This window comes from Glycine max, chromosome 8, assembly GCF_000004515.6.
Source record: "Glycine max cultivar Williams 82 chromosome 8, Glycine_max_v4.0, whole genome shotgun sequence".
Taxonomy (NCBI): Eukaryota; Viridiplantae; Streptophyta; class Magnoliopsida; order Fabales; family Fabaceae; genus Glycine; species Glycine max.
This window is the reverse complement of record NC_038244.2, coordinates 12,648,888-12,720,976: the sequence shown is the minus strand read 5'-3', so window position 1 is coordinate 12,720,976 and position 72,089 is coordinate 12,648,888. Positions and strand designations below refer to the sequence as shown.

The 72,089-nt window shown below is 30.2% G+C and overlaps 5 protein-coding genes across 7 annotated transcripts in view; 2 read left to right on the top strand and 3 right to left on the bottom strand.

The window, feature by feature from the left end:
* Positions 1–4,645, bottom strand: part of LOC100791190 (YTH domain-containing protein ECT2) — a 4,992-nt gene extending 347 nt beyond the window's left edge. Inside the window, exons 1-9 of one of the 2 annotated variants that reach the window (XM_003531425.5) lie at positions 4,006–4,645; positions 3,771–3,838; positions 3,355–3,520; positions 3,173–3,249; positions 2,138–2,581; positions 1,536–2,036; positions 1,193–1,405; positions 944–1,096; positions 1–264 (exon numbers count right to left, since the gene is read on the bottom strand). The exon at positions 1–264 is cut by the window's left edge and continues 347 nt beyond it. In XM_003531425.5, the coding sequence (XP_003531473.1) occupies positions 169–264; positions 944–1,096; positions 1,193–1,405; positions 1,536–2,036; positions 2,138–2,581; positions 3,173–3,249; positions 3,355–3,520; positions 3,771–3,838; positions 4,006–4,027 (1,740 nt within the window). In that variant the 5' untranslated portion in view covers positions 4,028–4,645 and the 3' untranslated portion in view covers positions 1–168. Of the gene's footprint in view, positions 265–943; positions 1,097–1,192; positions 1,406–1,535; positions 2,037–2,137; positions 2,582–3,172; positions 3,261–3,354; positions 3,521–3,770; positions 3,839–4,005 lie in introns of those variants that run through there. The other variant, XM_006585323.4, reaches the window with a different exon arrangement.
* Positions 4,646–23,030: 18,385 nt separating this feature from the next.
* On the bottom strand, positions 23,031–26,899 carry LOC100787493 (aspartic proteinase NANA, chloroplast). The gene is made up of 2 exons (XM_003532851.5): positions 25,878–26,899; positions 23,031–24,135 (listed from the first exon to the last, which is right to left on the bottom strand). The coding sequence occupies exons 1-2, from the start codon at positions 26,576–26,578 to the stop codon at positions 23,313–23,315; spliced, it is 1,524 nt and encodes a 507-aa protein (XP_003532899.1). The 5' UTR covers positions 26,579–26,899; the 3' UTR covers positions 23,031–23,312.
* Positions 26,900–46,639: 19,740 nt separating this feature from the next.
* LOC100790663 (DEAD-box ATP-dependent RNA helicase 47A) lies at positions 46,640–48,901 on the bottom strand. Its single transcript, XM_003531424.5, has one exon. It carries the CDS (start codon positions 48,499–48,501, stop codon positions 46,813–46,815), a length of 1,689 nt encoding a protein of 562 aa, XP_003531472.1. The 5' UTR covers positions 48,502–48,901; the 3' UTR covers positions 46,640–46,812.
* Positions 48,902–55,563: 6,662 nt separating this feature from the next.
* On the top strand, positions 55,564–59,197 carry LOC100786953 (beta-hexosaminidase 2). The gene is made up of 2 exons (XM_003532850.5): positions 55,564–56,429; positions 58,005–59,197. Exons 1-2 carry the CDS (start codon positions 55,604–55,606, stop codon positions 58,937–58,939), a joined length of 1,761 nt encoding a protein of 586 aa, XP_003532898.1. The 5' UTR covers positions 55,564–55,603; the 3' UTR covers positions 58,940–59,197.
* Positions 59,198–68,202: 9,005 nt separating this feature from the next.
* Positions 68,203–70,098, top strand: LOC100306055 (uncharacterized). Of its 2 annotated transcripts, XM_041017577.1 has the most exons (3): positions 68,203–68,375; positions 68,657–69,096; positions 69,777–70,098. In XM_041017577.1, exons 2-3 carry the CDS (start codon positions 68,687–68,689, stop codon positions 69,784–69,786), a joined length of 420 nt encoding a protein of 139 aa, XP_040873511.1. In that variant the 5' UTR covers positions 68,203–68,375; positions 68,657–68,686; the 3' UTR covers positions 69,787–70,098.
* The last annotated feature ends 1,991 nt before the right edge of the window (positions 70,099–72,089 follow it).

Genomic DNA, 72,089 nt, shown 5'->3' with positions numbered 1-72,089 from the left:
TTTCTAAAGCATCAGCAGCAGCAAGAATTTTTGGTTTAGAACTTAAAATTTGAATTCATTAGCTTTTTTTTTTCTTACTTTGTGGTCCACGTGGCACATCGCCACACCATCGTGATCGGCATGCTGGCATGGCGGGTCCCCAGGAATAGCATCAGCCCCACATGCTATTCAGTCATTCACTCTCTCAACCACCTTAGGATCCTCCATGTTCTTCACAGATGATAGGTCTACTGACCCAAGTGTAGTGGTTAATTCCTCTATTTGCTGCAAAATAAAACAAGAGTTTAATAAGTATGCATGGACAAAGTTAAACAATTTATACTATCAACTAATTAAAAAATATCGTTAGGATGACTTTCAACATAGTTATTATAAAAGTCTAACAAACTTATCTATATTCTACCAATATAATAAGAGTTTAATAGACATGCCATGTCAGTGTAAAAGTTTATACTGTTAAGTGTTAATCAAAACTCATCGTTGATGACTTTTAAGATAGTTACTAAAAAAGTCAACAAACTTATTTATCATACATGACAGTTTGTGATTGGATGATAGTGTAGTGCATATATTATTTATTAATAAAATTAAGTAAAACAATGAGCAAGGAGAGCAAAGCATCTCAAAGGTATATGATTGCACAATAAAATTAAATAAAGAACAGAGAATAAATTGCAATGCTCCAAAGTCTATAAAGAGCTCTTAGTTATGAAATTTCCCAACACCAAATTATTCTCTAAAGCTTTAGAATTTTTTTATCAACTAGGCATTGATCAGATATAGCAAAAGAATTCCTACTCCAAGAACAATTATGCCAATGAGGTCCCACAATCAAATGCGCACATCAAGAGTTCCCATTGTCAATCATATCAAAAAGGAAAAGTGGGAATCAATGAGAACTATATTTAGTAATCTTGGAATAAGGTTGCAGTGTAAAGCAGACCTGTACACTGGTATGGGGCATAGATTGCCTTGTTTTCTTCTCCTGCAATACCTTCTGGCGGCTTTCGTAAAATTCAAAGTCATCCAATATGGAAGTTCTTGCCACATAATTCTTGAAAATGTTAAGCATTTCAACACCTTGGGGAAAACTCACCTGAAAGTGGAATCAACAAAGACATGATGAGTAAGCATACAGAAGAAACAACCAAGACTTCGTCAGTAGATTGTTGCTTTTACTATGGATGCATACCTCTTGTGTGTCTCTACTATTTGTGACAGGCTTGTGATCATTATTCTCGAGTATTATGTGGCGTAGTTGAGGATTTGGAACATCCTTTATAATGTGCCATTTGACAGAGAAATATCCATTCCACTTATCCTGTTGCCAGAAATCCATACTTTTGTTGAAATCAACTCGTCCAGTCATCTCAGCTACTCCGCAAAATTGACCACTAGCATTGACCTGAACACAAGCAATTACCAGAAAGGAAGTTAAGAAACACAGTTATCACTTGTCAATCTGAAAATACATAAGCAGAGAAAACATGGGTGCAGGGGATCTGAAGTTTTTGCGATGGACCCAAATTGCATACCGAAAAGAAAAGGAACACAGGGCACTTGCATCCTTTCTCTTCCATTCTCTTCTGTGCATCCTGAAATGCACCATCCAGCCTCTTATTCCCATTAGGAGTACTCGCCCACACGTTGTACTTGATGCTCTTGTGGATATCATCTTCACTGTAAGATTTGATGACAAAGAAAAGTGCATGATCATATTTGGTTGGAAAATCAGGAAGGTTGTACTGATCTGTCCTGATTTTGTTGGTAACATTTCCACTCCCACCTGGGGCTGAGCCTCTCACAGAATTACCTCCAGACATTAATGCACCTTTTGCATTAGCTGTTCTAGGACCTTGATTCTGCTCATTGAGTGAATCGTTGACCTTGTTTCTCTGTTTCAACTTTTCAGTACTAACCCAGCCCTTTGTGTTTGCTTTCACATTAAGCAAGTTGTTTGGATAGAGGAATCCGCTCTTTCCTTGATTGTATGCGGGAAACTTTGCAACAGGTGAATGGAGGACCGAAACTGGTGCCTGAAAAAACATTACAAGCTTGTTAGAATAATATAATCTAAAGGTGATGAACTGATGATAGACAAAACCCAGGGAAGAAGAATGTGGATAAGTAAGGCTACCTTGTTTGTTTGTTTTGGCTGGTTATGCTTAACATGAGTTGATGAGACCTCTAATAATGATGTCAAACCCTTCCCTTCTGCCGAGTTAGGTGGGGGTGCAGACTTTGACACAACACCACTAGTATGACTCTGGGAAGACAAATTGGATCTACCATTTGGTTTACCAGCCAGTTCATTATAACCATGTCCTTGTAACCCATCTTGATTGATTAGAGGTGAATCCCACGAGTATGTTGTTGGCTGTAACTCTCCATATGATAGAGAAGCTGGATAATAACCAGGCGATCCAATCGGTTGTTGATAGATGGAGCCAGGGGGGTAGACGTTATGGCCAACATACTGTCCTTCAATACCAGCTGGACTTAGAGGATGATAGTATGAAGGGTAGCCAGTCTGAAATCCTGGCACGAGATAGACATAAGAACCATTATCTGCTTGCATGACCTAAATGAAGCAACAGAAAGAACAAAAATACGTATTGAGACATGTATTATATATCAAAGAATGTTAAAAAGGTCAATTATCTACTTGCTTGACTTAAAGCTAAGAATGCATAGTAAAATTCAATTGATTCAGGAAACCACAGATACTGGCTACATATGCCCTCAATTAAAATAACTGGTTTAGAAAAAGATGGCATGTTTAAGTGGTGATTAAATTCAAGTAGAAAACAAATCAAACCGCAACATGTTCACTGGTTCAAGTTTGAATCCCAAATGCAACCCCAGAAAAATAAAAAAATCAAGTTGCAAATAGAGATACGTTATTACTATTTTCCATTCCACCCTTTCTTACAAGAATATGATTCTTGGAGAGCCTTCTTATTTCTCAAAAACTTTATAAAGAAGAAATGGTGATAAATGGAAATAAGTATCATTTGAAGGCATAATTATCATATTATCAAATTCAAGTATTTACATATGCATGGCCTAAATTGGCAAGATTTGTACCAAGTCAACCGAAGTCCACATAGAAAAAGACACAACAATAACATCAACAGAATGAGCAAACGACAATTCAGCTCAAGAGACTTACAGGGTACTGAAGATCCACGGCATCGGCACCAACATAGTACCCTTGGTTGTCTGACTCTCCATAGAAACCACCATAACCTGTGATCATTCTACCGTAAGAAGTGAAACCATAAATACTACAACCAATTGAAACGAATAGAGAACCATTCGAGGGAAGGTCTATGACCAGCAGCAGCAACTAACCTGGATAGTAGTAACCGTAATAGCCGCCGGCAGGATAAGGAACGCCCTGATCTGTGGACAAGTACTCATGATCCACATCAACTTCCTTAACACTACCAGAAGCATCCCCTATGGATGATACACATGATCTTGCATCAGAAGGGGAACTTGCACCCTTGGAAGGAACCTGAACAAACAAACAACATCCAGATGCACACTGAGAAAACATGAAATTCTCCATGTCTCATACACAACCAATGAAACAGTTCATTTCAAATCAAAGCACAGGAATAAAAAAGAATAATTAAATTGAAAGAAAAAAATATTCTCAATCCAAAGCTATCAAATCCAAAGGTAAAGCGATACTTTACATATATCACATGCAACAACATAAAAGATAGAGAGAGAGGGATGAAATGGGAATTCCCATTTATTACCGAATTGGAATTATTGAGTTCAACCGTTGAAGAATCACCATGAAGCTTCTTCCTCATTTCATCTGCAGCTGTTAAAAAGCAGAAAAAATCAACCAAGTAAAAATCTCTCCTTTTTTTCCCAATTTTTTCATCCTACTTTACAAAGGGTAACCAAAAAGAAAAAGAAAAAAACAAATCTAAACCATGAATAACACCCACAAATCAAAAGAACCAAGTAAAAAAGAAAAGGGATTACATTTTTGCAATTGAGCAGCCATGGGAGCAGAACTTCAACCAAAAAACTCTCAGATTTTTCAACTTCAACAAAAATCTTCAAAACCCCTTTAACACAATCCACTGAACACAGCAAAACAAAGCAGATCCTCCAAAACACCCAACAAACACGGCTTTATATACTATTATATATACTTTGTATATATCTTCAACTATGAAGGTGAAGAATCGAAGGGTACAAACAAAAACAACAAAAAACAGATAAACCCCACAAGATATTTCAGAGAGAGAAATTCTGGGTATGGATTAATTTTGCGGCTTGTCTCTAGATTTCAGGAAGGGTGTGCAAAACAAATAAAAAAATCACAAAAAAAAGAGAAATTTTCTTTTTTTTTCTTCTTGGGTGTGAGGAAGAGAGAGAGAAGGGCAAGAAGCACGGTGTGGATATATCCTTAAAAAAGATAATCTTTTTTTGGTTGGATTGGAAGATATGGTTTTGAATAGAGAGCCTATTTAAAGAGACGCTGAATGATGAATGAATGGAAGAGAGAGAGTCCTCAGAACAGAACACAGAAGAGAGAGAAAGTTAAGAAAGACAGCGAGAGAGAGAAAGAGAAGCAGATGAAGAAAATTGCATCTCATAAAATAGAGAAAAGGGACGGTCCACACAGCTCCACGTATCATCTTTGATTTTTATGAATGTAATAATAATAATATTTTTTAGTTATTATTCTATTCATACAAAATATCCATCGGTTCTACACAGTTACTTTTTATCAAAAGATTTGGCTAATTACACTTAATTTTTCTCTTTCAATTAAGTTTTTTTTTTTAACTATAAAGTTTGTATCGAAATGTAAATGAAAAAAATTTAAAAAGAAATGCGTGTTAATAAAGTGTTTACAGCTTTCATAGGCACGTTTTTTTACTTTTCCCTCTTTTGAGTTTCCTTAACTTTATTAACTGTGTCTGTCTGAGACTACCCGCGTGACTTCAAAATGGTAGAAAAAAAGTATTATAAATTGCATATTTGAAAATGTTATTAATATTTTTTTTGTGTTTTTGGACACTTTGACTTTAAAAGGAAATGCTTTATTATTTTATTTAAATCACAAATTGTCTGTTGAATGTTATTGATTAAGTGTTAAAAATTAAAAAGTAGATAATGGAAGTTGTACTGCCGTAAAATTTAATTGAACTTTATAACTTACTTAATAAGTATAATTATTTAATATATTAAATGAATAACTATGTAGTTCTGTATGATAAATGCTAATGGTTGACTAAAGGATATTAGTTTTAAGAAATAAAAGTAAAACTTATGTTACATTTAAATAAAAAAAAGTATGTAATACATGCATTTTGAAGTAATTGAATGATTTTTTAAAGTAATTTAATGCATTTAATAGAATATAATCAAATATGTTTTTAACCAATATTTTTAGAGAAGTCATTAATGAGACCTATAAATATAAATTAAAAATAAGTGAAAATACAAATTTAAAAAAATATATTTGTTGGTCTCATTAATGATAACTATAAAAGTAGTGGTCAAAACATATTTCATGTATTCTATTCAATGTATTCAGTTATTTCAAAATGTATTATTGTATAATAATTTTTTTATTTGAATATGAAAAAGAAAATAATCTATAAAATTTAATATTATCTCTGGTCGTCCTGTATATAAGAAAACAAATATAAGACTAAACTATTCAAACCAAAGAAACTGGTTAAATTAGTTTTTTTAATTAATAATAGGATTAACATAAATTCAAATTTTATTCTAAAAAAATCTTAAATTAATTGATTTAAGTGATGGTTAGATATAATGACACTACTCATAATTTAAAAAATATTTTATCAACCAACGACAATGATTTCTATTTTTTAAAATGTGAGGATGATTTATATTGTTAATAGTTCTTAAAAAAAAATACATTTATTTTCATAAAAAATTAATGATATTTCATTGATAGACTTCACAATAAATTAAAATATAAAAGGAAACTAATCATTAATACATGTAAAAGTGATAATTTTCTTATAATTAGAATGAAAAATATTACTATTCTCCTATTTATAAGACCAAATTACTTAATTCATTAACATTAAAAAATTGCTTAAGTTAGTTTATAACAATAAATTTGTCTTAAATTTATAATTTTTTTAAAATTATTCTTGTTTTTTATACTCCTATCCTATCTCTTCTAATTGTTTGTCAATATATTCTCTTTCTTCTGTTAATTATAGGTCTTTCTAGTCTAAAGATAATTAATACAGCAAATATTATAAATTGAATCTTATAAAAAATAACAAATATCATTTCAAACTTAAATCTTATAAATAAAAACAAAAAGAATAACAATTTTTTATATGAAAATAATGGACAAAAGCCCAACAAAGTTAAGAGTCAAACATTAAGCTTGGTACATCATCTTGTAATAGCGGGGAAATAAAATTAGGGAGTCAACCATAATATTATTATCATTTATTTTATATAATGGACCAAAAGTAATAATTATGTCTTGTTCATGTAAAATTATTATATTATTCATCAATTAGAAATCATTATTGATATGATTATTAAGATAATTATCATTAAAGTCAATAATTTTATTATATATTATTATTTTTTATTGGGTAACAATATAAAACTATCTAATCAAAATAGGTGTAGTTTAGTTGACAACACATCTAAATTTATGGAGAAATAACCTTAGTTTGATTCATTTTATTCTCATATAATACATTCTTGAAGAGGAACAATGAACTTTTAATTGCAATATAATATATTTATTGAGTGACACTTTAGAATACATCGCTTATCAGTTTATTCATTTTCATAGTGTTTTCATTTGTTTTTCTTACAATAAGAAAATACTTTTTTGTCTCTCATTTTGAGAAATAGATTTCTTTTCATCTCAAGCTAATGATGTTATGTTAAATGCTGACATGATTTATCTATTAACACACCATTGTCCGCCACATGTGATTTTGGTTTCACGTGGCTTAATTATGTTACCTAAAAGGAACTAAACTTTTTTATACTTAGAGAGAATAAAATTGATTTTTTTGCATATTTAGAAAGACAAAAACAATTTATCATATCAATTGTTGCAATCACAATTTTAGTATTGTATGGACATTCCCCGAACTTCTAGATAGAGAACTCACCACTAAGAGCATTTATGCACATGACCCTATCTCTAATCACAACCTTTGGCTTTCAATCACTTGGCATGGCACTAATGATTTCCTTGCATTTAGAGGTGGCTTGGTTGGCTACTAGATCTAGGAAATATTCATTATAAGCATGTGCTTCATACCTTAGTTGATTGATAAAAAGAATCTCAAGCCCTTTTTTTTTCTCAAAACAAACATTTTATTACCTTTTTTATAGATATTCTTGATCTTAGAGGAAAGTTTCATATGCTGATCTTATTTCATTTTCTTTGAGAAAAATAAGGAAGATAGACTATAATACTTTTGTGGATCGAACGATTGTAAAAATCAACATACAAGAGGTTGACTTGCAAAGTTCTCTCTTATATTTGTAGATTCTAGTTAGTAAATTATTTTTCCTTTTTTATTCAAGTATAGTCAGATTCTACTATGAAGAAGTTGAATGAGCAATTCACCTGTGAACCACCAATTATTATCATTGGATATATTATAAAATATTAAACATATTATAAAATTTATGATCAGTCCTTATTGGTTAATTAAATTTAGCAGTCCAATGATCTAGCATGCATCGTGTTTAGAGAACATCGTGTTCTACTTCATTGTCATTGTCACCAAGCATTGTTGGCTAGATCCCCAACACATCAACATCACCACATTCTCGTACCCAACATTTCACCACTACCACTAAACCTCATGAACTTAGACACATCATTGACGTGAACCACATTATGAGGGGTAAGATCTCGTACTCAATTCACTACATGCTCAATTAGCCCCTAAACTATGTAAGGATGTATCTCGCAAACCTGCTTTCAATGACTATTAAGAGAATCATCTACTTTGACTTTTATTTGATCATCATTAATTGGTGCATATATGTATGTGAAGCAAATTGCAAAGTTAAAATATAATAAGTTTACTGTTTTAACGAATTTTCCTTTTTTAATCTAATACATTGAATATTTTATATTAAGGCGATTAAGTGTCATGGTGATGAGGATGATGAAATCTCTATGAACTTGACTACGACATTCCTATCGTTGTTAAATGTCGGTGGAAGCTCACCAGAGACTTTGGTTTCCAGAAAATACGCCTTAACTCTTCATTTCTTACAATTTCACGAGTCCCCATATGCGCAAGCCACTGCATGACAATCTCTGCCACATGCCACATGCCACATGCCTATCATTGGATTGATAACATGGTAGTAATGATATGTCAGAGTTTCAGTCGTTGGTGTGTGTGGTGACGATGAAGTAAAAAATGATGCTATCTAAACATGATATGCATGTTGGATCATTATACTAATTGTATTTAATTAACTAATAAAGACTGATTATAATTTTTATAATACATTTTAATATTTTGTAATATATCCAATGGTAACAATCAGTGGTTCACTAGTGAATCACTTATTTAGCTTATTCACCATAGAATTTGTCTTCAAGTATATTGATCTTTTTTTCTTTGTTCGACCTAAGGTCAAAGCATGTTAAGTGTACCAAATTTGAGGATCTAATTTTAATTTTATATTAATGTTGTAAATATTAATATAATCACATGTCTTTCTCTTTATTCTATCTATGATTAAACAACACTCTTGGTCCTTCTAAATATGTAAAAATTCAATTTTAATCCTTCTAAATATGTAAAAGTTCAATTTTAACCCCCATATAATGTAGCAACATTATGTCACATGGAGCAAAAATGATGTGGTAGACTAGCTATGAAGTGTCAATCCATTAGCCACCAAAACAATTAACCTAGTCATTAACATCAGAGACAAAAATAGGTATATTTTTTTTAATGAGAGAGACTAAAAAAGTCAATTTTTAAGTGTGGAAGACCAAGAGTTATCGTAAATCTTTTTTTTTTTTATCTCCTTTCGATTCTTCAGTTTCTCCTAATAAAAAAAAGAAACTCAAGGTACTAAAACATATTTAATTTTTAATTATTTTATAAGAATAACTTTTTTACAAAATATTAACATTTTTACCTGTATTAATTTAGTAAAATAGGGACATTTAAGCCAACATTTGAAAAAAAAAAAAAGAGTATAAAATACTGCAAATTTTAGACATAAAGTTGAAATAAATTACTATAATAGATGACCATTTTTACATGACAGTGTAGATAGTAAGGTCATCAAGACATTTGTCTTAAATTTATTAAAAATACAAATATAAATATACATCACTACAAAATAGTTATGTTATGTTTTAATAATAATTGACTTGGAGAATATTATCTTATACACTTATGGTTTTTAATGAAGATTAATCATTGTCTTCTTCGTATCAATATCATGGTTAGAAAAAAAATGTGTAATTCAAATATGTAGGACTATGGATCGCAACAAACACACACATGCTTATAGACATATTAAAATAATTTGATTATAAAACATTAGTAAATAATTGACCTCAGCCCTTAAGTAGCTAGACACGGCCCTCCATTTTTATGATTAAAGCAAAAAATACTAATGTAGATACTTTTTAGTAATTAAATAGGGACTATTATATCTTTCTGAGTGGTTTTAAAATAACACTGCTGAGAAAAGTAAAAAATAACAAAAAGAACTACTCTTTCTTAGCAAATTTATTCAAGAATGGTTAATATTGGTCTAATCTTTCGTGGTGATTTTATGAGTTAAGTAGTTAAAGAAGACTTCCTTATATAACCGTTGTTAAGAAATGGGATAATTGCATTCACTTTCTGCCCTTTCCTCTCTGGTATCTGGTCTCTGGTCGCTGTTGAAATAGCTTCTTCATTCTTTGCTTCTCATTCATCTCATTTTATGTTGACATTAATGTCCTTCGATTTATGAAAGAGATTAAATTAATGGTGAATATACGATCTCTTCCATTCATTTTATTAAGGAGATTACACCTTAGGTCAATTATATATATCAAGTTAAGCAAGAATGGGCACATTACTATCTATTGAACTTTTCTTCATTAGATTTTAGGTTCATTTGGACGCACGCTATGTAAGTATACTTATATACTTATTTGAAAATAAACTTTGATTTAAAAATGATTTTGATTTATGCATCTCAAATTGAAGAAAGATAGAGAGAGAAGCTCCCCTTTCGATGTCGGGGATTTTGTTTTAAGTTTTTTAGATTCCATTCCTCCATCTTTAGCTTTTGTTATGGAGGAGGATGTTAGGCGTAAGTGTTTTGTGTGTTTGTGCCTTAACCTTTGTTCTTTTCCTTTCGATATTAAAAAAAAATATTTTGATTTTCTTGGATTTACTCCTTAATAAGTTTAATTTAAGATTTTTTATTACCATTTTAATCTTTTAAAAGATTAGTGAGTCATTGTATTCTTTTTTTATTTATAAAGTTTTATTGTTAAATTCATTTCTTAAAAATCTAAAAATTCATAGTATTTTTTTTATGAAAAAGTAAAATAGTGACATAATTTCTCTGTTTCCAAAATGTCTGATTTAGTAATTAATAAAAATCATTTTTATTATTAATGTAATAACATTTAGTTTTTGTAAGATTATTTTGGTGATAAAAACCTGTTAAGAATACACAATAAGATTCATTCTTGTGTATATATAAATATTTCAATTTTTTTAAAAAACTAAGTTGACTAAAATTATTTTGCTTTCAACAAATCATTAGCTTTTGGTGTTCCACTTGCAGTTTGTTTCATCAAGTCAAACATCACATATCAAACCTTTTGTTCCCTATTAGGATACAAATACTAAACTAATGAGGCATATGACTATTTCAAAGATGATGTAAAACTACCTCCAAATAGGACTAATTGTATTGTAAAAAAAATCCATAATCATGGATGGCTAAGAGGCTTAAAAATTCGGAATTGTTATTTTTTATATAATTTTGAGTAAAAAAGTTATTAAAATTTATAATTTAATATAAATATTAAAAGCAATTATTTTACCATAATTCTCTAAAGCATAAAGCAAAGAGAAAATTTAAAAGACATTTTAATTTTTTTGGGTGGAATGATTGAGAACATGAAGAATAATAAGCCAAAAGTATTTTCACATGAAAGACAAAATGGCAAATAACAAAATAAACATTCTAAAATTAAACACTAGACAACATGCAGTACTAATTTGGCTTTAATTACGATAAAGCAAGACGTACGTTCAATAATTAGAGTTGGAGGTATATTCCATACCATAATGGGAGATCCTGGAGATACTTTGTATTTTTCAAATGCATGACATCATCGTATAGTTAAAGATAAAAATTGCAAGAGAAAAAAAACTTTTTTTTTTTTTTTACAAAGGAGGAAAAAATAACTTGATTTAGTTAAAGCAGGGAAGTTCTACCAACAAAATAAAAATTGCAAAGAAGTTTCACACACAATTTCCCTAAACTAAGTATATTTAGTGTCGTTAAGTGATGAAAGAGAATAAAATAGTTGGAAGAGTCGAAGGACTACACTATTAAGCAACCTGTATATTCAACTTTCCCCAACTAATTTTCATATGCATTTCTTGAGTGTTTGGTAAAGACAAGCACCTTGTTCCTTGCTGATCTTTTTCCCCACGTTGCTGGCAAATTGATCAGTGTCATTTTTACAAGCTAAAAAGAGAAAAAGGCCAAACAAAAGTACTAATTTTGTACTCTTTCCCGAGTTGATAAAAAAAATTAAATATTTTTAAAGTGTTTAATAAATAACCAAATTTTATTATGAGTTTTCTTAATAATTTTTCGGTTATTTGAAATCTGTAAAAATTTTATTTTGAGTCTCCAATATATTAAAACTTTTATTTTGATTCTCAGTAATGATTTATCATCTTACAAATTAATTTTTCTAACATTAATAACTATTATGATGATATAACGTCATTATTAAACTTATGACAAATTTAAAATAAAATTTTTAATATATTATGAACTCAAAATAAAACATATTCAAAACAAAATTCAATCTGATGTAAAACATATATAAGAAAAAAAAAAAATAACCGAAAAGAGTGTATTGATTGCATGCCTACTTCAACTTTCTTAATAAAGAATATACGTAGTGACAAAAGAAATATTCATGTATGCGAAATTATATAATTCATCAATTATTTTTCTTTTTTTACGGAATCATTAATTTTTTATATTTTCTTTTTGTTAATAATATGATGTGTGCATGCAGAGAGAATAACCGTGGTACAGATAAGAGAGTTAAATGTTGAACATTAAAATATATGCAAAAAATAATTCAAAGATCACACAATTGTAAAAGAAAAATCTTAGTTTAATCTTAACTATACATAAATAATATAATGATTAAAATTCATTTACTCCACTCATTCTAAACTACTAATTACATATTGAAAAATCCTTTAAAAAATTATATATTGTCAAATTTCTTTTAAATATTGTTGACATAACCTGATTCTCGCATATTAAATGCAAAACATCAAAATATATTTGGTATATATCATGGAGGCAATTGAGCAAGAAACGTGGGAACTTAGACTTTAATCGAAAAAAAAAATAGAAATGACAAATCCAATCCTTAATTTGCTTTACTTTATTGTTCGGAAGCCGTGTTGGTGTTTGCTTAGGGAAATAGTATAATATAATTTGTATATTTCAAAGAAGACAAAGAGGGACTAGGAATCTACTAGAAGATGGAAAATAAATAAAGACAGAAAAAATAAAAGGAGAGAACGTAGAAGAAACAGAATTTTAAATTTTAATTTATTATTTATTGTCATAGTTTCTCTGGCTTTGTCAAAGTCAGTGTTTGCCTTAATGGCTAAGGATTCTTAGCCACCTATCACTCCGTGGAGAATTCGCGTGCCGTGGCCATCAATCCCATCTTCTTGTGTGTGTGTGTCTCTCTCTCTCTCTCTATATATATATAACTTATTTAAACAGATTCAGATTGATTTTATGTTTTTATTATGGTTTATGAACTAAGAGAGTATGAGCTGCCACGTTTTCGACTTCAATATGGAGTGCACGTGTATAGCTTTTTCGACACTAAATGAAAAAAGTGATAGGATAACATTAATTAAATACATGTGCTTTATATAATTTCATTACTTATTATAAATTTTGAACCAGTATTTAAGAAAATTAACTTATTTTATGTTCTTAAATACTTTTTTTATGATTGTTCTTAAATACTCTTAAGGAGATGGTGACGGGTATTCTAAAAAAGCATTATAATACCGTCAAATAGATCAACTGGAGTGGGTTGTTTCTTCTTAAATAGAAATCTTGAGTTCAAGTTTTTGGTACATAGTTGTATTAAATATTTATAAAGAAAACTTTATCATCTATATAAATCCAACTCAAGCATGATTGTCTTTAAGTTGAAAATATTCTTGGTCTAAAAAAACATCATAGTTAATAAAAAAAACTAATTATGTAATATGTTTAGTGTCAGGTTTGGATGATCATTAGTCTCATCCACTTTGAATTTTGATGTATAACAATAGTATAAATTATTGATATTTTAATAAATTTTTTTATTAGTGAACATGATTATTATGTTAAAGGTATTTACAATATTAAGTATCATCCACAATTGAAGAGAGTATGTTATGTTTTATCTAAGCGTCCAACACGCTAATTCCAAAGAGTATTCACCATTGTGTAAATCAGTACAACACATTGTCTTTGAGTTAACTCGCGCGTCCAGTCTCAAGTAAATCCAAAAAGATTCAGAATGACAAAAAAGGGAAGTGCACGTGTTCTGTTTTATTTGAATTTATTTGTGTCTCTAATTTTTGAATGGCCAAGGCTTGAATTTAAGAAGATGACAATATAGAAGAGAATAAAAGGTTTTCACAAAATACTCTCTTAAAGGTCACTTTCACTACCGACAAAAAAACAAATCGCGTTGTCTATACTATGGGTCATTCCTCTCCATTCAGAGCATGACACGTCGTCTTATCCTTCAGTGTGAGACAACAATTATGTTAAGGAATTAACGTTGATCTCGTAACAGATCCTCCACTGAAGTCTATAAAAGGTCATCTCCATCAAGGAAGCGACTGACAAAATTTTTTACAAAAGAACAAGACAATATTTGAAGTAAAACTCTAGTGAAATCACTAGATGATTGATATACAAGTTTCATTAATTTATTCTTTGTGAAACACAGTTATCTTGTATTTGAACTTAATTGTTTATTCACTCATTGAGTGTTAAAAAATACTTGTATGCATTCAACTTTTGTTTGTGAAGCCACATGTGACTTAATGTTAAACAATACTTATGTTCTTAGATTTAGGGGAGTCTAAAAAAATACCATAAGTGATGTTAAAAATAATTGTAAAGTCAAAAGTAACATATTAGAATACTTGTTTTGTAATCAATATTTGATTAATGAACATAGAAAATGTGACTTCAACTTATAATGAAAATCAATTTTAGACTAAGCGATATCAATATTTATAATCGATATCAATATTTGATTATAATGCAATGTTATAATCGATATCAATATTTATATAATTTTAGACTTCAACTTGTAATCAATACTTGTTTTCTAATCAATATTTGATTAATAAACATAAATAAAACGTACCCAGAATGGACGATAAGAATAAAAGTAGGATTTTTTTAAAATGTGCCACTGAAATCATGAATTAAAAAAATAAGATTGAAATTACAGATAAAAAATTAAAAGGGATTAAAATTATAATTTAGCTTATAATTTTTTCATTTTCCTCTAAATATTCTAATATGCAGATGGTGAAGCAAAATTACTTTTATATATATATATATATATATATCGCATGTAATGTTATAATCGATATCAATATTTATACAATTTAACTCTTCATATTGGGCCTAAAAAAAACTCTTCATATATAAAGCTTGATAGTTCAAGGACCTAATTTAAAATTATCAAATAATATAGATACATATAGATTAAATTTAACCTATTGTTTTAATGTTCTTAATTTTGTGAGTAGTCTTCTAAGCTTTCAAGCCAAATCAAAATAAAATGTGAAAAATAATTGCAATTCGGCACCATAAAATTTGAATTACGAGTAATTTATATTTTAAGTCCAACAAATTATATTTTTTAAAAATTAATGATTTGTTTTTGTCACTTTTTATTTCTTTTTCCAATTTCTATACTAGATGCGTATTTCTTTTGTCGGTCAGGATTATTTTTTTCCCCTTGGTTTCTCATGACTTGTAGCAAACAATATGGGTAGGAATCTTCATGGGCCATGCATCAGTCAAACAAATATCTCCATGGGCCATGCATGTGATGTTACTGACTATATGAATATGTTGGGAGCTGCTTTTCTGAACTTCATTTTCGGTATTTCCACCTCTAGCTTTATTGTATTTTTCTTATTCCAATTTTTTTTTAAGAAAACACAATTTCACTGGACTGTAATCACAAAAAAAATTTGAATTTCTGTTACAAGAGAAAGATGAAAAAATATACAACAATAACACAATTTTATTGTTTTTTTTATCAACATAATTACATTTCATTGTGTATTGGATTTGCACCTCCTAACAAAACATAAAGTATTTGCATTGATCAAAATACACGACAAAATTCAGTTGTTAATTTTGATCAACGAAAACACACTGAATATATAAAATAATCAAATTAATGTGATATAAATTATTTTTTAGAATTAAAATTAAATTAATTAAGATACAATTTACTCTTTTTAATAGTAGTCAATATCATATAAATTTTCATTGAAATTGAATAAAATTATGATAAAAAATAATTTATAAAAGTAATTAAATTAATTATTAAAATAATTTGTATTATAATTAAGTGGATTTCAATTAAAAAGGATAACATGTGTTGTCATTAACTCGAAATTTAATTAAAAATATAATTTATATTACAATTTATTCTATTGCTTTTTTAAAAAAGGTAATATGTGTTTTCATTAAGATAATTTATATCATAACTAATTTGATTAATATTAAAAATGTAACTTATATGGCAATTAAATAGTTCAGAGAATATATATATATATATATATATATATATATATATATATATATATATATATATATATATATATATATATATATATGTGTGTGTGTGTAAAATATAATATGTAATCATAATTCTATTATGTATTTAAATCATATCTACAACTAAATAGAGATTTGGTTGTATATCTAAATCTAGATTTATAATAGAATCATGAATTTTTTTTATATATAAACTCATACATAATAAAATTGTTGTGATTTTTTTGTGCATCTATGTTTAGACACAACAAACTCGCAATTCTGATTTTTATAAATATACAATAAAATCATAATCCTATTGGATTGAAAAATAAATATAAAAAAGGTGTGAAGGCATAATCACATCAGAAGAAAATAGGAAAAGAGGAAAGATGGTGTTGCAGATTGCAGAATAAGGGGAAAGTGAGGAGAGAAAGGAAGTGGGTGTAGGGACCTGGGTCTGGGAGAGGGGTAGTGAGGTCTATTGCTTATTTTTGAAAAGAAGGGTGAGAAGAGGAAAAAAAAGGTTGAGAATAGCAGCACCAAATATATATGCTTCATTCCAATGGCCCGGGACCATTCTTTCATTGTCAAACTTGGGAGTTGTTATTGGTCCGAATGAGTTTTGTCATTGGTCTCTACCATTTCTCAATTTCAAAATTAATATGGATGACAGAATCATGATTTTGCTGTACTAGGATGAGAAAACATTGCACATTGTACATATGTGATATGCATATATATTAATTAAGCTCTTTCTTTTCTTCAATATGTTTTCTTTTTAATTTTTATCTATGCCCGTCGTCTTTATCCACATTGGTTTTCCGTTTTTCTCTACCATGTTATGCTCCTAATTATGTTCTACCTATATAAACGCTTTCGACTATAAACTGACGTGCGTTTTAACAGCCATTTGATAAGTTCACAAGATAATAATTGCTAGCTAGCAAGTGACTGCTTTGAGGCACTGCATGTGACAAATTACATTATAAATTCAGCTTAGATTTTGACCATAAGTGTGCATTGTGTGCACATGGACTTGAGAAAATACTTACACCTTCATTTTTATTCTGTCGAGAGAAAATAATCTCAGTCATATACTTGTTCTTCAAAAATTTCCTGACCTTTATATTATATATATAATATATGCTGAATATCATAGCCTTAGGCCAATTAAGTGCATTAAAAAATAAGTAGAAAAAAAGACAGAAACATACAAGAGTAGGAAAAGTGGCTAGATAATATATGACCAAGGCCGGGTAATGCGCCTTAATTGATGTAAAACACACCAATGATTGATTGGTGTTTAATTTGCTTTTGGTCTGCCAAGTGCAAAATAGTGATCATCTTCTATATATTTTCGTTTACTATATATGCTCTTTATTTAATTGTATAATATTTATAATTTTAAGTGTTTAGTAAAGTTGCATCTATATTCATCAATAATAATTGGTTATACTTCAATGGACATGCTAAATGTCACTTATCATTTATGAATTACTATCTCTTTTTTTCACAGGTCTCTTTCTTAAAAAATAATTTTGTTTGAGGTTAGACGATTAAATGCGAACACTTTTTCTAATACGAATTCAAACCTTGACTCTTGACGTTATGAAAGACTAATCTCTATGACCAGATCCAATCCCAGTTTATTTTGAATTACATTATTATTTCTTATATATACTATATAAGTATGGTAGTAGTATTTTGCATAATAAATTGTTTTCTAAAGTTACATATTACATTTTTCTTTGTCTAAAGTAAAAGATTGTTACTAATAGATTAGCATCCAATTCAACACAATTTATTTCCTGATCTTTCATTTAAGTTCATGATTTGTTTCCATAAATCTAGCGTATAGAAGATGCATGTATGTAGGTGGATGATTGCCAACAGTGGTTGAAAGCTTATAGCAGCAGGTTCAGTCCTCTCCAATTCGCACATGGGGCATATATATATAATATACGTAGTATCGTGTTAATATGCTTGCTGACCAAGTTTGGAAGATGTCGTGTAACATCATACAGATTAAACGTTTGAATTTTGGGGGAACCATGAACTCCCCAACCTGCCTTGAAAACTTTTGATTATTGGGGATGCTTTCGGTAATCAAAAAGCTATTTTCTATAATTTTATTCACTAGATTGTATTATGTTAAGTGTAAGTAATAGGCTTTGCGGGGGTTTTTTTTTTTTAAAATGATGATACTTTTGAATTAGTTCTCATTTAAGAGTAATATACAACTTTTATGACTAACCCCTAAATGTGAATTAATTCAAAAAATGTTCTCATTTGGTAATTTTAAAAAAATATATCCCCAAATTGTAAAAAAAAAAACAGTTTTGTGGTTTAGACAAGGATATTTTTCGTAGGGTGAAAATGAATTTAATTAAGTTGGGTTACAAAAATTTTGAATTCAAATTGATTGAAAATGTTGGCTGAGTTTGTTAAATTTATATGCATCAACCTTTCTTATTAAAAATTCTAGTTTGAACCCAATTGGTCCGCTAGCTCTAAGATTATAAAGTGCGGTTTCGGTTATAATTTCATCGTAATCTTTTGATATTGTGGAAAATTACACACATGTATCCAATGCAACTACAATAACAATAGTAGTAAACCTAAAAACTTTGATATTATCACTCCTAATTTTTTGAGATGTAGAAGTTTTTAGAGTTTTGCAATTCTAATAAACCTTAATTTATATAAACAGTAAACCGTAATTTATCCTTTTTGTGTTGTATCCACCACTCAACCCTATTTTCACACCTTCACAAATAGGTATATATATTGCAGTTTCCTCAAGGAAGATTTGGTTGATTATTGTTGCTTGTATTCCAGAGTCCAACAATGCATCACGTGGCATTTTAAAATTAGCCACGGAAACCAGAGATCTGTGATTTTGTAGTATATGTGCATTACATTGATATGTTGACCATTGATTTATTTTATTAATCTTTTTATGCCGACATCGATCACTTTCTTATCTTCGAATACACACTACAAGTCCGAGAGAAACAATTGGAGTATGTATGGAATAGGAAAAAAATTCTTCCCTTTATAGTTGCCCGTGAACTATATCTAAAAGCATTATTAGGGTTAACTGATACTCTGGTGTAAATATTGATTAACCATTAAACACAATTATTTTGTAATTGGGTATCTGCTACCGAGTATTAATATAATTTATTTGGTTGTTCCAAAAAAGTAATAATCATGTACTCGCAAATGGAACTAGATCCCCTTGGTCAATTTTAACTATTTTTGTTTATCAAAACCGTGATCGATTATATATGATAATATAGTGTTAGATCATTCCCGGAGCCTATCAGTCTCTAACCTATTTATATGCATGATCAATTATGAAAAAAAACGTTATTCTTTGGTTAGTAAGTAAAGAGAATTCATACATTAACATTATCTAGGATAAAATATTATTCACACTAATGATTACTTTAATAATTTTGAACTTAAAGTTTACTTAACCAAAAAAAATGAATAAAATAGTAATAATTATTTAATATTAATAATAAAAATTTTAGTTTGAAATAGAATTTCATTAAAATCAATTAAGGTATTTGATTAGGTGGAAGGTTATTAATTAGTAACTTTTTAAACTAAAATAACTACTTTATTCTATAATAATTTTTGGAATCAACAATATTTGTTTAAATTCTTTATGCATTACACCTTAACAATATTTTTCATGTTTACATCGTTAGAGATTCAGTTTTATATGAAAATATAATTATTTTTATGTATCATTGAAAAAATTCTTTATATTATCAGTATACTCTAATTAAATCCGTAAAGAAATTTATATTCTCCACTTAATAAAAATAGAAATAATAATTAATAATGATTACCATTCTTAATTCGACATAAATTTAAAAATATTATTTATGCACAATTTTTTTTTAAAATTTACAAAATAATTATTTCTCTACAATAAATTAAGTAAAATGTACATTAAGATTACTTGATATATGAATTAAAATTTTGTTAACAAGTGTCAAAGAAAGAAAATTCATTTATAATATATATTTTAATAATTTTATTATGTATTTTTCTTATTGAATTTTGTGTTTGAAGCTAAAGTTTTATGAAACTTTAATTAAATTTAGGACATGAGATTGTTTGAATCTTTTATTTTTGTTTGAGAATAACTATATAACTATATATATATATATATATAATAGGTAACACATGATTATTTCTTTTAAGATTTTCTCTCTACTTCTATCAACTATACACGCGGGTGATATTAATAATAAAAATATATATTATAATAATATTAAAATTAAAATTGTTAAATGAATAGGAAAAAATACATATCATTAAACACTCATTTTTTATATTTGAACAAGTAATAATTAGAATAAGTATATAACAAATAAAATTTTCCCACAAAACACATTATTATATAGGGACAACAAACAATAATTGTGACTAAGATTCTGATTGGAAATTAATATATGTTAATTTATAATTTTGCATTACATTGATAAATTTAACATATATCAATTTATTAGTGTATATATAAATTATTTTAAAATATGCGTGAAAATTAATTGCAGGAGTATTATACTATTTTTTTTTTATAAAAATGACAGGGGGTAGCATTTAAAATCTTTTTTTAGGAGAACATTTAAAATCTTATTCATCCGATCTTCATCCATGTAAGGGACAGGTTTTAAAAGAAAAAGAAGAAAAAAAATCAATCTTTCCCAATTCCCATCAACATGAATTGTGTTGAACAGAATCTTTTTAGAAACGGGCTTGCATTAGTTGAAGGCCCTCTTTATCTTATTAGGTGTCCAGATGCCATTATTCCACAGAATCCAAACATTGCACGTGATGATTAGGTTTCATTTCTTCTTAAATTAAAATATAAAACAAAAAAAAAAAAAAAGAAAGGAAAGCAAAGGCAAAAAGTAGAAGAAAGATTAAATTTCATACGCAGTCTTTGTCATACATAGCACAAACTCCAAACTGTTAACTACTACGGATAATTTGTCCTACTAACGATTCATTTGAGTACCCCAAAGATACATCAAGCATTCTATAGTGTAAATAATTTAAGTATACATCCATATACATATCATATGAAGAAAAATGAATGGTACGTGTTAAAGAATAATTACGTCTTCACATTATTCAAGTGATTTTCTTAATGTTGCACGACAATTTAATTATCATCATCAATTATCCCCTTCTCTTCTTATGATAGGCGTCAATGATTGAAGTGACGAAATTGGATACACATGCTTTGCATTGCTGCCACTCAGTGAGCATTCTTATGTCTTAAACTACTGCACAAGTCTCAATCTATTTGTCTATATACTGAATTTTCAATGTGACTTTATTAAAACGGAAAGCAAATGAGAGCATAGAGTTAATATATTTGGTCACTCAAAACAAGCCACCCGTGTTTGTTGATAAGGGTTTTAATCAACTCATATAGTTTGTGACTCTAGATACATGATGTATTAATATTCTATATATATTATGTATCAAATTAATGATTTAAACGCTAAACTTATCTTCAGCACGGAATATATAACTTGGCTTTTCCTATATAGATTTGATTTGTCATTTTCCATTTTTGTGACAAGTATCCTATCGATAGAACATTGTAGATAAAGAAGGTTTCTGTTATTTCTGTTGGTGGAATCACTAATCGAAATATTGGTTGTTTCATTATCCAGATATACAATATCTCAAATATCAATGATGGAAACTTGGAAAGGAAAAAGGCTGAAAAATTAAAAATATGATGTCGGCCAGGATTTCAGAATTAATTAAGGCTGATTAGACATAGTATTTGAGATAAGGACTCCATCTTGTTGTAGACCCTAGAGAGTTAATATTTTATCAAATATACGAACACCATTATTTTAATCAAATTATAAAAATATTGTTTTTGTAATAATCAGTTTAAATATTACATTTAGAATATATTTTTAATTAATTCACGATTTCAAAAGTTTTACACTTGGACAGTACTATATCAAAATTACAGAAAAACAACAACAACAAAAGAACATATACTTTGTCACGACATAATATATGATGCAGATATATGCTAGCTATCTTTATTCGCTTATCACAAACCATAAATTAGCATTTGATTGTGACATCTCTTTATTATTCATAGCTAGGACAATGCTTCTTGAGCACCAGGCAGGCATATATAGTTTGTATCACAAAACAAATTCCCTGTTGGTAGCCGCAATCTCTTTCTTTTCTTTTCTTTTTTTCTTGTTGTTGTTATTCTGCCAGCTGCTTCGACAAGGGTAATTTTTATATTTAAAATGATTTTATATATAATTTTTACATAAAAAATATATATTAATTACCGTGTGAAGTATCACCGATTTAACCAATCATTAATCTTTGCCAAAACAACAAACTGATCACTATGCATAGGTCATGAAATTATAAAAGTAATATATATATAACGAGAAGTAATTAAGTAAGCAAGTGAAGTTATTACTACTATCATCTTAAACTTATAGTCAACTTCTAAAAAAAATAATTATGTAGACATAGGTCATGAAAATGGAAGGAGGTGTGAAAGCATAGCATGTAATTTCCTTTTTTTTTTAATCTAGAAATATTTAATACTTCTATTTAGTACCTAACTAATCTCTTTTGACAAAGTTAGTCTATTTAGAGTAAAACAATATTTTTAATCATGACTTCTTATCCAATTTTTTTTTTATTGAATTGTTGATCTTAATCAATAAAAGACGTGCTGAACCACATGAATCAATGACTTATTTATGATAAAATATAATTTATATTATTTAAGCTCTTAATAAGTTTTCCTTAATTGTAATAATAGATTAAAAGCTTTGTTTTTTTATATTTTTTTGCAGAGAAGTAAAATAAGATAGAGGGAGAGACAGGGAAGATAATGTCAATACAAGAAATTGTATATCTAAAAGGAAATCTGTGGCCCAGCCACGTATCATTAACATCATAAGAAGTTGAATTTAGATGTATGATACATGTTTACACGTAATATTTTACAAAGGTGAAAAAATAGAAAATAAAAAAGAATAATAAAAATCCAATTCGAACAAGACAAGCACCAATGTGACTTGCTTGTGCCCGCAAGAAAATGAGGGAAGGGAGAGTAAAAAAAAAATGAAATGATCACATTTTCACAAGATTACAAGAATAACTAATAATAATTAAGTGCAGATAGAAGGGGCAAACCCTATAGTGTTTGTTGACAAGTCAAACTCCCACAGATGATTTTGTTGCATAATATTGCCTATGACAGATGCACCACCAATCCCATCTATTGGAACAATTCCAATGCACTTCACTAGGGGTGCCACATCAATGATGTAGCTCTTCACTGGTGGCTCAAACCTTGCTCCCCCTGCAAAATGGAACACTAATCTTGGCACTACACTATCATCAAACCCCTCAGCATCAAAGCAAAAATCCAATGCTCCAAAGTCTTCACCAGTGACCCTCTTGACTTTTGTTAAAGACTTGATCAAGGCCTCAAAAACAGGCTCATAGGCTGGAACAAGTAGTGCAGTCAAGGTTGTGCCTGAGTCAATTAAGGTGCCTCCTTGAGAATTGAAATCCCAAACCTGAGGTGGGATTTTCAGCATTTGGCCCCCAATTGAGATGCCTACCACATTCACACCATAGAATGGAGGGAACAAAATGAGTTCTGTTCTTTTGATTTCACCCAACAATTTGGCATTGTGGTGGCCACCAATGGTTAGATAACTTGAAACGTTTCTGTGGCTTAAATGGTCAACTAAACAATAGGAGAACTTGGCACCATATTCATAAGCTGCTTTATCAATGAATGAGTCCTTGGCAAAGCCTAGCCCCAATATACCTCCAGTGTCTTCATTGAAGTTTACCCCATTTTCCATGGATTTTGTGCACCCAATTGTGAGATTATTCAATTTTCCTTCCTTTCCATTTTTGAGGTCTACTGTGATAGTGTCAGTGCCAAAGAATCCCTTTGCAGATGATCCATCAGCATAGCTGTCAAGGATAAGATTAGAAAAGTCAAAATTGAAGAGGGGTTGTTCACTCTGATTGGAAAAATTAAAGTGAAAAAACTATAGCCAATGTTTTGGTTTAGTTAAAAAAATACTTTTGTGAATTCCAATGTAAAATTGCACCTTCCAATGATGAATTGAGAAGGAAAAAATTGTTACTTCTCGAGTAAAAGTACTTTTGATCTCTCCCAATTTTAATCCAAACATGCATGTAAATAGGGTTTTGTAGGTGAACTTGTTAGAAGGATGGTCTATTTTGCAGGCATAGACTCTTGTTGGATGCAGAAATGTGGGTCATGTGATGCTCACCTAATAACATTAAATTCTCATTTATAACCATGGTTGGATGCTGGAAAGAATGGCTGCTGGTTCACCAGCAGGAGCATGCCACTTTTTGTGCTTGTGTCTGTGTATGAGGGGTACCTTTTTGTTAATTAGTCCCCCACAAGGCTTTTTTTTTTTCTTTCTATACTAAAGAAAGGAAACAAGTCTAGCACATTTAAATCTTTGAATATAATGGCCATAAACAGGAGGATTGTTATAAATGTACACTCACCCCTTTTTTAAGAACTTTTAAATGCTTTACAGGACTAGAAAAATGTTCTGTTCTTTTAACTGCTCCTTAAAGGTTTAAGGCTCTAAAATGTGATGTTAATAGCATAATGCTATGTGAAAAATTGAGGAAAATTTTCTCTAAGTACCCAAAAATAAAATAAATGGTATTGTGCAACTAATAGTATTATCGTTTGAACCTTAAAACCAAACAACAACCACCACGGCTCAATTCACAAATCATAAAGATGGAATTGTGCCTAGAATCATGCCATACTTAACAATGTTCTAAATCCCATAAACAAAAGTGTAAGAATTGAGAATGATAATATTAATAATAATAATTAAAAAAATCAAACTCAACTTTGTTTCAGAAGAGACACATTCCAAATATCTTTGGCTAGCTTTTAAAATGGAACTAGACATCTTATATTACTTTTAAAAAAGGACATACGCCTCCCAACCGCTTTAATTAGCCATCTCCGTCGCCCACAAAACACAAACTAAATTTGAGGCCCAAAAAGACAGCCATTGATTTCTCCCTTCTCTCTCCTTCCACCTTCATCCACTCTCCCTCCCTCATCCAATTCATTTTTTTCCAACTGAATTTTAAAAAAAAAAAAAACATTGTTTTATCACTGAAAATAAACATCTCTTTCACCAAAATTCTAACTTTTTTTAATTTAGCATCTAATAATCTTCCTTTCATCATGTTGGTCTATTTTGAATAAAGTGGTACCTCCCACTTGATCTGAAACACTTGACCAATCCCACCCAAATCAATAGCAACACTTGTTTTTGGAGGAAAAATGTTAATATGTTATTTGACACTAGAGAAAAAAAATATAAATATAATAACATTTATGATGTAATAAGAAAAAAAAGAAACAAGAGAAAAATAAGAAGTGTTAAATGATTGTTTTAAAAAATAAAGTATTTGTGTATATTACTCTTTCCATAATCAAGAAAACAGAAGGCATTTCTCTGTCTTTTTTTCCAGAAAGAAAACCGTTGCCCCATTCCTTCCATCTTTCCACAACAACCCCATTAATTCATTGACACCAAAAATCCAAAATCAACAAACAAAACATAATATATATATATTCTACCACCACCCGAAAATAATAATAAAAATAACAAAAAAAGAAAAAAAACAAGAAGAAATTGACGAACCTGATGTCATACAAGCAAGGATCAGAAGGCTTGGGACAAAGACTGAGCGAGAAAAGCTGACTGAGATCAATCTTGCACTTCTGCGACGCACACGTGACAGCTTGAAAGGACTTAGACCTATGCGGACAGAACACCCCCTTGCAGGGATTACTCTTGGCCTTCTTCTTCTTTGTTCTCCTCGTCGTCCTCGTCCTGTTCCTCTTGCTGTGATGATGATGTTTCTTTTTGGTTTTGTTCTTCCTGGTCTTCTTGGTTGTTGCCGTTGTTGTAGCATTCCGCATTACGCAGTTGAACCACGTGAACTCGCTGCCGGTGTCCGCGGCGAGCCAGAACCGTTGCCCGGGGCTCCCGACCTTGACCTCGGTGAAGTACTCGCCGAGGGCATCGTCGCGCCCCGCGCGCATCGGCATTTCCACCTCCGTCGTCGTCGTTGTTTCCAAGCCTTTTCTTCTTCTGTCGTAATTACTAACACCCCACCTCTGATTCATCCTCTGCCGCCGCAGGCCGTCCCTGTTTACGAAACCCTTCACCGCTTCGACCTGATCCACGTCACCGCCGCCGCCGGAGAAGCGCTCGTGGTGCCTGTGCACCAGTTCGAGCCTCATGCTGTTAACGGCCACGGGGAGAATCAAGTGGAGGGTGATGGTGATGAGAATTGAAGCTTTGGTGATGGTGTTCCATTGCATCATCCTCCTCCCCATCAAAAAAATGTTGTGTCTTTATTGCTAATGGTAATTAATTAATTAATAATAATAACAAGAAGAAGAAGAAGAAGAAGAATGTGTAATGGGTAATGGGTAATGGGTATAATGTGGTTTGATTTGGGAGAAGAATGGAATGAGAGGGGGAGAATAAAGGGGGGCTAGAAATGAGATTGAGCTGGTTTTGGTGCATATGGGTCCATTTTACTAGGATAGATGGAGGTGGGGGACACAGGTAACAAAGATATATTTGTGTGATATAGGAGAATGGTGTTTCAGAGGCACACAAAAAAAAGCTAGTAGGGCCTTTCTTTTCGCCTTTGGGGTTCTGGGGCTTTGCCTATATATACATATATACTTACTATTCTTTCTTTTCTTTTCTTTTTACTCTTACTATCTTTATTCTAAGATAATCCTAATCCGACATCTCACACACTAAATCTAAACAACTCTTTTAACAAACTCAAATATTATGTCCCGTTGATTCATTGTATCATCAATGAAAAAAAAAAAAGATAAAACTTAGATACAATATGATTTATTATAAGTGATCTAACACGGTTAATTAATTACAAAGTTTTTTTTTTTGTTTGTGTAATATTTATAAAATATCTAACACTTTTTATTCGACATTCAACTTAATCACTTCTATCTCACCGGTAAATAGGTTCATTTTGAAATAAAAACAATATTTTAGGTCATAACAGCAAGCTTTTTAAAGATCAAATTCAACCCTTAATTAGTTAAAAAAGTCAAACATGGAACTACTTATATTAACAACTTTTGATATGAAGAGAATTTTAATGTAAAATCTTTTATAGTGTGAGCCAATAAAAAATCATGATTGTAATTTTAACTTTAATGTAGATTAATATTTTTTTCTGACTAATATGGATTAATATAAAAAAAAATCTAACTTAAATAGTAAATTGTAATCAGATAACAATATAAAATTCTATACACTATTTTTTTTAAACCAATTCTATACACTATCAATATATATAATATTTGGTATATATATAATATGATTTTTTTTAAGGAATATATATAATATAATATGATATGATGATGATGAATATTTGGTAATTTAGTTTGTGTTGGCGTTCATCACCAAAAAGAAAACTACAATATTACAAAAAAAAAAAAAGAAGTTTGAGTTGGTGTTAGTTTGTTGTTTGTCTTGTGCTTCGCTCTTAATTTCTCTCTCCACGTCGTTTTTGTTTATTTGTTTTCCCGGTTTTGTCTTGGTTCGCTTTCATGATTGTTGCACAGTTATCGCAGTGTTAACCTATTTTGGACGCTGGTTTAGTTGCGCACCACCACCCTGGATATTATTATTTTGAGTGGGGTTTTTGTTTTTGGTTAGTTTGTTGGTTTGCTATATGTTTTGTCCGGATAGGGTCAGTTTAATTTACTTTTTTAGATTATCAAAACGGTAATTGTGGTAATTAAGGAAATCAAAGAAAAAAATGGGTGTTGTTGTGGCGTGGGGTGTTAGGCTCGAAACTAATTTAAAGCCATTTTAAATTCTCAGATGATGATGACTCACAGACTCAGATCTTGGTTTACATAAAAGCTGCAGCGATCTCGCGTTAGGTTCTGTTGAATTGAAGATTTTAAAATTCAATACCCAATGATTTGTCTTTAAATTGGATTTAATTGAACGAATTGTGAGTGAATCTAACTACTTCATTGTATAGCCCTAATTTTAATTTTGCACTTGAAATTTTATTATTATTTTGAAATTGTTAGATAGAATAGAAATTGCATTAGGTTTGGTTTACGAATTTTGTATTTATTAATCATCCATAATCAAAGAATAAATAATGTATATACATTATAAATGTTTTTTTTACAATGTTACTAAAAAAAAGTTTGTTATTTTTATAATAACTATCATAAATATCATTGCAAAAAAAATTATCTTGAAAATTATATGAAGATTAGTTTCTTAGACATAATAATGAAACTTGTACCTTTGGGTATCCGTCTAAACCCGTCCCAATTTTGACGGAGAACATTTAAGTTGATAGAGTTCGGGGATTATTCAACTTTTTTAATTTGAGGTTGGGGATAGAAATGTCACTATCAGACCCATATGTACTCGCTCTAATGCTCTAATGATGAAATTATTAAAATTTTATTAATAATTTGTTTTTTTTTTATATAATTTTTATATAATTTAAGATTCTTTTTTTATGATTTTTGTAGACAAATGCGTTACAAATACAAGTAGTTAAAAATAAATATATAAAAATCAATTTTTTTAATTAGATTTTCAATATAATATTTTTTTAAAATTTTTTTTTTTCAAATCTGAACCAGGGATGAGACTGAGACAATTATAATATAACAAATTTTAACCCATTGAAAATGAGAACTAAGGAGGCAATACTTGTCCGTTGCCATATCTAAATGTTACTAATGACTCATTTTCAAAAAGTTTATTGAAAAATTTTATACATTTTTATACAAAATTTTAAGCCTAAAATTATCGACAGCTAAGACATTGGTAATTTTAGCATCTATTTAAATCAAAATTTACATGCGAAGTCATTGATGACTACATTATCAACAAGGGTTTTCTTCCCTTATTTTTACTTACACAATCGTTAAATGCCTATTGAAATTTTGATGTTGATTTTCTTTTCCAAAGGTTTGGCCGCAGGTATGGCTTTTTTCTTTTTCCCTTAGAGTTAGTGAAGTCGTCGGTATATAACTATTAGATCTTTTAGATTATTTTCCTTACTAATAGTTTGGTTTGTTGTTGATAAAGGACTATTTTATCAGTTGGGTGTAATTTCTTCCCTTTTTTTAATGGATAGTTTTTAGTTTTTAAAGTATTTAGTATGATGGATGGATAAGTCGTGATAAGTATTACTATTTGTAAGTATTATTACTTTTGAGTAAGAAGTGGTAACTTGTATTGTCGACTTAAATTTCTTGTTTAATTGAAGTTGTAAATTTTTTTATTATTTCAATGTAATTTTTTTATAACTTCAAAGTCATAAGTTTTTTTTTCTTTTACCACTTTGAAATTGTAAGATTTTTTTTATGGATTACAACTTTAAAGTCATAATTCCTTTTTTCACACTATTTTTTTCATATTTTATATTGTTTTGTTTTCAATTTTTTAAAAATTGTAAAAAAATTTATTTATTTAGTTATTAAATAAATATATTTAATTTTACTTATTATTAGTTTTATTTAATATGTTGTATATTTTTATGGTTTTATTTAATATGTTATATATATATATATATATATTAATGTTTTTACTTAAAATATATTATATTTTTTAATATTGTTTTATTTAATATATTTAAATTTTAGATAATCATTTTATAATGTTATTGAAATTTATTTTTTTAAATGAAATATAAAATTAACTTAATGACATTTAATATAGTTTTTTGAATATTTGTTTTATTTTATTTTGAATACTTAAATTTTAAAAACTAAAATTTGAAACCAAATATTAAAAAAAATTGTTACTAATATTAAGTTATAATTTATGATGCTGAAATATTTATTTTTTGTAAAGGAATTTTACTATTAACAACATTTAATAATTTAGTAATACAAGTAGTTGTTAAATTAAAAACAACATAATACATTAATATAAAATAAACAATATAAATTAAAGAGAAATATAAAAATTAAAAATCAAACTCATTAGACTTTTTTCTTGGTTTAACAATGAAATGAATGTGAGAATGTTTTAAAAATTGCATTTGAAAGTCAAAATTCAAAAACTCAAGACCATCCAAAATGAAATCTAATGGATTATGTTTTCTCATTGTCACATCATTCTAGGATGACTTTACTTAAAGGTATTTGTGTTAGAAAAATAATTAATATAGGAAAAATTTTAGATCAGACATTATAAGAAAAATCATGTCACATTTTTAATTTGTTTATTAGTAGAAATCAAAAATAGATACTAAAGAGTTTACAATAATTTATACACCTTATTCAACTAATTAAGTTAGATTTTTTTGTTAAATCATATTTTTTTAATTTAAATTTTATAATAGCACCTGAGGAAGTAATAAATAGTTTTGGTAGTCATGATGAATTAATTATTAGGATGTTGTAAAAAGAAATACATGGACTAATAATTTTTGTAGAACCTCGTGCCAACTACCAACATTATACCCAAACTTTTATGACTTGGATCGATATTGTTTGATCTACAAGTTAATTTGTCGGTATTTCTCATTGAACTCCTCTCTAACATTCAGTTTATATTTATCTTTCTAGATTAAGATCACTAACTTTCAGATATTAGACGTACAGACCCATTTTTCTTTTACTTTTGAATCTTTTCTCACATTCGTTCATCTTGCTTGTATTTATTTTCATACCAAGAACATAAATTTTTAAACATTTGACTTATTTTTCCTTTACTTTACTTATTGAGTTATTATATTATTAATGTGAAATATATATTGATGATATCTATGTCTAATATCTATTTAGACATATGTTCGGACACTTATAATAGAATCTCTCTTTCTAGTCATATTTTTTTTACCTACAAAATTTAAATTCAAGAATTTATTAAAAAATTAAACTCAATTTCATTCAAACGAATGTTGATATATGTAAATCATTTTTTTTTCTTTTTTCTATTTTGAAATCTTACATCTACCACATTAACTGAAAGAAACATGTAAAGTGCGATGTCTCAGCCAAGTTTGGTACTCGTGCTTTAAGTGCTGTCATACCACATTCTTGTGAAGCCACCTTTGGCACTTTGACGGGTTGTTCTCAGACAAAGGCCAGTACTAACTGCGGTGGCGTACAATGCAGTCTTGTAAGCTGAAAAATGGGCTATCTGGTCGAGTTGGAGGAAAATTGTATTTTCCAAATTAAAATTATGATGAATATCTAAATAAAATTCTTTGAAGAAAATTGTTTTTGCACTTTCTTTGGGATGGTCCCGTTGATGATGACATACAGAAGTTGATTGGTGTTAAGGGTGTATTTGAACGTGTTTTTATTTGTTGATTTTTAAAATTTATTTTGTGAAATAATTTTTTAAAATTATTTTTTGAAACAAGATGAGAGAGAGCATGCAAGAAAAAAAGATTGGGTATTGAACTTTTTTTGTATTTTATAAAACGGAAAATAGGCATTCTTTAAGAAAAAAGACAAATAAGTCCCATGTTTCTTGATTGGTGTAATAATCTTCTTGCTTAACCATCAGGCAAATAACGGTGCTTTGGTGAGTTGCATCACTAAGTTGACATTGTACATTTTTTGTTTGGCCTTATTTGAATAAATGTTAGAGTGTATCCTTTTTAATAATTTACGATTTTTTAAATAAAATATTGAGAGAAACATGTGACCCATATCTCTAATAATTTTTTGTTCTGTTGCTACTAATATGTTTTTGAGAAAAAAAGTTATATAATGATAGTATGTAATAGTTTTATATTATAATTTAATTACAACTCATTATGTTGACTTTTATAATAATCACCTTGAAAATTATACTAATAGTAATTTATGATTGAATGATAATATGAAATAATTTTATGTCGTTAATGTATTATCATTAATTTTTTCATCAGAACTTCTTTCCATATATACTCAAAACTTTATTTCTCTGTGTTACTTTTCAAATTATCTCATATTAACCATCAAGTTGTTTGTCCAAATGAAACCAAATTTGAATCACTTAAATGAAGTCTTATGTATGAGTCTTAGGGATGAAAAAAATATGATAGAGAGAAACCCAATAATGATAGTTAGCTAGGTTTCTTGACAGAAATTAAACATTGACAAAGTCAATGAATCTTTCTGATCAATAACATGATTAAAAAAATTTATCTCATAATAATTTGATTGAGTTTAATACACAAGTAGTTAGAGTAAAAAAAAATGGTAAGTGAAATTTTTTTTAGAATCAATATCCCTATGATAAATCCCATAACTTTTGTGTTATAATGACACCCCCTTCTTTGTCAGAGTTTGATTTCCATTAACAGGAATTCATCATGTATGTTGCACTTCCTGCTTTAATGTAATTTAAGGAAAATTTTACTCTTTTCTTCCTCACACCATCTCTTAAAAACCCAAACCGTTCTCACACATGTAGTAGTCCCCAGACAAAGAGTGGTATCAGTACCACACAATGATTCTCACAACAAAAATGGTCACCAACTAAAATCATATTCACAATATTAAAATTGAAAAATCCAATTGAAAAAATAGAAAATCATACACAAACTCGTGTTTAGATGAACCTTTCCGTAACTAGTGTTTAAATGACAATCATCACCAACACTGATGACTAACACATGACTTTTGGACAACAACAATCATCACCCACACTGACTATAATCGCGTGCAACCCACTTTCGTAGGATTGCCTCTTTTTAGACCTCCCTTCACATATCAAAACAACATACACCAACCTCACTAATGATTTTGATTTTTGCAAACCCTAGGAGAAAGGATATGGAGATTTCAAACATGAATTTCTTACATGATCGAATTGATGTTGTCGGTTTTGGTTTTGATGTTGTCTTCGAAGGAAGGAACCTTTAAAATAAAAGTATATCAAACATGAATTTCTTACCCAATAAAAAATGTATTAAAAATAAATTTAATTTGACAATTTCTTACTTGTTACTAGTTAGATAAATAACAGGTAGATCACCTCCCTCTAATGTCATGTCCGTGTATAAATTAAAGAGGAACTATGATCAGTAATTCGAAAAAATACAATTTTGATTGTTTGATATTTTATGAGACTTAAACTTATTGCCTATTATTAAATTTATAACTAATTATCATATTTTACTTATTAATGTATTACTCATTATCAAATTTATCAATAATTATACAATTTTACTAATTAATTTATTGCTAATTATTAAATTTATTAATAAAAGTAGTAAATAATATAATTTTTACTTATTAAAATTATTAATTCATTAACAATTAATAAAATTAACTACAAAAAAATATTATAGAACTAGTCACACAAATTCAAATTAATAGAGGGACTAACTCGTAGGTGATGGCCGACAACATGTGATTTTTTTAAAACAGAGTAATTAAAAATATGTTAAATTTTTATAAGGACTAAAAGTAAATTATGATTAAGTACATGTAAATATTTGACAAGTACTTATCAAATTTGGAATATTTTTTCCCTTTTAATCTGGAGCACTATCTTCATATATATTCTACAAGTTTTCATAAAATTAAATGCATCTATATTATTAAGAATTGAAATAGAAAAATATTCTTGAAAAAAATATTTTTTAATCTTAGACCTTTAGTATTTGTTCATGTCTAAAGATTTAAGAGACTCCAAAATCGGGTTTAGAACTTATGAAACCCTTCAGAAAAAAAAAAAAGACTTAAGGAACCTTGTGACCTAGAACCTATTTATTGAATATGATTAGATTCAAAGGTCAGAGACACACCCATTTCGAGGAGTCCTCAAAAGAACTGGTCCTGTATTATTTGTTTTAAAGATAATAATAGTTATTTAAAATTAAAAATTAAAAAATCTTAGAAAATCAATTTCATTCTCTTATAGATTTATTTTTCTTAGGTGAACTTAGGATATCTCTAACTATAAGTAAGAATAATCCTTCAACTATTGAGATTCATTTTAAGAATTAATTTCTTTTTATATGTATTTTTATACACACAAATATATGGATTAAACCTCTGACAAGATAATGTTATATGTCAATTTTATTATATCATATTGATCTCTTATAAGTTGTGTGTAGATTTTTTATTTTCTTTTATCTTACTATGTAACGAGAAGAAAGTTATAGCCATGTAATAAAAGAAGAAAAAATATATAAAAAGTGAGTTAATTAATGGAATAAGAAAAAAAATCTCAACTTTTCAAAATAACTAATCAAATTTATAATATAAAAATAAATTTCAGTCAAATTTAAGGTCTTCAAAACTTAAACCTTTATCTTTAGTGAAATAAGTAAATACACAATTCACTTGTCTCATAACCAAAATCAATATAAATTATTGAAGCAACTGTGAATATTGAATATATTATTAGCAAAGCTAAGGGAGCAAGATATGTGGGAATATAGAAAGCTGAACCGTATAGAAAAGGAGCGCGGTTTGACTTGCGAAAAGGGGCCAGTTGGCTGAAAGTGAATATGGTTGACAAATAACATAGGCGTTAATCTAAACAAATTGTAATTTTGTATGAAAGAAAAATTATTTATTTTCTTACTTTAATAAAAAAAAAAACTTGCATTACAATTTTGTACTAATTTATCAGTAGAAGATAAGATATTGAGTTTTTCTATATGCTGGTTTTCAGGTAATTTAAAATGTCTACAAAAGAACGCCCAGTAAGCACAAAAGCATATTACATCTAAAAATACAAATAAATTATGATATCTAAAAATTCATTTATGCTATCCTTCAAATTAATTTAATGAGAGTAGATGTACAGATTAAAGAACGTGGGAGCAGTAAAGTAATGAAGTAATAGTCAAACATTATTTTTTAAATGTTTTTTTAGGAAGCATAAACTATAAACTATGCTACTCTATTCCTAAGAAAAAATCATTAAAGATTATAGAGAAAATAATAAAAAGGATAAAAGGGAAATAATATAAAATTTATTTATTTATTCATTGATTTCTTTTCTAAATGAGGAATACATTTATATAGACCTAATTGATGTTAATCAATAAATATTATCTATTTATGTGACAACATTTAATTATTTATAATAAAAAAATAAGAGAAATTATACTTGTACAATAAATCTTACAACAAAGAGAGAGAAGTGAGGATAAAGAAGAAATTTTAAAATATAATAAATAATATGATAGATAGAGATAGACACAAAAAATAATATTATATAAATTGTTGTAAGAATTATTATACATGTGTCGTATCTCTAAAAATAATAATACAAATATAAGCTATATCTTATATCATCTTTTAGCCATTTAATTTTGAGAGTGTGCTTTCATAGGCCCATCCTAACATTGTCATCCCCTTTAGATTGGACCTTGCCCTCAAGGTCCTTAGTAAATTCTAGAAGCACTCTAACTAGAAAGGGAATGGAACTTTGTGATTTATGTTGGAGTGTCTTTTGAGAGGTAATAACATCCAAGAGTTGATGATGATGGTGGGAGCCAATTGTACTAGAGAGAAAAGTTTCAAGAATGGGTGAATAATCAAGGAATATTGTAACAACTCTCCAAGGCTCAGATGGGATAAGTGTGACATGTGGATGGTGTGCAATGCTTGCAATATGATGAGGGAAAATGGATGGTTCAAATTCAGGCGGTTGGATGCTGGGAATTTAGATGGGTTTGGATGGTGAAGAAGCAAACAATTCGAGTAGATGAAGACCTAATTTTGTGGATGATGTTTGAGAAGTGGGACATGATAATATTGAATGATTTTCATAGCCGCATTTACTGATTATGTCTTCTTCATCCGCGAAGATTGCTTTGTCGCAACCATCTCAGTTGCATGCTTTTCCACTTGCATCTGCTACTTCGCTAGAGGTTGTTTTGTTGTTGATTCCTTCATTGTTGGAGTCATCTTGTCGTCGATTTTTTCTCTGTTGATTGTTGTGCTACAGTTGTATATATATGTGTGTGTGTGTGTGTGTCACACACACACACACACATATATGACTGTTATTTGTTAAGAGTTTTTCATCTTCATACATATGTACTAAGGTACTCTCTTTAGATTCTCATCGGAAACATAAAAATCCCAACAAAGGTCCAATTTAGACTCAAATTACATAAATTCCTATTTTATGATTTGGCTATAGTTTAAGCTCCTCTTGTAGCTTTTTGGTCCTTCATCATTAGATGTGTAGCTTGTTACATGCATAGGTCTTACACATTAAGAATCAACACATCCAAGCAACAATTGATTTTTTATCTAGAGATTGAAAAGACACTTTTTATCTAGAGATTGAAAAGACACTAAAAAAGAATAAGAGCATAAAGATAAGGCAAAAAGGAAACATGACCGAGGAGACTATCACTCCAAGGGTTACTCTAGAGGATCATGCTACCTATATAACACTTAAAACACAATTGCAAGGCCCATATTTACAAATATGGTGAACCTTGAGATGAACACTCATCCATCTCATTCAAAATAATCAATTCCACATGTATAGTCATGAGAATTCATATACACATCTATCAACCTTCATTGACATATGTAACACAGTGAAGATAAATCATGTACCGGATGAAGCTCTACGCTTATGCTTGTAACATTTTTCTCTAGCTGGAGATGCCATATCATGGTTAAGATCCTTTCCTCCAAACAACTTGTCAAGGTGGGATGATGTAGTAGCAATGTTTCTACATAAAATACTTCCCAATGTCCAAGATCAACAAGAGAAAGATTGTTATATCTAACTTTCAACAACATATCATAGGTTAATCTTATAAAGTATTTTAATTTATCTTACGCACCAGATTAACACATATTTAAATAGTTTTCATCAAATATATTTTTATTTGTTTTTTAAAGTTCAACCTTATACATTAAATTAGAATTTACTCTTGGTATTAATTAAATTTCTTTGCTTATTCTCTCTTTAAGACTGAAGTACATCATTTGTATATTTTCGACTTTAAATTTTAAATACTGTTTATATATATATATATATATATATATATATATATATATATATATATATATATATATATATATATATATATATATCCTAATTTAAAATGACTTCGTAATACTTGATTCCATAAGTAAATCACCACTTATAATACGTAGAACTTTCAAAGTTATGCAAATAAGAGGAAAGTCGCACCTAGGGACTAAGAGTAGTTGTTGTGACTTGTGACATGATTGTGTGGAAGAATATCTTAGAAAGTTCTTAAAAGAAAAAAAATTGAAAAAATGATCCTAGAAGGTAGCTAGCTAAATTTAATGTTATGGAATTTCACGTGATTCGAATAAATATATTAAACATAACAATCCAGCACTTTCTCAACATGATCTGACAATTTTATGTTAACTACCCCTATTTTTTTATGGATTATTTTTTATGTTAACTACCCCTATTTTTTTAATGAATTTTTATGTTAACTACCTTATACAACATGCTTACTTGATTTTGGTGTAATACGGTTGAAAATAGAGGAGTGGGACCTATCTTGAGCTGTCATGGGCAAAAACATAGTGAAGATGCATTTTCTATGAAATTGTCTAATTTGGTTTCAGTGATGATGTGCAATTATATATATTCATGCACAAAGGTGATTGTGGAAGACAACGGTGCTATTATTAGAATGTAATGGTCTAATTGACCCAACAACACGGTTAATTAATTTTCATGGAAAGAGAGTAGCTTCTTGTCCTAGATTTGTAATTGACTTTTTGCACCTTAGTACGTAGGGGGAACGTGGCGGTGCCCATCACTATTAATTCCATCATTATGAACTTATCACTCTATGGTTGGTTGTCTTTATATTTAACTTAGTTTTGTTATATGGTCAAAAATAATATTTCAACATTAAAAGAAATAGCAAAAGGTATTCTATTTTATTGCAGAAAGAAATAAACATTAACTTGCCTTACTCTAGATTTCTCTCCCCTATCACTGTAGTTTGCACGTTTAGGGTCAAATAATTGGAGAATCTATAGTCCCTTACCATTGTGTGATGATGTTTGTGGGGGTTGTTGGGTGCTTTGAGAGACATGTTGATTCTGAATATGATCTTTAACAAAATATCACAATCATAAGCATCTTGACGCATCAAAAGAACATTAATTGCTATATGTATCTTCAACCAATACAATCTAGTGAGATGAAAAAAAACTACTTTGTATTTTTTAAAACGCTCCTTGCCACCAATGTCTTTTACGCAAAATCTCCATTTTTGGTAAAAATAATTATCTCGTTGTTTTCTTTCTTTGTTCCCACTGTACCATAAAAAATCTCGTTTTTTATTTCACGAACATGTGTTTATTATTATTATTTTAAATTTTCTAATGTATGCCAATGAAAACCTGATAAGAAAACTAAAATAGAATTTGTTTTGTTGAAAAACATTTAATTATATCGAAAACATGAAATTCATTCTACAATTACAATTTTTCATAATTTAAAATATTTAATTTAATAATTTCACCCCATTTGCGATAGATACTCAATACAATTTTTTTTATTTGGCGTTGCCTGTATTTAAGAAGGTGACATCTTAATTACGTCAAAAAGCTTTGCTTCAATTGGCAATGATAGCCATAATACACCAAAAAATCAGCAATGATAGTCTAATAGGGACACGGTGTTTATAAAGACACTAATATTTTGGTCATTCCCATAGTGAAAAATATAAGAGTATAGACATGGAAAATATACTTAGGGTCTAGAATTAGAATTGAATCGACTCAACTTGTGAGATACTCTTACCTTGATCCATCATCCATGCATTTTTGTGTGATTTTATTTTTAATTGAAATATATAAATTAAGGTGAAAGAAAAATTAAATATATGAATTTGAGTTGATTCATCTAGCTTAAGCAGTTCATGTGCTCCGAATGAAGCAAAAGCCTGAACATGTTATAATAGTAGAGGCCCTGGCACCTTAGATTGTGGGTCATGTGCAAGCTGTTGGGTTTCGGCCCAGTAAAAAATTAAGGCTAAAATTCAATTGTGTCATTTGACTTCTTTTTTTTATATAAAAAAATTTATGGTTAATGCTATATTATTTAAGAAACATAAAGGTGTCTATTGGTGGACCAAGAAAACATAAAGTATCTATTTAAACACAAAACGATAATAAATAATACCAATTAATTATTTGTAGTTTGACTAGAAGCAGCTCTAATCTGCACTATTAATGTTGTTTTCATTTCACAAGATAAACCTAATTTATTGTTTAAGAAAGAAAGAATGTTTTATTTTATGGATTCGAGTTGAAAATGAGAGGGTATCTAGCTATATATAAATTAAAGGAAGTGGCACATAGAGACATTGCAAGTTGGCCACGGAAAAATGGTGACAGCACATGGGTGCGTGCAGGCATGAACATGATCCCATGTCATAATCTCAGTGTTATCATTGGTCAATACCCCTCTTTTGCAAGAACAATTCTTCAAAGTAATAAATTCATGTACCAACCCCAAAGGAATTCTATATTTAACGTATATAATAGTAGCATCTTATGCTAAGGATCGATGGAGCATGGCGTGCATATCATGGATTTCTAGCAACTCCAATCACAATTTCAATTTTCGGAAACATTCTTGATCGTGAACATTGTCTAGAAGATTGAGACTAATGTTGACATGCAAATATGAAAAATGCGGAATTTCAGATATGGCTTGAACAGCCTACACAAGATAGAACATTTTTTCCCCTTTTTTTGATTGTCTCGCTTATAGTTTTATGCAATGTTATGTCAATCATGTAGCGTTTACTCATTCACGAAAACCCTATGAATAAACAATAATATTCTCTGGTTGAGATGTCAATTATTGGTCCATGCTATTCTCACCCCCCTCCTTTTTACCCTTAGCACCACTCACTTGTTTGCTATTTTTGTGACGAAAATATCTTTCAAAAAATAATTTTCAAAACGTATTGTTAGAGAAGTGTGACCCAGTACTAGTTTTATAACATACTAAAATAGAAATACATTGTGAAAATTAGTTTCCATAATGTATAAAAGTTAACTACATTACAATAACTAGGTTCCATAGGATTTTGAAAAATGAGAAAAATAAAAGACCGAAATGACTTATAGAGAGAAGAAAAGATAGAAAAATGAGAAGAGGGGGTGCACACTGCGCAGCAGAGAGGTTGCATGGAAGGAAGAAGGGTGAGGGTGAGAAGGAACAGCCGAACAGGGATAGTTTGGATATTTAAAAAAGTCCAAAAAAGGATGGGGTGAAGAGTAAAAAGGAGTGTGAATAACAATTCCCTTAATTATTTGATATGAAGTGGCCCTAAATCAACTGGTCCACACTCAAATTGGGAGATCTTTCAAATAAATGGCTACTTTGTTGTAAATGAAGTATAGGGGAGCAAGACAAAAGGAGTGGTAACACAGGTAAAGATTTCCATGTTCAAGTTAGGAAAAGATTTTCACATAATAAAGGGTAAAAAAAATTCCTATAAGAGAGGGAGAATCTCAGTATTTATAGGCGAAGGTGATTGACCTTGAGGCCAATGACAATTACTAAATGTATTATTGAATAGGTGGCTGCTTGCAGTTAAAAGTTAGCATGAAACAGAAAGTTATTTGATGCCTAATACTTTATGATCTTGTTTATAACTTGTTTGGTAGAGAGTAGAAAAATAAGATAGATAAAAATAACAAGAATGAATGAAAATAGATAAAAAAAAAATAAAGTATATATTAAAAGTGTTTGGTTGAAGAAAAATAAAAAAGAAATTAAGAGAGAGATAGAGATATGAATAGAAATATGTGAGAAATAATACAAGTAGATTTTGTTATTTTTTAATTTATTTTCCTTCTTTCTCCCTTCTAAAAAAAATAATCATTCTTCTCTCTCTTTCTTATTTCTCTACAACCAAACAGAACATTAATAAAGATGAACTCTCAAGGTTTGTCATACAAGTACAACCTTCACATAGTACTTATCTATGATAAGACAAATTGATATAATTGTTGTCAAATAAATATCTAAATACATTATTTATGCACCATAAATTGGTATACTGTATAACATTAAAATTATCGTTAACAAAATTATTGTATAACAAACAAAAATATTATAACAATTTAGTATCACTTTTATCACTCTTAAGATTACATAATATTCTCTTATTTATGATTAAATAATAATTAATGATTTAGTCACTATTAGCTTGATCTTATATACTCAATATTGATCTTATTTATTCATTATAAATAAGGGTTGTGTAACCATACACATAACACAAAATTACAGGAAAACACTTTTATATAGTATCCAAGTTTAAGTTCTTCTCGAGAGAGGATTAACGAAAACTAGTGCTCCACTGGGGACTTAGTGTCCCCAATGGAGCTTTCTACTTGTCTCCAACGAACCATGGTTGCTCTGATACCATATAACAACATTACAAGTAAAACATTGTTATATATATATATATATTTCAATGTAGACCACACATCATGCTATTTATAATATGAAAAAAGAGAATTGTTAAGTCAAAAAATATTTATGTCTTAAAGAAGAATCAGAAATCCTAATTATTTTGATTAGATACAAATAAATACAAATGATAAAAGTTGTATCTGGTATGTTATCAAATCATGATTTGTCTCTGTGCCTATGAAGTTTTCAAATTTGATATAACTTTTAAGTAGTACATTTAAGATCTTTATTTAATACTCTATGTCTGAGATTCTTTCATGTAGAAAAAATTCTCCCATAATTTGTTAAAGTCGTATGAAGAATAAATGAAGTGCAGAGTCTAAAAGGCACTAATCCTCATCAAAAGGCATACTTTATTGTTGTAGACCAGCTATGATGAAAGAAATGAGTTCCTTGTTAAAATACAAGACATGTTATCCTATCAACATGGACTTTGCATGAAAAATAGATGCACATTTAATGTTAGCATTAAATTCTTCAACAAATTTAAAACTTCAGATGAAGAACAGAGTGGAGAATCCAACCGTTGAGAGACAACAAATACTTGGAGAAAAAGACTATATATAGAAGAAGCTTTGAAAAAACAAGATACAAATTATCTATGCGAATCATTCTTTCTTGTAAAGCTTTTTGTAAATTTTTGTAAAGATACAAAACTCTCAAAACACCTTGTATACCTTGAGAGAAAAGATTAAAAGTGCTAAGTGATATATTCGTCTATTAGACAATCATAATTTAGTCGATGAACAACCTTCCAACAAATCTTGTTGATTTGTTTAAAGCCAACAGTGACTTGGTATGACCAAAGAATACTGAGTTTAAGTCAAACTTGGGGTAGAATTTGTAAGTATAAGAGTCAGAAGTGACAATAAACAATACTTGTAACTTTGATAAATTGGTAGAAACTTGGTGGTTGCCAAAAACTGGACGTAATCTTGAGGTTGCGACGAACTAGTTTAAAATTATTTTTCTCATCTTTTGATTTTTTTATATTCATCAAATAGTAAATGTGTTTTACAGTCTTAAGAAAAAATTTAAATTTCTAAAAACATAATTCAACCTCCTTGTGTTATTTGCTTCTACAAGAACCAATATTGATTAGAAGATCAACCAATTACTAATTAATATGAAATAGGATATTCTAATAATAAGTACAATATCATGAATAAAATATCAAAACATAATCTTGGATCGCCTCAAGGAATCCCCAGTGGATCTTTTTGATTTTTTCACGGCTGAACAATACACATGCTTCACTACCAAAGACCGTTACACCATTCACGTGCGCATCCAACTAAAAACACCACTGCATGCGGCCCCTTGTAGGACCCTGGCGTGTGAAGTTCATGTGCATGACGCGTGACGCATCTTTGATGAGCGTCACACTTGTCTTCTCTCACCTTTAGTTTTTATCGAATTGATCACATTTGTGACAAGCTCGTGAACTTGAAAGAGAGTGTTAAGATTACATAATACACTCTTATTTATGATTAAACATTAGTAATTTAATCATTATTAGATTGATCTTATGTAATCAATATTGATCATATTTACTCATTATAAATAAAGGTTGTGTGGCCATACATACAACATAACATTATAGTAAAACATTCTTATAATGACCAAAATGTTTGAGTTATTTAAAATTAATATGAATAAAAATGTACTACAATTAAATGTTTTATTTTTTATTTTTTATATTATTTTTTATTATGTTGGCCCACTCAAAAGCAAGAGAATCGGTTGCTATAGCCCACAACTCTGAATTGAAATGGGACCCATACATGCTCTCCAATGAGCTTAAATTTCTCTTTAAATAAAGTACTACTATGTGTCAAAGGAACAACTCTGGTTGAAGTTAGCTTAGTGTGATAAGGTATAATTATTAAATTGGCTAAAGTACAAAGAGTCTTATAAGAAAGCATTTTCTCTTAAATGTGATTGGATTGTCCTCATAAAATGTGTTCACATGAGATTTGACAGGTGGTTTAAAATCAAATATGGTGTTATTCTTAGTTTGGGAGCGAGTCATACCCTAGATTAGAACATCCACACCAGGGCACCAAGGAAGCAATTTGTCAGAGCTAGCACCGTGCAAGCATAGCAACTCCCACTATAGTAGTGCTGAAAATGTTGCTGCTGAGGCAAAGCAACGTTGCTACTCAATAAAAAATAAAGAAATAAAAGTCTGAAATTATTATTATAATGTGTAGATGTGTTAAAAACATTTTAGTGAGATCCATTGGAAGCAACAAACAAAGATTTATTGCGTAGAGTTGTTTGTATTGAGAAAATAAAAATAAATAATGTGTATATACGGATCCTATTGAAAGCAACTATTGTGAGTTTGCTAAAATGGTGTGGTTTCCACATTAGCCTAGATGAGCATGAAATTAGTATAGCCTTCATGGATTTTAAACTCTTATATTGAACCTAACCAAATGTCTACTGTAAAACATGACAAACTTTATAATTTGTGTTCGAATTGATAAATTCTTAGGTGACTTGGCACTATAAATCCGAGTTTAAGTTAGTGGTTCATACTGATTCTGAAATAAGTAAAGCCTTCCCCTCACTCTTAACTCGTATTTGGAATACAAGACTCAACTTAGTGGCAGAACAGCTACGGATGGGATATATATACCATCGTGGAATGAGTGACTGTGCACTTGAACAAAATTCTATATCCATCTTTTATTTTATTGTTTTCACAATTTGAAGATTTAATAATTAAACTTCAGGTGCCAATTCCTTCTAGCCTTGATATCAAACGGTTACCTTGAATATAAATGAAAATATTGGAACCATGTAAAATGTACATTTTTCATGCCCCTTTTGTTTTAGTAGATTTTCTTGGATCTTATTTATCACGTTGAACGTAGAGAAAAGAGAGTGAAGAAAAGAGAGTGAAAGAGATACATGGGATTGCTTTAGTAAAATTAATTGTGTTGTACTTCATATATAGACTGCTAATACTTAATAGATTATGTGGGAACCATTTTTAGGTTGAGATGAAAGATTTCATTAAGGATGATCAGTTAAATTTTCTAATAAAAATTAATTATCGATAAAACTGGAGAATATTTCACACAAATAACTTGATAATAAAAAAAGAGTGAGTTTTACACTTACTTTTTAAATACTAATTCCTATTCATACTAAATGCAATTAACATGTGATGCATAAACTCATTTACTAACATAGGGTGACATGGAAGTGCTGATCAGGTGGATCTTTTAAGAAAGGCTAGGGGGTATTGATAGGCATAACTAATTAGTTTGTTACAATGTAACAATTATCACTAACTATAGGAGATTATTGAATCAAATATGGGATGGTGAATGAATAGGATAAGTTAGAACTGTGTATCCAAGTTATATAGGTTGAGGGGCTGCACTTCTCCAATTATCCGCAGCTATTGAAGTGACTTCTTCCCTGATCAAGGTTGTGACCACACTGGTACAGGCTTGGTTTAGGGTTCTCTTAATGAGGATTCATTTTTTGATTCTGATTCAAATTATCAAAATAACTCAGGGATACCATAGGGGAAAAATCAGTTCTCATTCAAATCTCTGACATTATAAGGTGTTTTTCTAAAACCTGAACCTGGTAACCAAATTAACCCTTATCATTCCTTCTAGTTCTACTTAAGACTCAATTTTTTTATGTTTGTCAAAAAGAAAACAGTAAAATGAACTGCCTACCATCCATTTCCAATACTTTATTATTCAAGTTTCCCCCTTGTAAACCCTGTGTACCCTTTCTTCCGTCTCTCCCCTTTTAACTTCCAATTTTTGCTCAATTATCACCTATATTAACATTCTCCCTGTCTACTTTCCCAACCAATTCCACAAGAATAAAGTTTTAATCACAGTCAATAAGGAGTCTAAACAAATAAAAAAGGTCACAATTAGTGTGCTATCCAAAGAGTTCCATAAGATTGTCAATTCATGACTCAAGGGAATGTTTTGATTATAGATTGGAAATAGCATAAATCAAGGCCCCCCCACCCCAAGTCTAGTTGGAACCTCAAAATATTTGTTCAACATTTTAAATCCACACAGAGACCGCCTATTCATAACCACAAAAACATAGAACTTATCAAGCAATAACAGAAATAATGGGTTACCAAAATACTAGTTACACCTGTAATAACAGAATTTGGACCTTTAATTAGTAGTTTTCCGGGTACATCAATTTATAGTAGCAATTACTATTATAAAATAACAGAATTTGTGGTCAACCTACACCTTGAACCCCAAGACTTCAAGACAGTGTGAATCTTTCATCATGCATAACGGATTTTTCTTCCTTTTCTGAATAAAGGTTCTGTTATTTGAATTGAATGGTATACTAACTTATACAAGATTTGTATATGATAACCTTATTCCTTTAATTACAGACTACAGATTCATAATTTCAGTATTTCATCCTCTCCTTTGTTTTGGGTATAAAATTTTCTGCTAACCAATACTGTTTCAGTTACACCCTATTTTTGCACATCTTATCTAACATGGATGACACCATTTTCTTACATGTCTACCAGTCTAGTCCTTATCTGTCTTTCTTTTAATGCTCACTCACTTGCCCTTTTGAATCCCTTTACCTTCTTTTCTTTCTCATATTATTTATATATCAGTAGTTCAGTACTCCATACTTTGTGCTAACTCGTTCATCACACTACTTCCCATAGTTCTCCCCTTCCAGTTTTTTATGCACCCTCATAATTCTCTTCTTTGGTTTTTCCTTGCTAATTCCCACCATTTTTCTTCTGTTCACCAGAGGAGCAATTTTCTGTGACTGATGTTTTCCATCCAACTGGAAAAAAGAACAAAAGAATACTGATTTCATAGAAATCATGTTTTCTAAAGTAATCTGTGTCTAAGTTGTTCGCATGTTCATAAACATTCAGGCAAAATCTCTATCTATAAGCAGTAGCAGTGTGAAACAGATACCCTTATCAATATACTAAACTTAAAATGTAAAATACAAGGAAGCTTCTAATGTGCACTCAAGTATTGTCAATAAGTACAATAGGTAAGAAGCAATATGAAGAATAAAACATGGAACATGGAAACTGCATTGTTGCCTAAACAAGTTGCAAAAATATAACACCTCATCTTTCAGAAGTGCTTACTGTTTTCTCTTCTTCACTGACAAGTAGCTTCCCCTCTGCAAAATCACAGGATGCAATTGGTATTCCCAGCTGCTTCTGCAATTTCTTCACAACAAACACTTCTGACTCTTCACATATGGTTACCACTGTACCATTCCTACCAAGCCGACCAGTTCGGCCAGCTCGGTGTGCATAGTGAATTGAATCTGTCGGCAAGTCTAGATTAACCACAAGATCACATTCAGCCACATCCAAACCCCTTGCTGATAATTCATTTGTCACCAGAACTCTCACCTCACCATTCTTGAATTTCTTCAGAGTTGTTGACCTAGCAAGCTTCCCAAGATCCCCATGTAACTCCATGGCTTTCATCCCACGGGCCTCCAGCTTGAAGACAACATCCTTTAGCTGCTTAGTATGGTTCATGAAGGCTATCACAAATTTGGCATCCAGTGCATGAATACACCTTCTCAACACATCAACTTTGTGCTGCACCCTTGTTACAAAGTAATAGTGTTTCAATGCAGGAGGTAGACTCTCTACTGCTGCTGGAGATGGCATAGCCAAGCTAGGGCTTGAGCTGGGTGAAGACTGAGACAAACTGATAGGCTCAGAGGGAGAGACAGTTCCAAGTGGGGCAACTTTCTTAGCTTGGACAAGAAGTGGGTCACAACCCCAGCTCCTAGCTGCCCTTACAACAGAAAATGGCACAGTTGCAGAAACCATAATTAACTGTCGCTCGGCCTTTCTAGAATCTGAGTTTTGGTCTGCACCTGATCTCCTCCCAACATGCTCCAATATCCTGTGCATGTCTTCCCGGAAATTGAACGACAAGAGTTCGTCAACTTCATCTAATACCAAAAATCGACAGCTGTGAGTTCGAAGTTTCCCGGATGCACTGAGCTCCGCTATCCTACCAGGCGTGCCAACAACAATTGCAGGTTTATTTTTCTTGAGAGCATCTTCCTGCCTGGTTCGGTTTGCACCCCCTACAAGCTGCTGAACCGCCCTCTTGTTATCCATTCCTAGCACCTTCTCAAACTCCCTCACTATCTGCATTCCAAGCTCCCTAGAAGGAGCAACAATCACTGCTTCAATTCCCAACTTCTTCCCACACTCCCCGCCATCACTGTCACCTTCACCAATTTCCCCCCTCAGTGGCCCAACAACCGAGAGTATAGGAAGCAGATAAGCCAACGTCTTCCCCGAACCCGTGTAAGACTGAATTATGACATCACGGTTGTTGAGAATGGTGGGAACTGCAGCAGACTGAACTTCGGTTGGAACGGTGAAACCCTCCTTCTCTAGCCTCTCAATCAACACAAGTGGGAGGCCAAGTTCTGAAAATGAATTTGCAGCAAAAGGGGCAGACTCTATTTGCTGTTTCTCTACAACCCTAAAAGTTTTTTTCTTCTCATTAATGCCGAAGGGCTTCCCTTTGCTCTTGAGATTCTCAGAGGGTGAACCCAATGGCTTAACCTTATTTGTTTTGCTTCTGTTTCTAGGTTCAGTTTCAGTTTGCAAACCTATGCTAGAGAGGGTGACGGAACCATGATGAGGTTCCACCTGGCTCATACACTGGACACTACTAGTGTGCAATAAAACAGACCTAGAAGTGGCCAAACCCCTTCTCATGTGGAGTGACTCTCCAACAAGCAAAAGAAACCTAGATGTAATCAAAGTTGGCATCTTTTTAACAAGAACAAAAAGAACAACCTTTGTATGTTCTGTTGGTCCTCCAAATGGAACAACACAGATATTAATAGCTGCTAAAACCCCTTCAAACAAACCTTAAAATATGCTACAAATAAGAACGAGAAAAAAACCCACCAAAAATGAAAAAGCTTTGGGATAAGGGTGGTGAAAAGATGAAACCTTTTTGGTTCTCTGTGTGAAGAGATGTGAAAAACTTGTGGCTATTACCACCACAATGTGAACACAATAGCCATGAAGTAGCTAGCAATTACCCGAATTAGGACAATCGGTGTCCTGGTTGAGGAATTTGGGTAAGGCGGAACATCACAACTTCAGGGCTCTTTGCTGTGAGTCCTGGGAGGTACTTGTTTGTGGAAGAAATATCTTTCAGGGTTTATCTAAGATTTTTTATTTTTAAAAAAATCAATATATATATTATAAAATAATGTTATATTATCACTGTAAATGACATGGATTCAACCTAGATCCCAACATGTAGAATATGAACAATCTTAACATGTAGAATCTCAACAAACCTGAACTCATTACTTTAGAAAAAAATTAATTGTTGAGAGTATTTCCTAAAACATAATTTGGTTAAAACTTAAAAGAAAAAAGATTATATATTGATGTAAAAAGTTTTACATAGTCATTTAATTATAACTCATGATGTAAGATAGATTTATTATTTTTTAAAATAATTATTTTAAAGTAATTAAAACAATGATTTGTGATTGGATGTCGATCTAAGTGCATATATATTAATTCTTAAAAATTATTGAAAATCTTAAAAATTATTGAAAATTATAAAATCAAAAGTGAGAATTATTAAACATAATGTGAGACTCGCATAGTTTTTTTTTTCATTTTCAATCAATTTTAATCCATAAAAATAGTATATGTGTTAAAAATTATGTTGCTAGCATTTCTCATAATTTCATTTCTAATATTATCCATTGGTTTTCTTTTATTTTATTATGATTTTCTTTTTTTCTTTCTCTATTTTTTCTTTTTTTAATATTTTTTTTAGATGATTCAATGATCCTATCGAAACCCATCCAAATGTGATCAGTTAGTTTAATTCAAATTGTCATTTTTTAAAATCAAACAAAATCAAACCAATTAAATTGGATTAACATCAATTAATTTCTACCAAAATACCTCCTAATCTCGAACCAACCCAACTCATGGTCACCTCAATCATTTATGGTAAGTATCTTGTTATACCAAAAAGTTCAACATCCTTTAGAAGTCAAGGGTAAAATAATTGTTAAAATATCATTTTAGTTGATGCACTTGGGCTTATGTTGAATTGTGGTGGATTTCCTTACAGGGATGTCAATGTCCGTGTTGAAAGTGCTTGGAGTTCAATCAATTTCTATGAAGTGCTCATAGTCATTTTTTGAGGTTCATAGATATATTATCATGTCGTAAGGTTTATTATTTAAATTGAGGACTAGTCTTATACTCATTGTTTAACCTATTCCTTTTTATATTAACTTTTTTGTTTGGATAAATTTCTCCATAAATACTCTTAGAAAAAGAAAATAATAAGGTAAAATAATTAAACTTCTCTATTAACTTAAAATAAAAAAACTTTTATAAAAATATAAAGTGCATAACTTAATTATAACTTTTGGAAAAGTTAAAAGAGAAAACTTTTATAAAAATTTAAAGTGCATAAGTTGATTATAACTCATGGGAGAAACTAAATTCATTTTGCTCTTTTATTTTCTTTTCCTATAAATACTTATGAAGAAGTTTATCCAAATTAAACCTATAATTTTTTTGGGAGAATTGCAAATAAGGAACTCAAGTTAAAATTGCTCGTGTTCAATAGGAAAAATGGGGAGGAGGGGGGAGACCACTTAAAATGTTGTAGTAATTACTAATTAGTCAAAGTATTTCTTTATCATAAGTTTTATTTTATTAGCAAGCCCGAAACGTAAAATAGACTAATGTATTTTTTATGTCAGTTAATTGTTATATATATATATAATACAAAGTTCTCGTTGCGTGAATTTAATTTTATCTATTACATTTTATAAAACGAGAAGTAATTTCTTATCTTTGAATAAATGTCCTACAATCATAGGAATCCTCAGATTTTATAAAGTATCATTTTATTTTATTTTTTTACAGAAAGTATCCTTTGTTTATTTCGGCACTTAATTATGGTTGGTAATAATTAAGAAATATGTTTGAATTGTTTTATTTTATATTTAAGAAAATTGTAGTAAAAATCATTTTAAATTGGTGTTTAATTTAATAATTTTGTACTATATCTAATATTGAGGAACATATACAATTTTAATGTGATCCGTAACAATAGAAGATTATATGACTAGTTAAATAAGAAAGTTTAAATAAAATAAATTGTGAAACAAAAAATAAACTAGGACAACACTAAGCCATTTGAATAATAAAACTCTATTAATTATTAATATCTAATAGGCGAGGAAGTCAAATAAGTTCAAGAATTCCTAATAGTAGACAAAATAAATGCCTAATATTCTTGATGCATAGGCTTTAATCTTTTCATCTTGCCTTAGCATGCCCAACATTTTTTTTTTAACGAATACCCAACAGTTTCTACACTATAATAAAAGTTGTGTTTCCAAAACTTGTCTTCACACCACAAACTTTCCATTTATTTTCTCATCAACTACCAAATCATCAACTACCAAATAGTAGACAAAATAAATAATTGTTTTTGTGTTATGTTGTTCTACTTGTGTTACCACTTATGATCATCATCCTTTGCAAGAGTTCATATTTTAGATTCTCCCAATTTTCCTATTTTACTTGTTCTAGCAAATTTGGATTTGGTTGTATTTACCTAGAAGGCATACCTCTGAATCTACAGAAAGGTTGATATGAATAATATGCCTTGCTCATGTATTAACATTCATGTTATATCCCAGTTAGTTGGATATTCATTAAATTTTGATTGTTGCTTAACTTAATAGTTGGAAAGTACTTTGGGATTTCTAGTATTTCTTTGAATTTTAAAAATATTTGTATGCATATATTGGTATGCTTATTGGCCATTGGTAACAAGCAGTGTACTTAACCAATCACAAAATCCTCTATTTCCATAAGGGATATAGTGCTCTTTTGATTATCTGGAAAACTTGAACCTTGTAGGTTTTCATAGATTATTTACCATGAGTGAGTTTAATTGTCTTGAAAACTTAACCAATCACAAAATTCTGGCTTTTTAATTGTTTCTTATGCATAGACAATTCAACGATCCTAGGAAGAAGATCCATTTACCATGAGTGAGGAAGTTATGAAGATGATAGCATTACAAGTTATGCGTGAAAGGTTGTTGGACCATGTACATTAGGTAGATGTTGAATCCATTGATTTTTCTAATATATAGCTAAAATTGGTAAGAAATATATTCATTAGCTAATAGTGTTACAATATTTTATATATTGACAGACATATTTATTAATTCAGGAAATTCCGTATGATGTTGAGCATTGATTGATTGACTGGAAAGAGTTACGAGATGATTCTCTAAGCAACACTTCATCACTAGCAAATTAAGTCAATGCAAGATTCTTGTGGGGAAGAATGACTCAAAAATTGGGTAACTTATATTTTTAGCCTTTCCTTTATGTAGATAAACAGAATTTGTTATTGTTATTTTCTCAGTTTCTCCTGTTTTGAATATGATATGACAAGATTGGAATGTTGTGATTTAAATTCAATCCAAGCATTTGGGAAAAACTAAGGGTATCTCCATCTTCTTATGTGTTGTTATATATTTTGAGATTTAGTTGTCTACTTTCCATCTATTGAAGTTTTAAGTATTTAGATTAGATATGATAGGTTTACCATGATTCTCTTCCAAACTCAAGAATAAAATCAATAAACTTCTTATGCATGAAAATTTTCATTTTTTTTAGATTGTTCCTTTTCATCTTAGGATAGGCCTCCTATTTTATTTCAGTTTGTTTTTTGAATCTCCACCTACATGCCTTTATCCATCTCGTGTGATTGGATTCATTCTTTCTTCCCTTTTTCCTTCGTATGAATGAGATTGTTGAACTTTATTAAACTTTGACATTGCATTTTATTTTTCAAAAACTTTGAATTTGCACTTTATCAATTTAAATTAGAACTTTGTTATTAGATATATTTACACATTATGAATGTCTATTTTTATTTATAAGTTTAATTATATAGTCGATAAATATTAAACAGGTCAAAATGTAATAAATGAAAAAACAAAAAATACACCATATTTTTGTTTTGTAATGCAACCGATTTATTTTATTTTAAAATTCATTACTAAGTATTGAACGAATTTTATTTTAAATTTATTTTATATATAAAAATTAAATATTAATTAGCAATAGAATTTGATTTTTAATTTATTTAATATTTAAAAATTAATTATTAAATAGTGACCGAATTAGAGGCAGATTATATTTTTAATTCATTTTATATTATAAAATTAGCGACTGAATGCATTTATTTTTAATTTATTTTAAAAATTAAATATTCAATAGCGATTAAATTAATTTTAATATATTTTATATTTAAAATTTAATTATTCATTAGCGACTAAATTAGCATCCGACTTTATGGATCACTGATTTGGTCCAAGCAAAATAGCATCAAATAAGCAACGACTGAATTTTATTTACTTGCTTCTGGACACTTCGATTGCTAAATAGCGGCTGAATTTGTATTCGATCGCTAAGGCTTAGCAACTAGGTTTTTGCGACGCAGATGAATTGATCTCTATTTCGGTGGCTAACAGTTTTAGTGACCGAATGTAACGATTTAGAGACCAAATTATTTGGTCTCTAAATCATGTGTTTTTTTGTAGTGCTCTCAGATGTTGCGTAATAAAATATTTTATGGATGAAAAATGCAATTGAGAATTTCATAGAGATCAAGAATTATATGAAGATATTAAAGACATTATATATTTATTTGTTTCCTTATGATTATGAGATATCATTCGTCTTTATCTTTATTTTTTTTTTGTGAAAAAAGAATATATAAATAGTTTTATACCATCATTCAATTATAAACCATCATTTAAGATAAATTTGTTTACTTTAATAAAATTATCTTAAAAGTCATATTACCAGATATTTCTAATTGAATAACTTTGTCAATGCCATTAAATTCTTTTTTTTATGATGGTAGTTATTAATTTTCAGAAATAGTTCTGTAGACATATTCCACAAATTAAATATTTATTATTCAGATATGAGAAACACAATTTCTGCAATACCAACATGGAATAATTTTGATTCTTCCCGCGCGGTAACCTAGACCCCTTTTCGCATCTCATCATTTTTTCTGAAAAGCAAGTAATTAATTAAAGAAAAACCTTAACTAGTATCTGCCTAATCTTAATTATTTAATGAACAGTAGTCAGCATCTAGAAATAAGAAAATGGAACACTAAAGCCGGCCAGTATTAATGAAATAATGTCATCTTTTGAGTGTTTTCAAATGAAATCCGAACACATTGTGCAGTGCCGGCAACTTTTTCCGTACCCAAAAAAATCCAAATGTATAGTAGTTACAATTAATGTAGCCAAGAGTCAAGGAACGGAAAGAACAAAATCAACTTAAAACACAGAAGGCCCACTAATCTTCTGTTAAACAATTTTATTTGCCTGTCACTTTGAATCTTTTTCACGTATAATTTTTCATTTTTTTTTGTAAGATTATATATAGTAGTGTTTTGATGTCGTTTAGGCTTTTGGGGCTTAGTCCAAGTGGTTAGAATAGAGTGAAACTTCTAATATCAAATCATTTTTATTTTCTAATATAAGATTTAAATATGTTAAATGATTCGTTTTTATTTCGAGTTTCTAATAAATTTTTTGACTGTATTAGATTCTGGTATGTTAAATTTTTTATTTTGAATCTCTCTTGTTACTTAATTGAAATAAAGACTCAGAACAAAAATTAATCATTTATTACAAACATAAAAATATATTTAAACTTTAAAATAATAATAAGTTTGTAGGACAAGCCTTGAGATCGAAAGGGGTAGCCAAGTTTGGCAAGTTGAATCAATCTCACTTGACTAAAGACTAAATAGTGGAGAGAATGAAAGGAGACAAAGCAAAGATGGTTACAATAATCCGTGACTTTTTGAATATGGCTCCTGTATTTTGTAGAGCCGTAAGTTAGACATTTACCCTCTTTGACCACTATCAAAGACATATATATGTTTGTAGAAAGACCAAACTTAGCACAAAATCGATTTGCCTTGCACGCCGGCGAAGAACTAAACAATTAATTGCATCATGAATCATGATTAAGATCACTAAACAGTTTTAGCTTAACTGCAGGGAGTGACGTACTTTTAATGAATGGAACCTTAAAAAAATAGTAACTCCATAGGAGAAAATATATTCAAGGATCACAATCTAAAGCAATTTCAAATAAACATTCGTTATTCCATCCATAATTTAAAGAGTTTAACATGCATTTAATTATATGTTGCAATTGTTTTTACACGGTCAATTAATGACTCTTCAATATGATTTTCAAAATAATTATTATAAAAGTTAATTAATTAATTAATTATACTTTAGTGTAAAACATTTTTACACTGGGTGGTGTATCTATTATTTACTTTTTTTTTGGAAATTTGATGTTTTCTAGTCAAGAATCAAATATTAATATCTCAAAGTACTGAAATTTTAAAGAAATAATTCACATCTTCTAAGAAATATTTTTTATACACAAATCGATTTAAAGATTGAATCCTAAACGTCTAAACCACATGCTTCTTTGTTCTATGATGTCATTAACGCATAAACAATTATTAGCAATATATAATATTAGTGCAGTCCATTACTCTTAACTTGTTCCTTTCTAGATGAATCTCCAATGAAACCAAAGGAAGTGTCAAGTGCACATAGTCCAACCAACAAGCAAACAAACAACAGAAAAACAAGAACTATCTGGCCGATGAAGCTGCTGACTCTTAAATAAACCACTTCAATCCATTTTCAAAACACACATTAATTCTCGTATATAAATATAACAGTAACTCCATATTAATCCATCTCAACCATAAACCAATAGCATTCCAAACACAAGCATCAATGCCTCGTACCAACACCATTACTATGACAAAACTAGAACCAACACTCTTTTTACTACTACTTTTCATGTTGTCATGCCTAATAACAGTGAACAATGCACACTCAACAACAATCATCAACGTGTGGCCAAAACCAAGAAACCTCACGTGGGCCCCACCATACCAAGCCACCCTCATTGCCTCCACATTCACCATCATCACCACCACAACTCCCCACCACAACAAACACCTCTCCGCCGCCATCATCCGCTACCAAAACCTCGTAAAATCCGAGCACCACCACCCACTTGTCCCCCCAGGGGTGAACATCTCCACAAACCTCCCACCACTGAATTCCCTCACCCTCACTGTCCTTGATCCCGGTGCAGGACTCGTCCACGACGTGGACGAGTCCTACACCCTCTCCATCCCCCCTTCTTCCTCCTCAGCCACCCTCACTGCAAAGACCACGTGGGGAGCCATGCGAGGCCTGGAGACGTTCTCCCAGCTCGCATGGGGCAACCCCACGTGCGTTGCAGTGGGGGTCCACTTGTGGGATTCCCCGCTCTACGCCCACCGTGGCATCATGCTTGACACTTCAAGGAACTATTTTCCAGTGAAGGACTTGTTGAGGACAGTGGAAGCCATGAGCATGAACAAGCTCAACGTGTTCCACTGGCACGTCACGGACTCGCAGTCTTTCCCATTGGTCCTTCCTTCGGAGCCTGCTTTGGCTGAAAAGGGTGCTTATGCCTCTCACATGGTGTACTCACCAGAGGATGTGAAAAGGGTTGTGGAGTTTGGTCTTGATCATGGGGTTCGTGTTATGCCTGAGATTGACTCACCTGGTTAGTTCAATTTCCCTTTTCTTTTGAGGTTTGATTGGTTTTTGTTTGTCTCCTTATTTGGGGCACAAGTTGCATTAGAAAGATTTCAGCTTCAACAAGAATGCTAAATTAGTGAATTAATTGACATGTGTTTGATTGTTACCCTGCCTGTTTCTTTCTTTCTGTATGTTTGTTACTTCAATGAATTCACAAGTTGTATGTAAATAACAGTGCTGGATTAATTGATTAATATTTAATCATAATCTCCTTTCAAAGTTGCATAAGATAGTCTACTACTTGTTTAATTTCAATAATTTCATAATAATAGTTGTTTTTTTTTCATCAGAACCTTGTTCCAGTAAATCCTAGATGACATTTTGGTTTTGTGAGGTATCGGTGTTAATTGTGTTTGTCAAACTCAAACCAAATAGGCGAAGTTAGAACTTGTGTATTAATAACTATAAATATACGAGAACGAATAAGATTTTTGAAAATTTGTGTATATCAACAATTCAACATTCCTAAATGTTTGTTTCTATCAGTGGCAGTTTTTGGAAGAGTTATGTTATTTATTTAGACAGACAGAACTTAATAACAGATAAAGAGGGGATGTGTTTCTCATCAAAAGCAAGAATCGCACTAATTACTTCTTGTCCCCCCCTTATGTTGCCTTTTGTGTCTTTTAAGATGCTCGTTTTTGAAATATAGGAATCTGTTTTTAAGTATGTTTATACTTTTTTTTTCCTGTCAGAGTGCTAACCAATGGGTAGTTAAGGGACATACACTTGCCATATAGTAACCAATATGTGCATTATCTAGAAAAGTCCAAACATTGATGAATTTTGATACCAAAAGTTTATGTTGAAAATATCTGAAACATCAATTGTCACTGTGTCCCATTGGAACTGCTTGATCCAGGAATTGAGTTCGAGCTAGGTCACTTTGCCTAAACTTAAGCTTATGACCCCCCTCCCCAAACCAGGTCATAATACACTTCCTTTGTAACAAAAAAAAAATGTTAAAGTTTAGGTCTTCATTCTGATCAACAATGCAACTTTTTATACTAAAGAAGAGTCTGAGCTATTAAGCTGGATCTTAGATCTCTTAGATAAAGAAGATTGGAATCTTACTTTTATTGGCTAATTGGGGGGGCCCTCCTTCTATTGTGATCCTTAGTGTCTCTGCTGATAAGGCATAAATTTTGTCTATTAGGAGTTAGTGTTTATTAATGAATAAAACTTGGATACAATTTCTTACGTTTTTTTGGTCATGTTCTCTAATTAGTTGAAGTTAATTTCATCTTAATAAAGGTTTGCAATAAAAGTCAACATACATTTCTGACATAAAACTCTAATTCTGATTGGAGAACAACCAAACAGTAACTAAGTTTTGTCCTTTATTAAATATTATAATCATAAGGACAACTAACAAATTAATTAGGCTTTTTTTTTATATATCCAAGTTTCAAACACTGTTTTCAAAGTGTTACTTATTCTGATTGAAAAATATAGCTATCATTTCCTCTTTCACTTTTACAAGATAGTGATTCCAAGAATTGTGATGATCATTGACTAATAAGGAACCACATAATGGCAGGGCACACTGGATCTTGGGCTTTAGCCTACCCTGAAATTGTAGCTTGTGCCAACATGTTCTGGTGGCCAGCAGAAGGTGACATTCTTGCTGCAGAACCAGGAACAGGTCATTTGAACCCTCTAAACCCCAAGACTTACCAAGTCCTAAAGAACGTAATTCGTGACATGACAACGTTGTTTCCAGAACCATTTTACCACTCAGGTGCTGATGAGATTGTACCAGGTTGCTGGAAAACTGATCCCACAATTCAGAAGTATCTGTCAAATGGTGGAACTCTCAGCCAAGTTCTTGAGAAGTTCATCAACAACACTCTCCCTTTCATAGTGTCCCTCAACCGAACCGTCGTCTATTGGGAAGATGTTTTGCTAAGTGAAACAGTCCATGTGCCATCCACAATTCTTCCCAAGGAGCATGTGGTTTTGCAGACATGGAACAATGGACACAACAACACCAAAAGGATTGTTTCCTCGGGGTATCGCACCATTGTGTCGTCATCAGACTTCTACTATCTGGATTGTGGCCATGGTGACTTTGTAGGGAATAATAGTATCTATGATCAGCAAAATGGGGATAACAAAGACAACGGTGGCTCTTGGTGTGGACCTTTCAAGACATGGCAAACCATATACAATTATGACATAGCATATGGGTTGAGTGAGGAAGAAGCAAAGTTGGTTTTGGGTGGGGAAGTGGCACTTTGGACAGAACAAGCTGATTCTACTGTTTTGGATGGAAGAATTTGGCCAAGAACTTCTGCGTTGGCTGAGTCATTATGGTCAGGAAATAGGGATGAAAAGGGTATGAAGAGATATGCAGAGGCCACAGATAGATTGAATGAATGGAGAAGCAGAATGGTAAGTAGAGGAATAGGTGCTGAGCCTATTCAGCCACTTTGGTGTGTTAGAAACCCTGGCATGTGCAACACAGTTCAATAAGTGTAGTTGCATTCTTCCTTTTTCATGAAAATGACGAAGAAGAAAAAAAGAAGCTATTCAAGCAAATATTTTCTTACTTTTAATTTGGTTTATAGTGTCCAATTCATGTGTAGGGCTGGCTCCTGAAAGCCTATTGTTTTGTGATGAGTGATTGTAGTTGTCAAAGAATACTGGTTTTTACATCAATTTAAACAATTCTTGATTTCAATTGATGTTGCAACTTAAGGTGTTGTCTAATATGATTAAATTTTTACCAAATGGTGTCTTGAGATGGTTGTTGGTAGATTAACATTGTAATCGATGTTTATGTTGGGGTCTTAGGTGTTTGCTGTTCTGTTTTATGTAGCAAGGAGAGAAAGTTGGATCAGCATTAGTGATGAATGATGAACTTGACTGTTCTTTCAAATTTTATGACTCACTGTTCTTTTTTCCTTTTTTACTAATTAACTACTGACCAGTGATTTTTTTTATTATATATATTCATGGGCAGATAGGTAAATTACATCTTGTGGAAACTTTTGAAATAAATTCATTAATGAACCGAGCAAGAATAACAGTTTAAGATGAGCATGTTGCTCATCCCTTTTACCTGAATTAGTATAGTATGCTCTGTTTATAGGGGAAAACGTGTATTTTCAAATGCAATGTTTTTTCTTGATTTGATATTATCACATTAACTAATAGGTTATTTATTATATTTTAATGAGATATATGATGTCTTAACACACTAGTTAAATGAATATTAAATATAAATAAATATTCATAAAATTAATTATTAATCAAAAAGTAAGAGGGTATGGTTAGATTAATTTTATGATCGAATCCATGATTGGTTCATGTTGGATAGTTAGGCTTAAAATAGTCATTTACTCCTCAAAAGGAAAAAAAAAATAGAAAAAATTATCCAAACAAATGCAAAACAAAAAAATTAAATATAGGGACCAAAAATTATTTAAGAAAAAAAAGTAATTTTGGTTCGATAAACTAACTTCCAATGTTTGGTTCAAAATGTTAAACACAACTTGCGTGAAATGTATTTACAAAAATATGTTTCATGGATTAGGTTCATGTAAAGTGCAGTCTATATTTTAGAGGGTAATTGCGCACATCTTGAACATTGAGAATATATAATAAATGATTTAAATCGTTACCAACTTACCATTAATTCAAATATGTCACATTAGTTTTGCTCTCTAAAAAACAAAAAAAATTATATTACTATAAATATTATTACCTTCAACATTATTATCATTATTATTATGGTCAATACTACCATAAAATGATAATAATGATGACAATTACAGTTACAATAATAATGATGAAGAAGTTGATAATAAGTAACTATAGATGGCATATTTTTTTTTAAAAGATAAATTTAATGTGAAAAATTAAAATTAATTATAATGATTGAAACTATTTATTATTATGAATAATTAGAATATAGACACTTTATCTTCTAAATTGAAGATTGCACTTTAGAAAAATTCAATCCATATTTCATAGATTAAAATTTGTACCCTTCATGAAATGGACATGTTTGGAGAGAGATTGATTTAATTATTTAAAGAAATTATTGTTTATTATTATTTAAAAATTTCTCCGAGAATTGAAGAAAATCTAGAATAATTGAATCAAACACTCGTTTTTGTCAACCTGTCACACACTACAACTCCGTTGTCCTTAATAACCTTCTATCACAAACCTTGAAACACAAGATAATTAATAAAAAATCTGGTGGTTTAAGCTCAAATCCATGCAATGTTAATGCACTAACAAAGCCAGGTTTAAGTCAACCTTTTCCTTCCGATTGATGAGAAATAGTCCCACAATGCCCTCTGTCCTCCTCTGTTGGTGATGTCAAAATCAAAACAAACAAATAAATAAATACTTTTTTCACACCGAATCTCTACCCACACATTAAAATATGTGTAGATATGGAAGCAAACCCATCCTTAACAAATGTATGTCAAAATCTTCTAGTAACCAAAAACCCAAAAAACATTTTTTAAAAAATACTTAAACCAATCATGTTGAATATTGTCAGATCACCAAAAAAAATGTTGAATATTATCTAGCGCGTAGTTTAAATAGAATTGTTTCAGTTTAATTATTAAGTTCGTAAATTATACAGCTACATTAAATATATTTAGAGATATTTTCATCGTGGATAATAATTCTATTTAATATATAAAAAATTATCTTCCATAAAAAGATTACCTATCAAAGATTAAGCTAAAGGTAGACCTGCAGGGGCCATAATCCCCACCCCCCAATTTTTTTTTAAATGTACTTAAATTACTATAAAAAAATATTTTATGATCCCCTAAAATTAAAAATAAAATTATTGAGAAAAAATATATGAAAATCACTATGTTAGTTGACTCTTGGGAAAAAAAGAGAGAGGATAAATATAAGTATGATAGAAAAAGAAAGATAGTTAAAAAAGTGTTAAATGTGTATTTATTAGGTTGAGGTGTCCACGAATAACTATTCAAAATTATTTTATTCATCTGGTTTATTTCTTTTCTTTCTGACAGGTTTTTTTTATATACAATTATTTTTATACTTAATATAGTTATATACATTTTTATTTATAATAAAAAATATTATATATAATATTGAATATTTTTGTATATTTTATGTATGTGGAAATTTAGTTTTCTTTACTAATTTTTTTTTCTTGGTTCTCTTGAACTGAATTTCTGACTAAGCCCCGACGACACCAAAGGTCTCTAAAAAATAATTTCTAACTTCAAGTTTTTGAAAATACCATATTTAACCTTAAGAATAAGAAAATTGTTTGAATTCTATTGGTAAAATGAAATAGGTTATTTAACCCATTTTTACTTGGAGTAAATTATGGAAAACCTTTTGAATAAATTATAATTTACAAGCCTAAAATTAAATATTTCTTTGCTTTCTAGAGTTCCCAGAAACAAATTAACGAAACCTTCACACTCCCATGTGAAGCAAGAAAAGAAGAAAAACTTCACTCCCATGACGACTAAGTCAATTTTCCTCTCACGCTCTCTCTACGCATTCTAGAAAGAAAGAAACCTCGTAACACTAACGTTATATACTGACACGACCCATGTGTTTGCTTTCTTTTTCCTTCTTTTCGTTCAAAACTATATATACTTTCTCTCTCAGTGTCACACTTTCGTTATTCTCAACACCACTTCCAAGATCCAAACACAACAACAATTTCCGTTATGAAACGCTCCGCAGAATTCGAGTTCGATTTTCCCGCGGCTGTTAACTATGTTTCCGGCGGCGTCCCCAACGACGTCGTTTTCTGCGGCAAAGTCATAACGCGCCGACCCGAAGAAGTTGAAACCCGGGCGCTGTTGAGGTCGGAAACCTCCAACGGGTACGTGGCATGGCTCTGGTTGCCGTCCGGGAGTGAGAGCCGCCGGCGCCGGAGGAGCGAGAGTTGCCGGAGGAGACTCGCGCTATAACGGAATGTTTGGGACAGTGATGAAGTTTCCGTTGCAGATGGAATTGAGTGACATTAAGATGAGGCAGGAGCGGAGGGAGCTCCCTCCGCCGCCGATGCCGATGCCGATGCCGAGTGTTGCAGCGAAGGGCGGCGGCGCAGAGAGCTGCTGGAAACTGGTTTGGCTGTTGAGGCGTCGGGGAACGCTCAAGAATGCGTTGTTTGGATGCCTTGTTCCCATTGTTTAGGACTTTTATTTTTTATTTTTTGCTTTTCTTTAATTTAACTATTTTCTTACTTGTTTTTAAAGAATTCCTTGATTATTTATTTATTTAGTTGCATACAGAGTGTGTTTCACACCACCACTGTTCTAAAATAAATAGTTGTTGTTTTACAACTTTAAAGATAATTAAGAAAGTTAAATTGAGTAAATTCATAATGTATTTTTATATAGATATCAAGGAATCTAAAACAGTTCATGTGTCATATTTAACTAACTATATTAAACTGTCACAATATAATATATGAATTGATAATTTAAAAAAGTATTTATATTATCAAGCTTTTATATATATTATTATCTAATGCTTGATCGTGTAAAATGTAAACTAAATATTGCTTTTTATAATAATTATCAAGAAAATTATACCTAGCATCAATTTTAAATGATAGTAGATATATAATTTTTTTTTACAGAGTGTGCACAGAAATCCAATGAGTATCGTTCAAAAAGAAAAGAAATTAAATGAGTATATCGTCAATTTTATTTTTTAAAATAATACCTTATCTTCTATGTAGTTCATATAGTTTTTTTTTTTAAAAAAAATAGTCCTAAAAGTACTATAGATCGTGGTAAATAGTAAACAAATCATTGGTCCCCGAATTTTACTAATTAAATTACACAAACTTAGGGACTTAAATGATAAATATTCAGAACTATTTAAATAATTTTATTATTTTAAAGACTACTTAGGATACAGAGTGAAATATACTTTGAGAACTAAATTGGTGATATACTAGAAATTTAATTAAATTAATTATGGACTAATCTTTTTTAATTTCTTCTTCTTTAGAACTACTACGTATTTACCTTCTAAGAAATCACCGATCTCTTTGACCCTGTACTAGCTACTTTAAAAGCATTAGTCCCAAGTCCATTTATAAACAAGAGAAACAAAACATGTCTAGACAACGTGGAACTCTTGTCTTTTGAAATACCTTTAAAATACAACAATCACTAGAACACGGTGTGATAGTAGCGGGTGGATTGGGCTTTTTCTGCAAGGCAAAAGGCAAAGTAATTAAGGGGGTAAGGAAGTGATATGACAATTGGTAGAGATAATGACAACTTATATTAGGTGATTATCTTGTTTCAAAGGAGGTGGTGGTGATTACTGGAACATGGTGTAAAATGATTTTGAAGTGGAACTTAGGTCATTGCATGGAAGAGTAGGGAACAATTTTATATTTTTTGAACGAATTGTAGACTCGATGCTTACATTGCACACTGGTTCAAAGTTCAAACAGATTTAGGCCCAAACTTAAGGGGTTTGTAAATTTTAGGCAATATGCCTTTGACAAACAAAAAAAAAAAAACAGACAGCAATGGTGGACATTGGATGCAAAAAGTACCCCCATGCATGTGGGGGTAATCAAGTTTGGAGTTTCTACTTACAAGTCATATAAAATTCTTTTTCAAGAGTCTCGTAATCATAACCATAAAGAAATATGTGTATCGGCATTAATTCTTGATTCGCATGTTGTAAGACAATTTCATAAGAGACGATTTGAATCCGACAAAACAACATACAGAAATATGTTAAATTGATAGTTATCAATTATTCTTTTGCCGGTACCAGCAAATGCTAATCAATTATTCTTTTGTGCAGAAAAAAAAATGTTTTATTAAGAGAAGTTGTACTTAATTTTTTCAGCCCTCCCGACTCAATTTATTTGTGGTTTATGGTAATTTGCACATTTTAAAAGAAAATAATTAATTGCACCATTCTCATAATAAAATAATCTTATTTGTCACCGAATATAAAAAGAGAGACCGAATCAAAAAATCTTATTTGTCTAAAATATCCTTATTTGACTTCTGTACATTCTTTGAGCATATAATTAAGAGCAACACCTCTCAAGATTCACGTTATCTTTGCATGCACTAGTTATGACAAACCTACCAAATACGTACACTATAGCCTACTTATTATGGCAAATACAATGTAGTTTCTCGTGATCTTGTTACTTTTTCGTGATTATTGCGGCATGTGGATCCAAAGAAAGTGACAAACCGAGACAAGTTGGGTTATCAAAAGACAAGGTATGGAGAAAATTGAAGATAAGGATAGAGTCGTAAAATATGTTAGGGAAAGGAAAAAAAAAAAAAAAAACCTACCTTACTTCAAGCTAGAATTCGATATTCGCACCAAATAAAAGGGGCAACACATATATATTGTGTATATGAGAAGGTGAATGGATCTTTTAATACCCATTTTCACATGTGAAATTTTGTCTCTGTTCCTTTTGACTCATAAATCTTTATAGTAAGTGAAATCTTATCAAATTTTGCAAATATCTTATAAAAAGAGAAAGAGGGGGAGATAATAAACACGAGATTTTCTGCATATACTATCAGGTGAAATCTTTATATGTGTGAATTTATTCTCATTTTGAGAAGAGTTATTTAAATTTTTACGTAGAAACAGTAACAGAATAAAGAAGAGTGAAAGGAGACAGACAGAAATTAAAGAGAATTCTGACTTCCAAAATCCAAATTTCTGAACCCCATTTATATATATATATATATATAGACCTGAAACTAATTATTACTATTATCTGTTGTATTGTAACAATTACTTATTATTCTTCTCACATAATCATAAATATAACCCATTCGTGAAAATACATAATGAGCCATATACTTCAGTTTTAAGACACAATAAGAAGACAAGGGATTTAGATCTCATGGCCCCAAATGTACTTATAAGATAATTATGTCTTTTAATTATATATAGTCAAAAGTTTTTTTTTTGGATTGATGCAAAGTATTTTTTGATTTTATTAATAATTGATTTTTTATCAACGACCAAAAATTTGGGCCTATGTTGTTATCATTTGTATTTTTTATTCAAGACTTCATCCAAAACCTTAATTAATTACAGGATTCGACCTCTATTCTACTCATATCAACAAAATGCTGAAATATAGCCAAGAGTTTAACGATCTCCAATTCTAATCGTCTATATAGAAAATATTTGCTTATCAAAATTCTGTCTCTTAAAATATTAAAAGATTAATCTTTAACTCTCACCAGCTATATTGATACACCCAAAAATCATGGGTCCATGCAAAACTCGACGCTGCAGTTTGTTTTCTTACTGCGCGTAAGGAATCATTAGCATCCAAAAGGATTTTATATGCATTGAATGATAAACAAAATAAAAGTTTAAATTTTTTTGGAATCATTGAACTAAAACCACCACATGTGATAGTGTTCCTCGACCGCAGTGTGGTGCAATTTGAAAAACCTTGATCAAGACACGTGAGTCGCAGGTCTAGCTGGAAATAGTATGAACCCTACATGTCATCAACAGTGAACTTCATTGATAACAATTTGAATTTTGAGAACATCTCTGTTATTCTTTTTATATTAATAGTAAATTCAGACTAACTTTTACTCAAAATAATATTATAAAAATCAGAAATTCTGTTGCCAGCATTTCCTTATCCAAGTATATATATGTTAATACTCGACTCTTTTTTTCTTAATTATTATCATCTTATAGTTGTAAAAAAAAAGATTAATTAAGCTTTCTTTTTATGTGCAAAGGTATCACCATATATAAACAAAATGGTCCATGAGAGATTCAGGTCAGGCTAAACTTATCCATTTGATAGCTCTGTGATACCTAAAATATGTTTGTGAAGTGCAAGCGTATGCTACGCATAATAATAGTGAATCTAAGTTCGAATATCATACCCTAAGAACTAGTCATGCCCTCATAATAACTTAATTCGAAAGAAACTAAACTATTTTTATTTTTAATCAATAGTTGACAAATGTGTTCAATTACTTTGTTAGAAAATAATACTCTAGAACAAATAGAGACAATGCAATGAATTTATAAGATAAGGAGATATAGGATTACAATAAATCTTACAATTGAATTCCTCCAATTGTACATTAATTGAATTGAATTCTCAATGTTTATCAATGACTAACTTGTTAAAAGATTTTGGCCAAACATTTTCAGTAGTCTTTCTCTTAATTTAATTCTAATTTGATCAATTAAGAAATAAATTACGAGAAATCACAAGTACATAGAGAATAATAATAAGAAATCCCTAAAATGTGTTTGGTCAATCTTCATTCTATAGGATTCGGTTGTTCTATAATTTCATTATTAATGTGAAATTTATCACAATTACACAAATAACTAAATTATAGATTGATTAAGTCTAATAAAAAATTAGGCACAATAGAACAACATAATTGATTCAATAAAGACAATTTCAATTATGTAAACTTGGGGTTCATCTATATATTACATCATAATTCATAATCCTTAAAAGAGGGGTTTAGTCAATAGTTACAAACAAATAAAACAATAACCTTTGATACGTGAGAAAGAGAAGGGAATAAGAAAAATTACAATTAGAAGGCTATGCAATCTTCCCCCTCGCCTTCTTCCCAATCCAAAAGAGTTCCCACAATATACCAAGACATTCAGAGTCAAATTTTGTACACAAAGCAAAAGATGAGGTGTTTTGGATGAGTACGACCGTTTGTGGAAAATCTGACGTTGTTTTCCAATTCTTGAGAATCAAAGCATGGATGTGTTGGAATGAGCAAGACCATTCTCCCAAAGACCATGGTCTTGCTCTTCATTAGAGTTCTCTTTTAACTCTTTTTCAAACCCTTTTAAGTTGAATTTCTGCATTCTATCACTCTCACCCTGTATCACACTTTCACAGAATTCCATGAGTTTTACCAATAAAATCAAACAAAATGCATTAAAACAAGGACAAACTCATGTACAAAATTACACAATAACCAGTTTATCACTCTGAAGAAAAATGAGAACATCGAATAGGATTAAAATTTGACCATTGAAGATGTAAGAGCATTTTGACCGCGATATGTAATGTTAATCAATATCCATAATTAAAATCCCCTGCTATATGGAAAATCCTTGTGTTCAAATAATTTTCTTGAGAGATTAATAAAAATGTTTAGAACCTTGAAGCAGAAGTATGTTAGAGAAATGTTCCTTCAATGTGTTTTCCTCTTCAAATTCCTTACAGTAGCTTGGTAAAAGTAAAATTGAAATCGCACGTCAGATTTTATATGTTTTTCGTATTCATCTGTGGTGTTAAGATAACTTTGAAAACCTCAGAAATTTGCCCAGTTAATGAAAGTGTACTTAGCCAAAGACATGATTCGCTTTGCAATATTTTTATTGGAAGGATTTTATTACATTTTTTTACTTACCTTCTAAACATAACGGAGGGCGAAAGACAGGTACCAAACTTCATAAGAATAATTTGAAGGTAGAAATTAAAGTTCAACTCAAAGAGGTTCAATAAATATTGCCAATATTTAATTATAAGAATAAATCAGTCACATCCCTGTTAATGATAATGCTTGAGACTACTTGAACATCAAACAGTATCTGTGACTACTGATAGATGAGAATACAACCTTAAAAAAGTGTGATGGGTTTCAATCAGACAAAAATATTGGCAATAATTGTGGAAATGGTGAACAGCCAAGCAAATGAATCTATCAAAAGCAATAACTGGTGATAGAAAGACCCTCTGGTACAAATTAATATAAACTATGAATATTATATAATGTATGGTTGAGATATCCAATTGAGGGGCCTATTGCTTCTGCCAATTGAAAACAGAATTCAGAGCCAGATAATCATCCTGTGCTAACAATTGCACATGATTTTGTTCCTTAACAGACAAGCTGTCACTGTTACCACTGACAAGGTTTACTTTCATCACAATTAATAGTTTTTTAAAGAAGGTTAAGTGATCAAATTCTTGCATGAGTAGAAAAACATAATAAGAAAATAACACTATGTTCCATTGAACTTTCACATGCTTCATGCTTGTTTTACTTGTTAAAACTGAATAACCCCTTATTCGCCACTTCCACCTAACCATGAATTTGACAAAACACAAGAAAAGAAATCTCAAAATGGCAAGTTTCTTCTTTCTTGCACTCATTCATCAAACTAAATTCAAATCAAATCCATCCTTACTTGCAGATTTTAGCTTCCTTGATCAAACTCCTATAAATGGTGAAAAAAAGAACGAGATCAAAATTCATACCAGCATCATCATCATTTATCATTCTCTTTTCAGCAACCATGAAATCTTCAGGAGCATTAGCTACCCTTGTGCTTCTGATCCTACTTCTCGCCACAACTTCAGAGGCTGCAATTTCATGCAGTGATGTGATCAAGGACTTGAGGCCATGTGTGAGCTACTTGGTGAGTGGCAGTGGACAGCCACCAGCTGCTTGTTGCTCAGGAGCTAAAGCTCTTGCCTCTGCTGCAACAACCTCAGAGGACAAGAAGGCTGCTTGCAACTGCATCAAATCCACTTCCAAGAGTATCAACATTAACTCACAACTGGCTCAGGCTCTTCCGGGGAACTGTGGAATAACCCTTCCTGTGGCTATCTCTCCCAATGCTGATTGTTCCAAGTAACATTCATATGCCCTTATCATCAGAAAAACACTTTCTGATACACTCTTTTTAACTAGAAATGATAACATAGTCCAGAAATATCGTGTTCCAACTAATTTTTACATGACACGTTATAAGTGTTAATTTTATATATATATAAAATTAGAGCGATTGCCAACAGAAAAACATAAGCATCTCAACTATGTTGGCTTCCTTATGGGGTTTAGGCCAAAGCCCATTTGGGAAGCTAACAAAACCTATAATTAGGAAAAACATTTCTATTAAAAAGAAGGACATAATAAGTGTTAATAATTCTTTTCCATAGATTAAAAAACTTGAATATATGTGCAAGTAAAAATTAGTCGAAACTATAAACACATGGCTGTTCAGGATTATTTAATATTTTTTTCTTTCTAACCCAATCAATATTAATGAAATATATTAGAATTTATAAAATTATACATAAAACTCATTAAATAAGGAGTGAAATTTATATTTTAATATGATTTTTATTGAATTTTAACTAATAATAAAAAAGTGTGATGAAAAGAGTTTTGTTAACATTTCTTGGCCTTACATATTATGTTCTTTACATATTTTGCTTATTTTATTTGTAATTTTTTATAGTTGTAACTAACCTTTTAAATTAATTATTCGTTTTTTAGTTTATACCATTATTTTGCTACACTTTTTGCAGGGTTGGTTGAAACTTGGAATTGGAGGGTGTTGCAGAGCATGCTGAACATTTTTCTGCTACATATGTATGGATGTATAACATATTCTGTAATAAACAGGAATCTACCTACGTGGATTTCTTTACTAAGTCCATCTTTTTGTTTATAATATGTTGCCTGAATGTTGTTTCCAATCTACCTTGATTGTAGAGCCACCTGCGGCGCCTTTTAATTAAAATTCACAAATGTTATTTTGCTATCTACTATGTGAAGGATAGCGTTCAAGTTATTTGTATGCCAATAATAGTATTCAAACTAAATAAAAACATAAGGAGTTGGGTGTTATTTTTTGTTTAAAAGGTTCTGAAAACAAGTTTTTTTTTAATGGAAAATAGTGTTTGTTTACCAATTTGGGCATCGGTCTCACATGTTTCAAGAAACAAAATGTGACCGAAGAATTTTTATGGATTCACATTGAATGAAATTTCAACGTTTTACAGACACACCCTACATTTTTTTTTTTAGGGAAACACACCCTACATAGTTGATAAAAATACTGTCAGCAAAAATCTCACTTAAGAGAATAATAAATAAATTGCTAACATGGCCAATAAATAACATGAATAGCAAAAAGAAATGATGAATTAATGGAAAAACACAATTATATAATTATTATTAGAATGAGTTAACAATGAAAAAAAAATAGTATGTCATCTTATTATAAATTTTCGTGCATGATAATGTTAATAATAATTACTTTAAAAATTATATTTAAAATAATTTCTAATTAATTAATTAATAGTATAATTTTTTTAATATAAAAGTATGTCAAAATTAAACCATTTCATAGTAATAAAGAAGAAGAAACGAATTTAGCAACTCCTAATATAAATATTTACCCTTATTCTAAGAGGATTTTTTCAAATCTGATTAACCCTCTTCCCAACCCAAAGATGTTAATTGCACCATGTTTTCTTTTTGTTTGATTAATTACTCATATTGTCCACTAGTTTTGGTTTTGGTTTTGGTTTGTCGCCATAGGCATATACCATATATTTGTGGTTGACTCCAACTCAAATACGTGTAAGGCAGGTTACAAAATCTTAGTGCCCTATCTATGCCTTTTGCCTTTGAGCATAATTGGTGTTCCTAACTTGGATATATGTTTGAAAAACTTGTTCAATGGGACAACAACTAATCATTCCACCATTTATGTATTGATGGACAGCTCTATAGGCACACGACATGGACTCACATGTGGCATGAATACGTGCTTTGACTTGAAAACTTAACACTTGGGTAAAGGGTACCCTAACTCACCAATGAAAACATTATTGGAGTCATTATGAGAAATGGATTCTTAAATGTAACTCGCACCAACCTTTTAAGGCCGTTTAAATTACACATTGGTGTTCTCTTCCAATTTCAAATCTTCTTCTCAAACACCATTAATATATCACTGTTTCTTCCAAAGAAAAAACACAACATTGTTTTGAATTGACGTATAATCTCACTTGAAGGACAACTTCTTTCTAGGACTTTATAGACATTTATAAAATAGCTAATGGATTATTTTGCTATAGAATTTACTCACACACATATATAGGTGTATGTGTGTAGAGACTAGGGAGACATACATATAGAACAATATGCTTCCGGAGAAATAAATTAAAAGAGATCTTTTTTAATTCGGAAATTTAGAGAAGAGAGAAGATTAAATGTAGGAGTTAAACTTATCTCCTTCCATTTTTTATTTTTTCTCTAACATTGAGGGAAAATTTAATAGGAATTAAAAGTAGTTTATAATTTTTAAAGTGTACTGACAAAATTATGCTTGAGATTTTATTTATCCCTAGTTTTCCCATTAATAATAATATATTATTATTTTGTTTTCCTTTCTTGCTTAACAAATAAAGAGACTCATCTCTTTCATTTTTTTAAACCAAACCAAGTAAGAGACATGAAAGGAATGTATGATAGAGATCAAATCACATCACACCGGAATAACTTACTAATTATTATGTAATTTAAACTAATTATTACATAATTTAAATATAGCCAAAAAGAACTATTACATAAGTTAATAATATTGGACAATTTATTCTTAAAACCTACAGTTAGATTGAAAATTTGTTAGGCATATAATTTAACTAACATAAACCAAATCATGAGCCAATGAAGAAGCAACATGATACATTTGTCTCAAGAATACATACCTCTCTAAAACTCCTTTGACTAATCACTGTGGAAATCCTGAACTGTTCAACCTTGACTGCAACATCTTACTCAGTAATAACATAAGATATGAATTAATCTTAACTATTAACTATATATAA

Coding starts and splice junctions, on each gene's coding strand:
- LOC100790663 (XM_003531424.5), bottom strand. CDS start 48,501: ATGCCAACTTTGATTACATCTAGGTTTCTTTTGCTTGTTGGAGAGTCA.
- LOC100787493 (XM_003532851.5), bottom strand. CDS start 26,578: ATGGGGAGGAGGATGATGCAATGGAACACCATCACCAAAGCTTCAATT. Junction 24,136..25,877: donor CCTTGCTTGTATGACATCAG/GTTCGTCAATTT, acceptor TATCCTTGACAG/CTATGCTGATGGATCATCTG.
- LOC100306055 (XM_041017577.1), top strand. CDS start 68,687: ATGGTGAAAAAAAGAACGAGATCAAAATTCATACCAGCATCATCATCA.
- LOC100786953 (XM_003532850.5), top strand. CDS start 55,604: ATGCCTCGTACCAACACCATTACTATGACAAAACTAGAACCAACACTC. Junction 56,430..58,004: donor GCCTGAGATTGACTCACCTG/GTTAGTTCAATT, acceptor ACATAATGGCAG/GGCACACTGGATCTTGGGCT.